The following is a 72089-nucleotide window of genomic DNA, read 5'->3' on the forward strand; positions in this document are numbered from 1 at the left end:
AGTTATTAAGGTGGATCCTAATCTAAAAAGACTGGAGTCAGAAAAAGGAGACATTTGGCACAGAGAGAACAGCCAGTGAAGGGTGGAGTTATGTTGTCATAAATCAATAATAGTTTGGGTTTACCCGAAGCTGAAAGAGGCAAGGAAGGACCTTTCCCTACAGGTTTCAGAGGGAGCATGACTGCTAACAATTTAACTTTAGGCTTCCAGCCTCTGTTGTAAGTCATTTAGTTTGTGGTACTGTGTTATAGCAGCCCTTAAAAAACAACTATAATCTGAGATAAGGGAGAATTTTACTTTCTAATCCTGAGGTCTGAGTTCTTTATATTTTCTCTAAATTCTGTTTTGTTTTTTCTAGGCTTATCTTTTTCTTTTATTTTGTTTTTTTATTACCTAATCAAATGCAGTGTTTTGCTTTTTTTTTTTGTTTTTTTTAAAGAAAAACAAAAGGACATTCATACAATAATGTGATAAATGATATTCAAAAGCCTTAATCCTAACTTACTGGGGCCCTCAAAACTAAATGGAAAATTTTTATAATCCCTTAAAAATTCTCCTTTTTGGTTATTTTAAGTTAACTCTACCACTATAAACTACGGCTAAGTCCAAAGTACTTAAACCTCTTAACACTGCTTGCTAATTTTCAGATGTTATTATACTACTAATTAAGAATATCAGCTCTAGATATTCTTACTAAAGACTTACTGCATATGTGGTTATCTGCTGCTTAATTTTCTGTGTTTCAGTTTCCTCACATATAAAGTAAAGATAATCTTCCTCAGGATTATTGTGAGCCTAAATAAACTTTGACCACATTAGTTTTTTAGTACCTGTGAATTTTTATAATTGATCTGAATCTTAGCCAATGTTAAAATGTGAATAGAAAATGCTAACCATAAAGATACTTAAAAATTGTACCTAAATGAATCTGTCTTTCTCCCCTTTGTTCCCATACAGGAAGTTTCACTCTGGTTTCTTTCTTTTTTTTATTTTAAGTTTTTTTGGTTTTTTTTTACCCCTTGAATTTAAACACACTTCTCCTTAAGCTTTAAGACCCATTTTTCTAATTCCTAGAAAGAATTCTCTCTACTTATCTATTTTCATTTCCTTTTTTTCTCTTTTCTACTCAGCCCACTTCAGTCTGGCTTCTTCCCAACCTCTCCTCCCAAGGATGCATTACACTGCAATATATTATCTCAGGCTAATTTCCAAATCCAACTCACTTCTTTCTTCTCACCTTTATTTTCTTTGTTACAGTTTTGCACTGTTTTACATTTTACTTTTAAAACTCTCTAGGGGCAAAATAACATCACCAGTTAGAGGTTAAGGGCTGAGATATGTCAGTTAAAAGGAACATAATCCACGTTAAATGATAAGACTATACAGAGGTCCTTGTTGACAGATTTCCCAGAAAAACAAACAAAAAACGTGTTCACAGGAAGTCAACATCTTGACTTATTTCACTAAGAAGGCACTTTGATAGAATTATAACAGTATCTCTCTTATCAATATATTCTCAAGTCCAATACTAGTGCACAGTACAAAAGTGGTATCCCAGATACATATTCCCTTCACTGATGGACCTTTTGTCCCTTTAAATATTTAGTATTTATTGAATATAGAAAGAGTAGAGCTTTCAAACTAATATAATTTCTCAATTCTCTTTTTGTATATTAGAGCTCTCAATATTATTCTTGTCTATTATAAGTTCTGTTGCACCTTAACTGTAGGCTTTATGTGTTTGTCAGAATAGAATTTCCCCTTTGCTACTCCATTAACTTCTGTTTTTATTGCCCTCTTTTTCCCTGCAGCTGATCAATACAATGTTAGACTACACACTCTAGCAGCTTATGTTATTGCTTTCCAACTTGTCACTAAAAGGATGTATGAGGGTACTAGATTGGCCAAACAACATTTTTTCTCCTGCTCCTCATCATTGAAAAGCATTTTACTCATTAACATCACGATCTTTTGTTCTGAGGAAGACAAGGTACCATAATAGAGAGTCAAACATTTATGTCTACACAAAGAACTTGTCTCCATTGATTGAACTCAAATCACTCCAGAATTTAAAGAAAAGGTGGTCTTCTTCATATTTGAACATAAAAAATCAATTCTTTTTCTTTGTATTTCATGTCACCAAATACAGTCCTTATTTCTAGGTAGTTTTAGTCCATATAAAACAAGTAGATAAGTAAAAATATTCTATTTTGGAGTCAAAATGAATGATGCTAATTACATCTATTCGATACCAACCTAAAGTTAACTAGTTTATTATTCAGTAAGCGAAATATTATTTTAGTGATCACTATGATATGTCAATGATAAATTCTGTAATTTTCTCTTATAAATGTTACTTTTCATTCTGTACGTTTAAACTTTGAGTATATGGCACTTTATGATAAAAACATACTCCTAATTGGCTGGTGGGCATGGCTTGTGGTGGAGTGATAGTTAATTTGCATATTGCTTTTTTATAGGCTACTTCTCCTAACTATATTAGCTATGGTAGATTAATTGTTTAACAAGTGAGTACTATATCTCACTGACTAAGGGGGAAAAAAAGAAATAAGTTTTCTTTATTTTTCATATAATCGTGCACTGCAAATCAGTTGAGGGTTCTCTATTTCAAAAAGATATTGGTTTTTTCCATTCTGCTGTCCAGCCATTCTTTAGCATCCTGCATATTCACTAGACCTCTGAATCTGTTTGGCAACAAGAGAGCATGTGGAGAATCTCAGAATAAGTTTTTAGGGCCCACTAGCAATGTTGGAATCATGGGAGCAGAAATTAAGTTTCTGTTTAGGAAAACCTCTGTGCTATACTAAGAAATTTGGATTTTGAAGACTTTTGAAGTGTGTTAAGGTTTTTAACATCAGTTGTACAATTAAGAAACAACACTCTGGCTTCTCTGTAAATTATACATCTCAATTGAGCAAGGTCACTACAAAGAAAATATTGTCAAAAACCGGGTAATAAATCATGATGTTTTGGATCATTAACCTGAACATGGATAAGAAGAAAAGGGAGAAGACTGAAAAAATCATATTAAAGAAACAACAGGGGCTGGTAATGATTGGGGATTAGTGATTAGAAGTAAAATAATACAGGCAAGTGTCTAATTTTCATAATGGGGTGAAAATTCATAATTTAATAAGATATGTGGTTTTGTAAGAAAAGTACATTAGAAGAAGGATTTGAGTATTTGAGGGCATAAAAGGAGATGCTCAGGAAGTTTTTGGCTTTGTAGTTTTATAGTTCAAGAGAAACATAAGGGCAGAAACAGAGACTTAGAAGGTATCACTTCATTGATCTAAATTATGATAAAGGAATAAATAAGAATAAATGTATTTCATTATTTTTATAACACTTAAATTATACTTATTAAATGCTTTCTTTTCATAAAATAATATGTGAGATTATAGGAATTGAAAGATCAGATAGAGGCCGAAAACAAGGACTACAGGTTTTATTAGAGAAGTACTTGCCGGGATGTCTCACAAGGGGAGAGCAGCAATACCTGCAGAGGTGAACATGCCTTTTGAGGGAGGAATGAGAAGGAATGGGGGCTTAGTGTACTCGCCACGCGCTGATTGGTGGCTTAATGTATGGTCCATATAAGGTACATAGTCACTCAGGTCTTTAGGGACAGGGCTTAGGGTACTTGGCAGGTGCTGATTGGTGGCTTAATGTCTATATAAGGTACAGTTAGTCACTCAGGTACTGAGGAAAAAGGGCTTAGGATATTTGGCAGGAGCTGATTGGCAGTTAAATGTACAGTCCATATAAGTTGCCTGGTTAGGGACTCAGGTATTCCAGGCCGCAGGTGCAGGTTACGTCATACTCCACCCACCAGCTGGGTGAAGGGAGGATCTATCAGGAATAATGTTTAAGTGGGAGATTTTAAACATGTTGAAATATTGAAGAAAAGCTAGTAAAAAGAAGAAAAATGTTTTTAACTAGTAGATAAACCAGCAGTTATTGGGATGAAAACAGTTAGAATTCAAATAAACTGGTTGTTACTTCAATCAGAATAGATAGAACTCAAGGCAAAAGTAAGAGAATTTGTCTTAGCAATGAAAAGGGAGGCTGCTTCCTTTTTTGATGAGAGGAGAAGTAAGATTTGCATAACAACCAAGAAGATTTTGATAATTAATGAAGTTCTCCTGGTTGGCATTTCTCTGTAAAGCAAAATGGAGAGTAGTGGGAAAGGTGTTTAACAAGTGTGATATTTTTAAAGAGATACTGTTAAATGGAGGAGAAGAATTCATTAGAGAAGATATACAAGGGATTCAGTATTCATTTGTGAAAACCGTAAAATAGAACCAGGCTATGGCATAAAGGGGGGATAGATCTACTCCTATGAGCAAATAAAATAAAATAAAAAACATAATGATATGTAGCATTTGGAGGAAACTTTAGGAAGAATACAGTTTCAATATAGACAATACAAGGATATGGAGCTGTAGAATGCACATCTTATACAGGAATAGACAGGTTAACATCCCCAAATGGCTCATAGATCTAGTTTAGTGGAAGGAGAAAGAAGCTTCTTTGTTATTTGGGTCATAGACCATCTAAATATTAAATGTTTTGATAAAGGCTTTTGAATTTATTCTGTCAGTGCTGATGTTCCAAGAAAACAACAAATTAGTCTTATTAGATTTTGAGGGAAGAAAAAAGGAAGAACATGTTTGAAGATGCATTTCAAATGATTTTGGCGCTTCTCTTGTTTCAAAATAAAGGTATTTCTTCCTTGAATTTACTCATGCATAATCAAAAAATTATTAATAATTCTAATGGGACTGTAGCTACCAGAGAAACAAAGATATATAAAACAAACAAAAAAATTGCCACCAATGTATTTCAGAAACTTGAAATAATTTTCACTAACTAAATTCTAGTTGTACTGGTTAAGTAAAGAAAGTGTTGACATTTCACACATTTCTATCTGTCCTGAGCAGAGCAAATGTATAGTGAGATTTTTCCTTTGCCTTCATATATTGCTATATGAAGAAACCCAGACCTAAACATGTTTTTTATTTAAAGGGTATGGTCTCTTTGAGGAAACTGGATTTCCAACACCCTCTTTTCTTTATCCTAACAGTATTCTCTTTATAAATACTGTAAACAATAAACTCTGATAAAGAACCAAACTGGAAATATGAAGGAGCATGTAGAAAAATTTGTACATTTTATATTTAAAAATATAGAATCTATAACTTAAAGGCTGTAGCAAAATTTAAAAAAAGAAAAATATTGCAACAGTAAATATTAGGAATATGGGATTTTTGTGTTCTTTATTCATGTAATAGGTATAGAATGAGTCCTATAGGTGAATTAGATAAGCCCTCTGGGAATTGGGATGGGAGCTGAGAGTATTAAGCTGTAGGTAACCAAGCCCTGAATGAAAAGTTAACTGAAGGAAGGCCAATATACACAATGTGTCTCCTAGGAAACATCAGGATTAAACAGCTCTTCTCATACAATACTAAATAAAATGGGAGTTGTATAATTGTATGGTTCCCCTGAAAATACATCCTAAAAGCAGAAATAAAGGAATATAATTTCATAATTCAAAACAAAAACATAACTTTGGAAATATTTTTAACAGAAACCTGAATACATTTTTAGAAAACAAATTGTCATCAATGCATTGTTTCTAAGGAAAATCCATTAGAAAAAAATAAGACACATGAAAACATACCAAATCTAAACCAACAGGAAGGAGGGATACATAAGAAACTGGATGATATAAGAATGAATTTCAAGGGGAAAATTCCAATAGTAGATTGAAATCTATTTTGGAGTAAGAAAAACATTACATGAAATGCAGAGGGAATTTTTTTTTAAAGAAAGAAGCAAAAATGATAAAAGAGGAACTCTAAGAGAAAACTTTCTTAGGAAAATTTTATTTTACATATGTAAATCTATGGTTGATACTTACATTTTCTGAAATTGAAAAATACTACTTTTAGAAAATATTCTGATAATGAAATATATAGAGCTCAGGTCCTAATCCAAAAATAGGTAGTTGCTCACATACTTAATTTTCCTGAACTGACCTTACTGGTTTTCAGAAAATGAATTAATATGTTTTTATTTATTGTACTTTATCACCAACAAAAGTTGTACTAATTAAAAAATAACAAATTTAGAGAGACTGACATGGCTCAGTGGTTAAGCATCAACCTATGAATGAGGAGTTCATGGCTCAATTCTCAGTCTCAGTTCATGTCCCAGTTACCCGGCTCAATCCACAGTCCAAGATGTGCAGGAGGCAGCCAATTAATGATTCTTTCTCATTATTGATGTGTCTCTCTCTCTCCCTCTTCCTTCCTCCCTGAAATCAACCTATAAATCTATTATCTGTCTATCTATTATCTATCTATCTATCTATCTATCTATCTATCTATCATCTATCTATCTATCAATCAATCATCTATCTATCTATCTATCTATCTATCTCTATGTCATTTATATCTATATCTAATCTATATCTATATCTGATCTATATCTATATTTAATCTATATCTCTAGCTATCTATAGCTATATGAAAAATAATAATGAATTGAATGATCCCCAATTAAGGGCAACAGAGAAGGGAAGGGGAGCCTGCATAGCATCAGCAGTGGGAATCAGTGGGAATTCAATCCACCTGGGGGGTCCAGACTGCATGAGGGATTTTGTTGTTTCAACACCTGCCTGGAAAGTTTGCTCTGTTCTGCTTCTAGGAGAGGGGACATGTGGCAATTATCAGGACCTGTGGAGGAGTCTGATTGGTACACCCAGCAGTGAATCTGAGGAGTCCTCTATTCTTTAGAAGAATTTGGGCATAGAGCCAGAAAGTGGATGGACAGTTTGGCTTGGGAAAGAGGACAAGTCTTGCACCACTCTAGCACGTGGGCTGTGACCCTCCCACACCTGCAGAAGGACTCGGTCTTCCAAGTCCTGCCATGACTAGAGGCAAAGGGGAATGGCTCTGGGTTGGAAATCTGCATTCATGTCGCTAGGTCTGATGAGGGAGGACTTGGACATTTGGCCTGGTCAGAGGCCTCATTAAGCAGGGGACAGATGCATTGAAAAATTGGAGTGCCAAGTGAGGTTGATCTTATCCTATTTTATACTAGAGGCCCAGAACACAAAATTCATGCACTTAGAAGGGTCTTTCAGCCCAGACTGCACCCTCTCACAGTCCAGGAGCCCTTGGGAGATGTCCAACTAATGACTTAGGTCTGTTTCCCTTAGCTGGTAGTCAGACATCCTTAGCACTGTTGTGGAGACAGGAGAGGTTTCTGCCACTGCCATTGCGCTTGGCTCAAGGCTTCTGGCTGAGTGGCACTCCCCCTGTGGTGATCTCCTGCGTTGAGCGCCTACCCCCTGGTGGTTAGTGTACATCATAGTGACCAGTCATTCTGCCATTTGGTCAATTTGCATATTAGCTTTTTATTATATAAAATATTTTATCCCTTCCAGCTTGTGGGGTAATAAGAGCTGCCAGGGGGCATGTAAAGCTGAGGCATTGTGGCTGTGTGTCCTGGGTGGGCTTGGGACCAGGAGACAGACTGGCATGTTCTGAGCTTTTTTGCTGAGTTATGGGGAGCCAGAGCCAAGCTCCCCAGTGAGTTGAGCCAACAGAGTCCTGGGGTGGAGAGGAAGTACCCACTTCCCCTCCTATAAGATATAGGCACTACCCACAAGAAGACTCTGTTTAAACCACCCCACCAGATCCCAGATACTCCCACAGAACTTAGAGAGAACAGCTGTGAGCAGAAAGATCATGGAAAGTGATTGACATTAGCTTCTACCAGAGAAACTACTGGTAGGCCTGGGACCAGTGCACCAAAAGGCCAGATCTAATCATCATCAAAGCAAAATCCAGCAAGCTCCACAAATAGCAGATCCAAAAAATAATCATAGCAGGCACCAAAATCTGTGGAGGTGAACTCCACTTATTTTAATTAATTTGTATTTTTAATTTTTCTTTATATTTTCTTTTGTATTTAGTTGTTTTTCTTTATTCTCTATTTGCTTCATATCTCTTATTTCTCTTTCCTTTTGTTCTATTTTTTCTTTCTCTTATTTTATTTAATTTTTTATTTCCTTATCTTTTATTAATTGTTATTACTTTAAAATTATTATTATTTCATTTTTTACTTTTTAATTCATATTATTGAATATTTTTTATTTTCTCTTCCTTCTTTTCTTTTGTATTCTCTTTTTCTTGCATCTTTTTTTTGTATGTGTCTATAATTGTTTTGGTCTCTTGCCTTTTAGAATCTTTTAGAATACTTTTTTTTTTCTCAATTCTTCCTATGGTTGTTGTTTTTTTTTTTTTTTTTGTTTGTTTTTTTTTGTTGGGGGTTTGTTATTTTGACATGCTGTTTTTGGTTTGGTATAGTTTTATCTTGTTTTGTTGTGTCAGCACTAGTATAAAGGTTGGCAATATGTTGTTTGGGTTGAGTCTCACAATCATCCAGGCAGAAGGATGAGCCCAACCAAGAAGGGGACAGCAGTAATCAAGACCCAACTACAGCAAGAGGGCCTACATACTCCATACATTCCCAGAGAATCAAGTTCAAGAGATTATAGAGACTACACCACTGGGTCCCACAAGACATCCATTACATAATGCCACACTACCAAGACTGGGAGTCGTAGAAGTTCTATCCACTACACAGAAACAAAAAGAAAGAAACTGCAAAAATAGGAAAACAAGGAAATGCCCCAAATGAAAGAGTAGGAGGAATATTCAGAAAAAAGATCTAAATGAAATGGAGGCAAGAACCTTATCAGAAACAGTAAAAAGTAATGGTTTTAAGAATGCTCAGCATGAGAAAAGATTTATATTAATAAACCATTCACAAATGAGGAATGACAGCTGAAATAAAACACTGGAAAGAATAAACAGTAGTTATAGGACATTGATGATTGAATCAGCAAATCAGAAGACAAGGTAGAAAAATCAGTAAGAACAGCAAAAATAAAAAAATAAAATAAACTGCATGAGGACAGTGTAAGGGAACTTTGAGACACCATGAAATGAAACAAAATCCACAACATAGGTGTACCAGAGGTAGAAGATAGTGAGCAAGGTATAGAGAACCTGTTTGAAAGAAATAATGACAGAAAATTTCCCTAACTTGAAGAAGAAAAAAGTCAAACAAGTTCAGGAAGTACAGAGAGTCTGAATCAAGGTGAACTCAAATAGACCTTCACCAAGACATCATAATTAAAATAGCAAAATGTTAAAAGAAAAGGAGAGAGAGAGAATCTTAAAGGCAGCAAGAAAGACAGTCAATTATGTACAAAACAGCTCCCATAAGTCTGTGAGCTGGTTTCTCAACAGAGGCACTACATGGCAGAAGGGAATGGCATAAAATATTCAAAGTAATGAAAAGAAGGATCTGAAATCAAGACTACTCTATCCAGCAAGGCTATCATTCAAAATCTAAGGTTAAAGAGCAAACTAAAAGAAGGCTGTTGGAGTTTATTATCACCAAATTAGTATTGCAAGAAATGTTAAAGGTACTGCTATAAGAACACGGAGAGAGGAACATAGGCATAAAGACTAAAAATGGTAATAAAACGTACCTATCAATAATAACCTTAAATATAAATGGATTAAATGCTCCAATTAAAGACATAGAGTAGCTGAATGGATAAGAAAACTTGACCCATATATATGCTGTCTACACAAGACCCACCACAAAAGACTCAGACAGGATGAAAGTGAAGGGATGAAAAGTAATTTTCCAAGCAAATGGGAGGAAACAAAACAAAACAAAACAAAAAGCATGGGTTTCAATACTTATATCTGACAAAATGATTTTAAAACAAAGGCTATGGAAAAGACAAAGATGGTCACTTCATAATTCTAAAGGGATAGATACAACAATAGTATATATGTACCCCAAAATAGGAGCACCTAAATATGTAAGAAAAACTCTTGGTGGACTTTAAAGGAGAGATTGTCTTTAATCCACCATAGTAGGGCACTTTGACATCCCACTATATTCACTGGAAAGATTTTTCAGGTAAAAAAAAAATCAACAAGGAAACTTTCACCTTCAACCACACATTAGATCAGGTGGATTTAATTGATATTTACAAAAGATTTTATCCCAAAGTAGCAGAATATAAATTCTCAAGTGCACATGGAACATTCTCAAAGATACATCACATGTTAAGATATAAAATACATTTTAAGAATTTCAAGAAGATTTAAGATATATCAAGAATCTTCTCAGACCACAATGGCATGAAATTCAAAATTAAATACAGTAAAAATACAATACTAAAAAAAAACATTCAAGCTAATGGATGTTAAATATCATGTTATTAAATAATGAGTGAGATACCAAAGAGATCAAGGAACAAATAAAAAATTTCCTTAAAAAACTGAAAATGAACACACAAAACCTCCAAATCTATGGGACACTGTGTAAGCAGTCCTGAGAGAGAAGTTCACAGCATTACAGTCCTATCTCAAGAAACAAGAAAAATCTCAAATAAATAATCTAACCCTACAACTAAGAGAATTAGAAAAAAGAACAACATAAAAAGCCCAGAGTAAGTAGGAGGGTGAAAATAATAAAGATCAGAGCAGAAATAAATGACATAGAAACTCTAAAAACAATACAAAAAGATTAATAAAGCCAAGAGCGTGTTCCTGAAAAGATAAGCGAAATTAATGGGCCTTTAGCAAGACTAATGACAAAACAAAGAGAGAGGACCCAAATAAATATGATTAAAGATAAAAAAAAAGTGAAGTAGCAATTGATATCTCAGAAACAAAGGTTTATAAGAAAAATACTATTAACAACTAAATTCCTACAAGTGTACAACCTTCCAACACTTAATCAGGAAGAATAAGAAGGCCTAAATAGATCAATAACAACTAATTAAATGGAAACAGTAATAAAAAAGAAAAACAAACAACTCCCAACAAATAAAAATCCTTCATCAGTTGGCTTCACAGGTGAGTTTTAACAAACATTTAAAGAACAAACACCTACCCTCCTAAAATTATTCCAAAGTATTCAAGAAGAGGGAACACTATCAAGCTTTTTTATGAGGCCAAAATAATCCAAAATTAATAAAGACCACTTAGAAGAAAAAAATTATAGGACAATATCCCTGATGAAGATAGTTACTAAAATCCTCAACAAAATATTAGCAAATTTTGTCAAATAATACATTTAAAAACCATACACTATGACCAGGTGAGATTTATTCTGGGAATGCAAAGCAGGTACAATATTCACAAATCAATAAATGTGATGCCTCACATAAAATGAAGGATAAAAATCACATGATCATATCAATAGATGCAGAAAAAACATTCCACAAAATCCAGCACTGATTTTATGATAAAGAAAGCTCAGAAAAGTGGGAATATAGTTATCATACCTCAATGTAATAGATGCCATATATGACAAACCTATAGACAACATCATATTCAATGGACAAAAACTGAAAGCATTTTCCTTAATATTAGGAACAAGTCAGGGATGTCCACTTTCACCACTCTTATTCAACATAGTATATGGAAGTCCTAGCCACAGTGATCAGTCAAGAAGAATAAATAAAAGACGTACAAATTGGAAATGAGGAAATAAACTGTCATTATTAGCAGATGACATAACAGTGTATGTAAAAAACAAAACAAACAAACAAACAAAAAACACCTAAAAGCTTTACCAAAAAAACCCCCAAAACTATTAGATATGATAAATGAGTTTGGCAAAGGAGCAGAATATGTAATTAACATCCAGACATAAATGACAGTTATAAACCAATAAAGAACTCTTAGAAAGAGAAACTAAAAAAAAAGTCTAATTTATTATTAAAACAATAAAAAACGAAATACCTAGGTATAAAGGAGGTAAAAATCCAATATTTGGAAAACTATAGACCATTGAAGAAAGAAACAGAGAGGAAGATACAAATAAGTGGAAGCAAATATTGTATTCATGTGTAGGAAGAATTAACACCACTAAAATGCAATTAACATCACTACCAAAAGCAAGTTATGGATTCAACACAATTCCTGTTAAAATATCAATGGCATATTTCATAGATCTAGAACAAATATTCCAGAAATTTATATGAAACCTAAAATATACTCTAATAGTCCAAAGGATCTTAAGAAAGAGGAGCAAAATCAGAGGGATCACATTAACAGATATCAAACTATACTACAAAGCCAATGTAATCAAAACAGCCTGGTATTGGTACAAGAATAAGCATATAAATCAATGGGACAGAACAGAGACCCAGAAATAAACCTATACCATTATGGTCAAGTTCTATTTGACAAAGGAGGCCAGAGCATACAATGGAGTAAAGACAGTCTCTTCAACAAATGATGAATGGAAAATTGGCTATGTACATGCAAAAAATGAAACTAAACCATCAACTTACACAATATACAATAATAAACACAAAATGGATAAAATACTTAAATAAAATCACAAAACCATTAAAATCCTGGAAGAGAACATAGGCAGTAAAATCTCACACATTGCACATAGCTGTTTGTTCACTCATACATTATTCTATCACAAATAAGCGAGCTGGACAAGACATCTTAGTCAGCCAGTTAGTTAGGAGTCATCTTTATTGCATGCAGGTTCAGAGCAGATTGCCTTTGTCAAATTCTGAACAAACACCGGAGGGAATATTTCCTTTTTATATCCTTCTAGTTCCTTGTGTAAGACAGCTTGTAACCTTTAATACATATCATATCTATACAGACGACGTGTAACTTTGAGTACATATTATATCTATATAGACACCTGTAACCTTAGATGAACAAACACTTGGCAGAATATGTGAATTAATATCAGTATCAGTGTATCAGCCCCTTTAGATGGCTAGCTTGCAAGGTCAGACAGTTGTTTATCTTTTCTATTATTTAAGCTAAAAATATGTATTTTTATAGAATAAGAGACTATCTATAAATAACAGAGTAGTTCAAACAGCCGTTTTAAAACAGCAGTTTTCCAAAGGAGGGACCACCATGCTTTGATATCTCTAGGGACAAGAGAAACAAAGGAAAAAAAAATAAACAGATTGGACTACATCAAACTAATAAGCTTTTGCACAGCAAAACAACTATCAACAAAATGAAAAGGACCTACCTGTATAGGAGAACATATTTGTGAATGATATATCTCATAAGAGGTTAGTTTCCAAAATACTTAAAGAACGTACACAGCGGAACACCAGGAAAACAAACAATCAAATTAAAAAATGGACAAATAACCTAGACGTTTTTCCAAAAAGGACACACAGATGGCCAAGAAACATGAAAAAATGATCAGTCACTAATCATCATAGAAATGCAAATTAAAACAACAATGAAGTATCACCTCATACTTGCCAAAATGGCTATCAGCAATAAATCATCAAATGACAAGGGCTGGCAAGGATATGGAGTAAAGGGAAGCATAGTATACATGGTGGAAATGCAGACTGGGGCTTCCACTATGGAAAACAGTATGAAGTTTTCTAAAAAATTAAAAATGGAAGGGCCACTTGAGTCCCACTTCTTGGAATATATTCTAACAAACCTAAAACACCAATTAGAAAGACTATATGCACCTCTATGTTCCTAGAAGTGTTATTCAATAGCTAAGCTCTGGGAAGAGCCCAAGTGTCCATCAGTAGATGATTGGATAAAAAGATGTGTCACATTTATACCACAGAATACTAAGTGGCTGTAAGGAAGAAGGATCTCTTACCCTTTGTAATAGCATGGATGAACCTGGAGAGTATTTTGTTAAATGAAATAAACCAGTCAGAGAAAAACAAGCGTCACATAATCTCACTTATACATGGAATCTAATGGACCTAATAAACTGATGAACCAAATAGTTCCAGAGTCATGGGTGCATAGGAAAGACTGACAGATCTCAGATGGGAGGGGTGTTGGGAGAATGGAAAGAGATTAGCCAAAGAACATATGTGTATATATATATATATATAGCCCATGGACACAGACAGTGAAGATATTGGGTGGTGTCGGGATTGGGTGGAGAGGGCCAAAGGGAGGAGAAAGGGGAACATCTGTAATAGTGTTGATAATGAAGGGGAAAAAAAAAAAAAAAAAAAAGCATGGCCCTAACCGGTTTGGCTCAGTGAATAGAGCATCGGTCTGCAGACTGAAGGGTCCCAGGTTTGATTCTGATCAAGGGCATGTATCTTGGTTGCGGGCACATCCCCAGTAGGAGGTGTGCAGGAGTCAGCTGATTGATGTTTCTCTCTCATCGATGTTTCTAACTCTCTATCTCCCTTCCTCTCTGTAAAAAAAAATCAATAAAATATATTTTAAAAAAAGGCATGATAGGATGAGGAAAATTTGACAGTGATACTTTGAATAAGTGAAGTTATTTTTAGGATTGTTTCAGAGATAATGCACACCTGTTTCCAATGTGAAGGCAGAAAAGAATATATTCCTATATATTTATACATATGCATACACTTATATACATATACATGTACATATACATATTTATATGCATATCTGTGTGTATACAAAACCTGAAGGCAATATAAATTTGTTACCCATAGACATCCTGTACTGGTTTGTTGTGTCTTAGTAAATACTAAATTATACCGTGGTTGTTACGTTCTCTATAGTCCCAGAAGCTTAAAACATTGTAAAATGTTGATGAAAACATTTCTTTATTCCCAAATTTTACATCTATCTTCTTTCCTCCATGAACTGACTTTTGAGTAAATAATACTTATTGTGTAACCACACACAATACTAATTTATTTCTAATTTGTAATATTTCTCAGAATTTTCAGCAAAGTTTCAAGTCTTAAGAAAAAAATATTTTAGAACTAAATCCTGCTAGCATTTGCCATTTCTATTTTACATATAGATTTAAAAAACTTGGGGGAGGCTGGGGAGAGGTCAATGGGGGAAAAAGGAGACATATGTAATACTTTAAACAGTAAAGATTTTAAAATATAAAAGGTTAAAAAAGCCTACTATATTATATTGATTACAATATCTTGACTAAAAATGTGGAAAAAGCTTTTTAAGTAAAATAAATGCATAATGAGTGGATTTGACAATTGGAGGCAACTGGAAGCCATTCTCATTAAAACTTTTAAACATTCTGCAGAAATATCTTGAGTAAGAATACCAAAATTAGGGCAAAGACTATGCAGTTTTGGGCACACTGTGTAAAAGGGGAAAATTACTTCAAAAGCATATTAAAATACAAATTCCTCAGAGTCTATGGGTACCCACTAACTTAAAAATTCCGGGAGGTAGCCGGGACCGGTTTGGCTCAATGGATAGAGCGTCGGCTTGGGGACTGAAGGGTCCCGGGTTCGATTCCGGTCAAGGGCATGTACCTTGGTTGCGGGCATATCCCCAGTAGGGGGTGTGCAAGAGGCAGCTGATCGATGACTCTCTCTCATCGATGTTTCTAACTCTCTATCTCTCTCCCTTCCTCTCTGTACAAAATTAATAAAATATATTAAAAATTCCGGGAGGTAGACCTTAAAATATAATATATATTTAAATGGTAATTTCAGTGATTCTTGTAAATAGCACCTAAAATTAATGCCAGATTTTTATATGATGAGTTGTAGAATAATCACAAGGTTTGATTCTTGGGATTATTGTATATTTTAAATAATATGAAAGATACTTTATAAATATAAGTTAAAATACAGAAAAATTCACTAACAAGATACAAATTTACAACAAGAGAGTTTTATTTCTTATTTATTGGGTTGATTATTTTTAAAATTGTTAATATGCCAAATATTATGTCCTAACTTTCTATTTCAGGAATATTTTAATAATAAAAATAAAAATCATTATAAAGGCCTGTTGAAACTGCATATGCATATATATAGATTTACACACACACACACACACACACACGATTAGAACATCATGTGGCCATTAAAATGATATAATAACTTAATTGAAGTTGCAATGCAAAATCCAAAACATCTATATATATAAAAGGCTAATATGCAAAGTGTCCCCTTGGGAGTTCAACTCGAAGTTTAAACACTCACTATGATATGCACTGACCACCAAGGTGTGGTACGGAACATGGCAGGAGATCAGTGGTAGTTGAGCACTGAGGGAGCCAGGAAAGGAGGAGGTGGGGAGGTGAGGAACTTGATGGGCCCTGATCACTTGCCAGGACCCTACTCTTGCATGAGTGTTACAGAAGAGAATATATTACCTGTGCATGAATTTTGTTCACTGGGTCTCTAGTGTTACAGAAGAGAATATAGTATGTTTACATTTACATTTTAAACACATATAATTCTAAACTTTTTAAATAGTTAAATGTCTGGAAGAAAAAAACCTAGATGTTCATTGGTGTTTTTCTTTTACTGTTGAGTTTTATTTTTAAATATTTATATGGATTTTAAGAGAGAGAGAGAGAAAGAGAGAGAGAGAGAGAGAGAGAGAGAGAGAGAGAGAGAGAGAGAGAGATTGAAACATTGATTTGTTTGATTGCCTTCTATATGCACCCTGACTGGGGATCAAACCTGGGCATGTGCCCTGACCTGGAATCTACCCAGTTACCTTTTGGTACATGGGATAATTCTCAATCAATTGAGTCACATTGGCCAGGACTCAGTTTTATCTTTTTTATTTTGCTTAATTTAAAATAAGCACTTTTCCTATGTTGTATATGTGAGTGTTTGTATTTTATTACCTACATAAATGAGAGAATATTGCTAATAACAAATAATTACATGCACTTAGTCCTTCTTTACAACTGTTTGAAATGACTTACATATATTATTCAATTAGATCTTTATGTAATGCTGTCTTAATGCTATTATTAAACAGGTAGCTCAGAAGATCAACCCAGGTAAGAAAAGTTTCATTCCCAAAATTTCACAGCTAGTGAGTATTACTACAATAAAAAGGATTCTGAATTATATAAAGGCAATAAATTAAAAATATTTTTTTCTATTTTAACTTACTGCTTATATAAACTTTTGTTAGTTACAGAGTTTAGCAAAGTAGGTTTACATTTGCTCATATGGAAAAGGATATGCAGGATATAATTATTATAATAGCCTTATTAACTCAAAACAATGCCACATGTCATAGTAAACCTACTTTTGCCCATTTTTTAAAGCATCTGTTTTTTAAATCATGTGAATGATAAAATGAAAATATAAAAATATATTCTTTATTATCAACTGTTTTCAAAGACATTCAGACTAATGTCTGCTTGATTTAATATTTATATATTTTCTCTTTCTATATCACATTACTATAATATATAAGAGTCTACTAAAGATAGGTAGCCACCTCCAGATGCTATCAAGATAATTCAAAATGCAAATTCGTTTTCAAAATCAAATGTAGAAGATTTAATGCAGATGGAAGAACCTTATTCCCCCTTTTTTGGTTGTTTTTTAAACATTTACTTCTTTTAAGCTTGTGTATGTTTGTGTATTTTTATCTCCATTTTGAAGAAAAAATAAAAAAAGGTTATTAAACAGATTTTAAATGAATTGTGAAAGGCTAAATATGCTTTATTTGGGGATATTTATAACATATTCTTGGCTGACATTCAGAGAGTCTCAGTGTATGGGAAGAATGAAGTGAAACATAATACAATTGCTTAGACTGCCAGGACACTTCAAAAACAGAACTATGGGAGAGTGAAATTTCCAAAAATGTCAAAGAGAAGAAACAGTTGGCTGTTACAAAGAGTACAATTCTAAAGTTAAATAGCTAACACTTATCTTGATTTTTTCAGCTGCCTGCTTAGCGGTATGGTTTTCATAGATATCTTCAACTAAAGGAGAAGACAAAGCTGAGCATTTAACTAGCAGGTTATGTTTTTTGGTTAGATTGTTTTAGTCTACAAAAAAATGTAAAAAAATTTAAGAGAATATTACAAATTCTAAAAGCTTTTCTTTGCTAGTTCATTTATTTACTTTAACCCAGGCACTGGTCTTAGTGCTGGGGACTTAAAAAAAAAAAAAAAAATGATGCTTTCCTTTTAGGGGATCACAGCTTAGCCAGAGAGAGAGAGACAGAGAGAAAACTTTTTGTTTAGTTTTATCCAATCACAAACAACAGTAAAAATAAATATCAATAAAATGATAGGTCAGAAATAGGTGTTTGTAGGTTTATTCTGTGTGAATCGCTCTTTTTCTTGGAGCAGTTATGGATAAAGGTGAATTGAGTACTCCCATGATACAGTGTGTAGACCTGCTTCTTAGGAAGAAGGAGGATCCATCCCTGAGGACTTACTTGTATGCCGTGATCCAGTTTGGAAGGAGGCAATGGTCATATTGTGATAAGCGCAGGTTCTTCCTGCCTGGCTGCCTTCACCAGCACAGCTGCAAGAGGGATTAGAACAAGTGGGGAGCATTTTGTGGATCAACTCATGAAATTGCACAATCATTTTAGTAGGCATTGTAATATTCATCCCTGGTACCTAGATTTACTATCTTCTTTGATTGCATTGAACAAAAATATAATACAGTGGTGCCTCACACAACGAACTTAATTCGTTCCAGGAGCAAGTTTGTTATGCGAAAAGTTCGTTATGTGAAACGTGTTTTCCCATAACAATGCATGTTAAAAAAAATAATTCGTTCTGTAGCATAAAATATGCTAAGATGACATAAAAAAAGATAAATTTTTTGTTATTATTTTTATTTAGATACATCTAAAAACATAATTTTTTAAAAAAAAAAAACACACATTTTTTAAATTTTAAGACAGACTAAGCAGAGTCTACCAAATCTTGCACATCTTCATCCATTTTCTGCTTTTTGGCCGATGGTTTCATGAAAAACCTGTCCAAAGTCGTTTGTTTTTCTCTTTTCTCCAACATCTGCCGGAAATAATGGACAAGAGTATCGGAGTAAAGATCGTTGATCCTGTTTGCTTCAGCTGAATCCGGATAGTGGGCATTGGTAAACTCCTGAACTGCTTTCCATTTGACCAGGATGTTCTTGATGTCAGCAGTTGGGATTGGTTGATTGTTTGATTGTTGCTCCTCGTTATCAGATGACGCTTCCCTTTGAGCATTGTCCTGTTTAATTTCAACAGAAATCACCTTCCTGCTTTTTTTAGAAGCCATGATATAAAAAAAATATTGAGTTTAACTTAAAAGGACGACTGCCGTGATACGTGCGTGATTTAATTCGTAATGAAGAACGATTGCCGCGATACGTGCTTAAGTTAAGCACAGTGACTAACGACTGCCTGCAGTGCCTGCGAGGAAGGATGCAATACATCGGCAGCAATCGTGGAAGCTCTGGCGAAGCAGTCGTGGAAGCTCGGGCAAAGCGGTCGTGGAAGCTCAGGCGACTTCGTTGTGTGAAACGAAGTTCGTTGTATGAATCATGAAATGAAGTTCGTTGTGTGCAGCGTTTGCTGTGTGAGGCGTTCTTTATGCGAGGCACCACTGTATATTGAATGCCTACAATTGTTAAGCATTGTTCTATGCATATATAACACAATGGTGGACAAAATAAATAAAGTTCCTGTTTCACAGAAATAACATTCTAAGGTGAATAGAAAATAAGCAATTCCATAATGTGTTAGGTGGTAGTAAGTACTATTAAAAAATAATAATAAATAAAAATAAAAATAAAAAAAGGCAAACCAGGGTAACATGGTCAAAAGTGAAGATATAAATATAAAATGCAATTTTATTTAAGGTGCTAAAGGAGGTTTCTATAATAAAAATAAAACTTAAAAAGATCTGGATGAATTGGTGAGTGGAAAGATTGTTTGGGAGACTATAGCCCAGACAGAGGCAAGGAACTTCCAAACTTTCCATGGGACAGTATGCTTGACTATTTGAGGAATGCAGAGAGACTCATGGATTGACAGAACAAGGGAGGTCATGAGAAATAGCCTCAAAGAGACAGACCAGAGGTCAGAGGAACATCAAACATTACGATCTTGGGCATTTTTCTAATTTTCTTCAGAAAATGAAAATGACAGCACCTGCTGAAAATGGGGCATTAGGAAAATATAATTATTAAATCCAATGACTCGAATAAATGTAAGTTTTGATAGAAAGTATTGCTTTCAAGTTCTTAAGATAGCAGACATGCTTGGTGAGTATATGATTGGGTGATATATTAATTTTAATTCCATTACCAATATAACATTGCTGTCCTCATGCTAGTAAAGAAGAGAAGGGGTACACATATTTATTGTTTATTTAATGTGTGTATATAATTACTTAGTGCACACACACACACACACACACACACACATATATATATATGCTAGATTTTTATTATATGACACTACTATGAAATTCCTGGCAGATAGTTCTTACTGTGTACATGCAAGAATATCTCATGGATATGTATCTAGGTGTGAACTTGTTAGATCGTAACTCTTTGCTATTATTAGATTATCCTATATAATAAAAGCTTAATAAGCATACTGACTGACCAGCGAAATGACTGGTGGCTATGAAGTGCACTGACCACCGGGGGGCAAATGCTCAACTCAGGAGCTGCCCCCTGATGGTCAGTGTGCTCCCACAGGGGGAGCACTGTTCAGCTAGGAGCCAGGATCATGGCTGGTGATCTCAGCGGCAGTGGCAGGAGCCTTTCCTGCCTCCACATAAGTGCTAAAGACCCTTTGGAGGATGTACATCTGATGGCTTAGGTGCCTCCCCCGCCACCCTAGTGCACAGTTATCATGCACCAAGCCTCTAGTCTTTTCTTAAACAGATATTATTTCTTTTAATATAGTCATATTTGCAAATGCATCTTTTATATTTAGTTTTTTTTCTTCAGACTATCTTAAAAATAGGACAAAATAAAAACAAACATTTTTGCCTACCTTGAGATTATAAGTAATATTTTATATACACAATACTGTTATTTGTATTCTTCTGAAATCTTTTAACATTCTATCTCTTTTAGAACTTTTTAGTATAGTATAGTTTAAAATCAGGGAACATAACACCTTCAACCTTGTTCTTCTTACTCAAGTTTTCTTTGGATATTTGAGGTCTTTTGTGATTTCATACAAATTTTAGGATTATTTTTTCTATTTCATATAAGGATGCCATTGGTATTTTATGTATAACAAATTTGAAACCACTTATTATTTGTGTTAGAGTTCAACATTCTATGGTCCAGTTTTTATTCAACTCATTGAATATGAAAGGTATTGTCAAAATGAGATACAAATCAAATAAACCAAATTCAAAAGAGATATTAATAAAACAGGATCCCTGCTTATTAGTCTCATGATAGATCATTAGATCTGAGCAATGTAGCTTTTCATTGGAGTGGGTCATAAGAAACCAATCTTGTTGGGGTTTGTCTACCCATGGGGAAAAATGACTTTAATATGAATCTAACATTAACCTTTAGCATTAATTGTGACTTTTGCTTTGTGTTTCTTCACTTTAAATCTGAAGTTAGAAATTAGTTTTAATGCACAAATGTAAATATATATTTTCATGTAAAATATAATGTATATGAGAGAGTCAGTAAAATTGGGAACAGGGAAGTTAGATAATAGTTTTGTCAAGTTATATTTTCTAAAAAATTAGTATTTAATTAATAACTATGTTTAAAAATTTTAACTTGGCTCCACAATCAATATTTGAAAACCAAGCTATCATTTTAAAAATATATATATATTTTATTGATTTTTTACAGAGAAGAAGAGAGAGGGATAGAGAGTCAGAAACATCCATGAGAGGGAAACATCGATCAGCTGCCTCTTGCACACCCCCTACTGGAGATGTGCTCATAATCAAGGTACATACCCCTAACCGGAATTGAACCTGGGACCTTTCAGTCCACAGGCCAACGCTCTATTCACTGAGCCAAACCAGTTTCAGCCAAGCTATCATTTTTGAAAGTTGACTCTAAAGTTAAGTAGAGCTTAGGTCATGAAAACTGGCAGCCCTCAAGTTTGTGTTACTAAGACATACACTTAGAAATGAGTTTATCTTGGTTGGAAGTCAACAGTGCTCACAAGGGTCAGAAGATGTTGGGATACATTGCTAAGGATTTGTCTGGCTAAGATAGACTTTTGGTAGCATTCAAATGAATTTTTACTGAAATGTATCATATCTAGTTTATTTTTATAAAAAGATCTCTGGAAATTTGATTCTTCTTTTTCCTATCTATTTAATTGCTAACCATATTGTTTTTGAGGAAAATAGTTTCTTTTTCTTGAATAAACATAAGTTAAGAAAAATATATTTTCTCACCAGAAGTTTAGAAGATTTTTTAAACCACTGCTTTTCTTTCCAAAAGCATCTCAAGAGACAAACATCAAGATGGTTTTCATGTGTTTGAAAGATATACGTAGATTTTAACTAATAAATAAGGTGTATGAGATAGCACTACTTCTAGAATGCAAAGCATTGATTAGTTATTTCCATTTTCAACTTTATACATAACAGCACCATAAGCTCTTACATTAGTATGATTACATTAGGATAGAAGAATAGAAGTTGCGAGGGAGGCAGTGTTGGTGAAAATAATCTCACCAATGAAGAACATCACTAGTTTTCTGTCTTTCTTTGCTTCTCTTAGCTAAGGTTGACATTTTGCTTTTGCAAATCTCATTGTACCAACCATAAGTTTAAAAATTCATGCAAGAAATATATAGGCAATAAGCAGAAATACTCCAAGCAATTAAAGGAGAAAAGTGAATTGAAACCTGTATGAAAATATCTAAATAATCATATTACTAGTCTGTATTAAGGTCATTATCAACAAATGAATGAAAAGGGTAAGCTTCCTGACAGACTTAATTATAACTAGGCTTTTGATTATTAATATTGTATGCCAGTGCCTAGGTTATAGAAAGATTTTCACATATATAGATATAATTTTTCAAAGGATCTCTATAATTCTATAATTAAAAAAACAACAAAAAACAAAAACACAACACTTTTTTGGGGAGAGGGAGCAGGGGAACTAACCTCTTATCAGATGTGTCATTGGCAAATTCTCCCACAAAGTGGGCTGCTTTTCCATTTTGTTGATGATTTCTTTTTCTTTTTAAAATATATTTTATTGATATTTACAGAGAGGAAGGGAGAGGGAGAGTTAGAAAAATCGATGAGAGAAAAACATCGATCAGCTGCCTCATGCACAACTCCCACTGGAGATGTGCTCGCAACCAAGGTACATATCCTTGACCAGAATCGAACCTGAGATCCTTGAGTCTGCAGGTCAATCCTCTATTAACTAGCCAAACTGGCCAAGGATGTTGATGGTTTCTTTTGCTACACAGAAGCTTTTTGGTTTGATGCAGTCCCATTTGTTTATTTTTTCCCCTTTGTTTCTCTCACCCTAGGAGATGTATCCATGAAAATTCTGGTATGTTAGATGTCTGAGATTTTGTTGCCTATGTTTTTTTCTAAGATTTTTATGGTTTCACAACTTACATTTAACTCTTTTATCCATTTTTAGTTATGGTGTACGTTGTGTATGGTGTATGTTGGTGATCCAGTTTCGTTATTTTTGCATGTAACTGTCCAATGTTCCCAAAACCATTTATTGAAGAGCTCGTCTTTAACCTATTGTATGTTCTTACCTCCTTTGTCAAATGTTAATTGATCATAATGATGTGGGTCAATTTCTGAGATCCTCATTCTGTTTCATCGACATAAATGCCTGCTCTTGTGCCAGTATCAGATTGTTAGATTACAGTGGATTTGTTGTACAGTTTGATATCTGGTATTGTGACCCTCTCCAATTTTTGTGGCTTGGGTTTTCCTGGCAATGTAGGAAGTGAAGCTTCCTGTACACTCTGACAGCCCTGGACTCCACTTAAGGCTACAAAGTTTCAATTACAGAAGATAAGTAAATCCCAACAAAAATGGCAGCATCCACAGAGCAAGCAAGAGGCTTGGGTTTCCCGAGCGATGGAGGAAGCCAAGCTTTCTGCCCTTCCTGGCCTGCCTTGGCCTCTGCTCAAGGCTACAAAGTTTTAATTATAAAATAGAAATAAATCCCAGATACCAGAGCCTCCACTTGCATCGCTAGGGAGTGTGGTCGGCCTGCAAACCACCACAGGCCCCTCTCCCAGGCCACCCCATGCCCCAAGGAAACCCCCATCATGGTCTGGGAAACCCTGCAAGGCAAACCAGCTGGCCCCCACCCATGCTCCAGACCTCTATCCTATCTAATGAAAGAGTAATATGCAAATTGACCATCACTCCAACACACAAGATGGCTGCCCTCATGTTGACCCAAGATGGCCAACAGGGGAGGGTAATTGGGAGGGACCAGGTCTGCAAAGGAGGGCAATTGTGGGTGAACAGGCCAGCAGGGGAGGGCAGTTATCTATTTCTTCTAGGTTATTGATTTTGGAAACATATAGTTTTTCATAATATTCTAGTGTGATCCTTTGTATAGGATGGGGTATGCCTGGGGTATGCCTGGATGGGGTAAGCTAGAAGAGGTCAATGGGGTAAAAATGAACATATGTACTACTATCAACAATAAAGAATTAAAAAACAACAACATAGGTATTAAACTTATGGACCTTGGTCATAGAGAACATGTTATGAAGTTGAACCTCTTTCTATAATGTTGGCTGTCACTGTGGATGATTGCTAGATCTGTTATTTTCCATAGTTTTCAAGTTTTGTAGATATATATACATGGTGATATTTTTCTTTCTTACTCTTTATTTATTTGTTCATTTTAAATATTGTTATTGTTGATAGAATTACAGAAATCCCCAGCCTTTTTTTCTCCATTACCCAGATCCCACCCTGCCCCAGGTCTTCACCAACCTATTGTCTGTGTGCATGTGTAATGCATATATGCATATAAATTCTTTGGTTATTCTATTTTTACCCCCTTCCTTCTGACATTCATTAGTTTGTTCCATGTTTCCATGCATCTAGTTCTATTTTATTCATCAGTTTATTTTGTTCATTAGATTCCTTGTTTGTTTATTTTGATTTTTATATTTAATTGTTGATAGATAAGTATTTATTAAAAAGAACTAAATGAAATGGAATCAATCAAACTACATACTAGATGCAGAGTTCAAAGCAATGGTTATAAGATTGTTTAAGGAACTTAATGAGAGTTTCAAGGAACTTAGTGAGAATTTCAAGGAAATTAGTGAGAACATCAGACATGAAAAATGACCAGTCAGATATTAAGGAAACACTAACAGAAATGAAGAATAATTTACAGGGAATAAATAATAGAGAATCAAGTCAGCAATTTGGAATGTGAGAAAGCAAAGAACACCCAATCAGAAGAGCAAAAAGAATACAAAAATATGAAGATAGTTTAAGGAGCCTCTGGGATACCTTCAAGTGTACCAATATTCACATAATGAGGGTAACTAAAGGGGAAGAGAGGGAGCAATAAATTGAAAACCTATTTGAAGAAATAATAATAGAAAATGTCCCCTACTTGGTGAAAGAAATAGACATACAAATCCAGGAAGTTCAGAGAGTCCCAAACAAGGTGAACCCAAAGAAGCATACACAAAGACACATCATAATTAAAATGTCAGAAGTTAAAGACAAAGAGATAATATTAAAAGCAACAGAGAAAGACAGTTAGTTTACCTACAATGGAGTGCCCTTATGACTGTCAGCTGATTTTTTAACAGAAACTTTGCAGGCCAGAAAAGAGTGCCAAGAAATACTCTAAGTGATGAGTATCAAGGACCTACAATCAGGATTACTCTACCCAGCAAAGCTACATTTTACAATTGAATGTCATATAAAGAGCTTCACAGACAAAAAAAAAAAAAAAAGTTGAAGAAGTTCATCACCACCAATCCAGTATTACATGAAATGTCTTTATATGTTTTTAAGTAAAGAACAGCCTACTATTAATTTCAGACTTTTAATGGAATCTGATATCACTTCACCCACCGAAAAGTTTTCGGTGGATGAAGTGCAAAGGTGTTAGCAGTGTATTTTGACATATATTTACACTCATGCAAGTGGTAGCATGATCAATATCTAAACTCCCAGTTGCTAACTCATCACCTAGAAAAGACAACATAAACATTTTTTGTCATTTAAAAAAGTTTTATCTGTTATTAAATTTCACTTAGACTTAAACATTTCTCTTTTAAATCTGATTTAATTTGTTCAGCAAAATGTGTTTTTAAAAAAATATTTTTGTTGATTTCAGAGAGGAAGGGAGAGGGAGAGAGAGACAGAAACATCAATTATTAGAGAGAATCATTGATCAGCTGTCTCCTGGAGGACCCACACCAGGGATTGAGCTGCAACCCAGGCAAGTTTTCCCTGACTGGGAATTGAACCATGAGCCCCTGGTTCATAAGTTGATGCGCAAGCACTGAGCCACACCAGCCATGCCATGCACAATGTTTTGAAGATTCATCTATGTCATTATATGTATAGTTGCTTTTTTTTTTTTTTTTTTTTTTTTTTGCTTAGGTATATCACATAATCTGGATAAAAGGTAAGCTGAGGGATAGAAAATTTTACAAATTTATTTGAATAAAAAATGTTTCACATTGGACAGCACCAAACCTGTCTGGTTAGTAGTGCTCCCCAGAGAGAAGCCTGGAGAAATATTTTTACAGGTTTCTTCACTAACCAAAAGGAGAGGTTATCTTTGAAAGCTTTCATAAGCCTAACTGGAGTAAAGAGAATCTCAGCATTCCATAAGCTTTTACAAAAAAGTTTTTATGAAAGACCTACATTGGTATCTGTTTTTACTAACAAGAAGAAATCTAAAGATTTTTGCTTTTATGAAACACTATTATTGTACTAGTGCTGGTACATGTTTTTACTAACCAAAAGTGTGGTGAGCATTTTGCTTTAAAGAAAAATTTATTACTTTACTAATGCAGACCTTTTATAAAGCAAAGTGGCTTAAGGTAGACTTTCAGAAAGCAGGGTATATTCATGTAGAGAAAATGTGGTAGCAATGAAAGAAAATTATTTTATTGGCTGTAGCTTGGTTGTCCTTAGCATTTTGGTTTTGTAACCTTAAGGCATTTACAAGCTGAGATTTGGGTTTGCTTATGTAGGTTACTACAGCATTAGAACTACCTCAGTCTAATAGTCTCCTGATCTAGATAATTTAATATTTCAATTTACTTATTTATCCTCTGTTGATGAATATGTAGGTTGTTTCATAGTATTGTCTACTATAGAAAATGCGCTATGAACATTCTTATAGAATGATATTTATGAATGAAAATATACTTTCAAATATACTCAAGAGTGGAATGTCTGGATTATTTGGTAAATTATACATTTAACTTTCTAAGAAACAGCCATGAGGTTTTTCAATGTGGAACCATTATCCATTCTCTGAAGACATATATGAGAGTTCAGATTTAGCTATTGACTTTCAACATTGGATCTTATTAATTTAATTTTTAAATATTTAGCTATCTACTGGGTGTGTGGTAGTATTATACTGTGATTTTATTTTAAATTTGTCTGATGATTGATGGTATTATTATCTTTTAATGTGTTTACTAGCCATTCATGTACGTGTCTGTTGATTTTTCCCCATTTTAAGAGTTGCTTTCTTGTTATTTATTTGTGAGTTCTTTATACAGTTGACCCTTGAACAACACAGAACTGAACTGTGGAGGTTCCTTTTACATAGACTTTATACATATCCCTGGTTTTTTCTGTGGATTGAACTAACCACGATCAAAAATAGTATTTTTAACCTACAGTTTGGAACCCACATGTGTAGATAAATCCTGTGATTAGGTTTATGTTGTTATAGGAACAGTTAATTCTGAGAGAGAGAGAGAGAATTTTTAGTGAGAGTGGCCTGATCAGATGAAATCTTAAAGACATTAGAAGTGTGAGAGGAGTTTGACATGAGAAAGAATGACAGAGATCTTTATATTTGGCTGCAGAGATAAAGGAGTAAATGTGGCAAGGAGGGAGACTGGCATATGTGGCCTAAGAATGGCTTTCATTTGATAAACTGTTAGAAAACAAGCTTAGTTCATAACCATAAGGAATTTATTTCTTCCACAGCCATGTGAGCTTAGAAACAAATATTGAGCTCTAGATGACAAAACTGTTATGCTAACATCTTGATTTTGCTCTCATGAGGCCCATACCATGTCTAAATTTCTGTGCTAAAGAATTTTGAACAAAAGCATGGGCATTATTATGAATTTGTGATAATTTGTTTCACAGCAATAAAATATAATATTCCTTTAAAAAAAATAAAAGATCAAATGAGTTATTTAATTTAAAAAGGAAACATTTTTGTAAATGTGAATCCCTCAACATGTAAAAAAAAACACCTAACAATTTATAATTCATATTGCTTATCACATCAACTCACATTACCTTAATATTTTTGTTTAAGATTTATTATTTCAAATGTCAGTCTTCATACATCATTATGCTCTTAAAAATCATGTTACAGAAAAGTGAATAAAGGAGTATGTTTTGTTTAAATGATAATAGATTAAAACATGGCCTATTTAAAAAAAAAAAAAAGTCTTTATTGTTGATAGTATTACATAGATCCCCCCTCTCATTTCTTAAAATGGCTATTCTTGATTTTATAAATATATACTGAGCATTTAGATACGTTTCAATTGACATAATGCTAAGGATAAAACAGTGAATATGTTATGCAATATCTATAATCTCAGACACTTATATGTTAGAGATGAGAACACAGTCAGTAAAAAGGAAAGAAATGGATGACAACTTAGAAAGTTCAACAAAGGCAATAGCCAGAATAATATGAGAGTGGCAAAATGGGGTTATTTAGGTTGCATATTCAGAGAAAGTCTTTCTAAAAACTTGACATTTAATAGAAAATATGAAATGATGCAAATATCAGTCATACAAGAAGCTCGTGGAAAAATTACCTTGTTGTTTTCAGAAAGAATACCTGAATAAGGACGTGAAGGCAGGAATAAGTTTGCTGAGAAAACATAGGCCACTGAGGCCGCAGTGTAGAAAACAACATGGCGAAGCTGAGTTTAGCAGACGTTGAAAATAGACAATATGTAGCTTTGCCTCCAAAAATAAAGAATTAGAGTTTAATTTGAAGTACAGTGGAAAGAATGGTCTTAGGTAAGGAAGAGGCATGAATTACATTTTTTTCAGAAGATCATTTATCATATTGCTAGTGAATCCATGGCATCTTAATATACTGTTTCAAGTTTTATACACACTTTTTAAAATATTTTCTCTGTTTTATTGTCCTTTGATTTTCTTTCTTTTTCTTTGATACTCCATATTACACCTTTGTTAGATTTTCTTTGCCTGTTATACCTCAAATATAAGGCTTGAGAAAGTATAAATAAAAATCCATGATCTATTTACAAAATATTAAATAACATCAAAATAGCATATGGACTTACAGTAAGACTTTATGTTATAAATACAATAAATTATTTTTGCTTTTTATTAGCACTTCAATGTCTGTGTTACACCTCTTGTGAAAAAATATCATTGAAGGAAATTAGAAAATTGGTATTCTGTAAACTTTCTCTAGGATATTGAAAGTACTTAAAAAAAATCTTGATCCCATTAGTAAAAATTATAAAGAGGGAAGAAATATGTTTGCAAAAATTCCAAATATCCTATTTAATATCAGTTATAGTTCAAAATAGGTTAGCTGTATATTATTATCTGACTCAATGAGTTATGTTTATTGACTAAAATTATACAATGTAAAATATAGTTTTTAATTAGAAATTGCAACATTACTGTGACAATGAAAAGTTTGAATGTACTAGAGGGGAGACAATTATTGGATGAGTGACATACAGACACCAGACTTAATTTTCACATAAGGCCTCTCACACCCACTGACAGCATCGAGTGGTCAGGGCCAACGCCGGGCGCCACCAGGGGGAAAACCTTGGTGTGCAGGAACAAAGAATTGTCAGCAACTATTAGAGAGTCTCTCCCTGATGGCAGCAAATGACTCCCGCCTTGGTCTGGCTCCCCCACTCACCTGCTCCACCATCCTGCCGTGGCTGATGCCTGCCATGTTCTGCGCTCTGCTGCCTGCTGCTGATGCCTGCTATGTTCCACATGCGTCCCCCTGGTGGTCAGCGCACATCATAACGGCCAGTTGTTCGGTTGTTCCACTGTTTGGTCTATTTGCATATGAACATTTTATTATATATAATTACTCTGCTGTTACATTAAAGAACCAGTATATATGGTATAATTTAATCTTAAAAGCCTATAGGCTCTAAATAAGAAGACCTGGATTCAGATTTTTGTTTCATTACATACTAGATTTGTTAATTGGAGAAAATTGCATAGCCACTTCATGCCTCAGTTTTCAACTTTATGAAGTAAAGGAGAGTGTCTATCTTCCAGATTTAGATGTAAATTATTTTAGATTAATAGGTATATGAATTGAGAGATGATAGATAGTAGATAGATAGACAGATTTTATTTAATATGGCATCTGCCAAAAGCTAAACATGTAATAAATATTTATCATTATTAATAATACCATGTGACTATATGGTTTGATCTTTACTAATTGCATTTACAGAAGTGTGGCTGTTGATGTTAAAGAAAACAAAGCAAATCCTTTATTTTTGCTCATTAACAAATTAAAAAATAATAAAAATAAACCAGTTTTGATCATTAATAAATAGCAGTGACACTGTTATTCTATGAATCAGAGCAAGGCATTGTAAGTAAACAATAACTTAGATATCCTTTTTTATCCACCTAAACTTGTGAGAATCCAACATTTTAAAAAAATCTTGATTAATGCCTTAGAGAACAAAGTATAAGCCAAGGATAATTCATTGACCTGACAAAAACTACAGCAAAAAGAGAAAAAAAGTCAATGGGATTTGGTGATAGTTTATCACTCACGGTGACTGGGTTTATCTGTGGGCCAAAATCAATAATGTTAAGAGAAAAAAAACAAAAACACATTTAGGTAGAAGAATGGGCTGAATGTCTTACTAGTTAGTATGTCTATCTGATTTTCTTTTACTTATTTTTTTTTTTAAATCCAGCATATTATTCTTAAGGAGGAACTTAAGTATTAATATATGAAGAATATAGTTTATCTTTAAATGATGACAGAAATAAATTAAAGGCAATTTCTCGTCAAGTCACTAAAATATCTAGTCATGCTTGTACTAGTGAATTAAAGTTGACAAGATATTTAACTACATTAAATAATGTTTAATCTCCTAATTATAATTCTGTTATACATTTCCCATAAAAAATCATACATCAATTGGATTTTAATGAAAATTTTCATTATTTTTTTCTGATGATACTTATTCAAAATAATAAGAATAACAATCGTTACTGCCTATGTAATTTTAAAAATTCTGATTGAGAAGATCATCTTGTTTTTGTCACAGTTCTATAAAAGCTTGTAGAAGACACAAGATGTCTGGGCCATGGATGCAAGAAACTTTATTATAATACAGCGATAATGGTAGCCAGAGTATCAGCCCTTTGGGTGCAGTTACTTATGTCCCAATTTGCACAGGGGAACAGCAAGAAATCCAGGTGATATCTGCATGCACGATGCATTACAGCAGAGAAACCCTGAGCTTAGGAAATGTAGTTTTTTTTTGTGTGTGTTTTTTTTAATTTTAATTATGGATACTAAGCAAATCTACCCTCTGCTATGAAGGGGGGAAATTTTCTTTAAAGGCTGTTTGCTATTCAAAACATTCTTGTAAAGATAGTCCAAAAATAAGATCAATCAGTACTTTTCTTCTCAAAATTGTATAAAAATGTGAGGGCCAAGGAAAATTGTTCTTCAATTGTTCCTTAATTAGTTTCAAAATATGGGCCAATTGTTGGGTTCAGAACCCAAGTGAGCTGCTGGCCAAGTCCCTAGTAGAATTCCCTGCAGCACTATGCAAAGCATATACCAAGATGATTCCAAGAGTCCTTTTCCAAAAGACCTATAACTATCCCCCAGCCCCACCCCCCGGCCCAATCAAGACATGTTCCCCGTTTGCCATTGGGAGATTGAAGCCTACCAGCTGGGGGGAGGAACCTATAATTCTGTTATACATTTTCTAGAGGTGGTCAGTGCACCTGACAGCAACTGGTCAAGAGGTTGTTCTGCCATTTGGTCGATTGCATATTACTTTTTATGTATACAGATGTGTTCCAATCCTTCCACTTCCAGGGAAAGGGGCAAAGCAGGGTTGCTGAAAGTGATAAGGGAGGCAGCAGGGTGAACTTTTATTTTCAGGGGGAAAGGAGAGTTTTTTCCTGATGAGGGGCTTCAAAGGATAGCAGCCTACTCCTGTTGCCCTATGTCTCCAGAGACAGTTTCTGGTTGGCATCTGGCAAGACAGAGCAGTTGCAGATGCAGGACTGGGAGTGTCTTTCTGCATGCAGCCCCTGAAGAGTCTCATTTGGCCAATGAAAGTTTGTTCTAACAATTTATCCTGGAAACAGGCTGCTGGTGGTCTGGGGTTAGGAGGGCAGAATGCATGTGGGGCAGGGCAGGTCAGGAAGAAGTATAGGATAGAAGACTAGAGGTGGAGGAGAGAGAGGGTGAAATATATGTAGGCAGGGGGAGGGGTAGGGACTGGTGCAGGAGAGCTGGGATCAGCATAGGAAGGCTTAGAGGTACTGCTGGAGCAAGAGGGACCAGCAGATGCCAGAACAGGGGAAAGGGTCTACGGAATCTGGTGGGGTCCGCTAGAGTGAGTACAAACTAAGTCCCCTCCCCAGACCCTGCCATCCCAGGTGGCTAGTGGGAGGGTTTTGCAGTGAGGTGCTGAGTTCCCTACATTTTGTGTTTGAGGATCCAGAACATGTGGATAACACTCACCCCTGCCACCTTCGTTGAGGTGCTGCCATTTGGAACACATTTGCAGACACATGAATTGTTTCCAATGCTTTTTAATCCACTCTATTTCCTACTTGTCTCATTTTTTATTGAAAAGACAGATTCTGCTGGTGTGTGTTCCTTTATGGGGGCAGCAGAGTGTTCTCCACGGGCAGAGATCCAATGAGAGACAGATAAAAGGCCCAGGGAGACATGGGGAAGGAGTAAACAGGATCAGAGAGCAAGGAATAGGGAGAGACAGAGGCAGAGAACCCAAGAAGGCAAAGGGAGGGACTCAGCCCTAAGGGAAGATCTAGTGTGCTGAGAAATCCTGCTTCAGTTCAGAGGATCCTTCCATCTCCAAGTAGGGCCCCTGAGGCTGAACTTGCTCTCCTCTGCGCTCTGGTTCCCTTCAGCACAGATATGACTGAACTGGCCTCAGGAAAAGGGCTGGGAGGATGTGGAGGGGAATGGACTGAGTATGCAGGAACAGGTTAGCTGAGGGCTAGGGATCTGAGACCAGACAGAGAGAAAGTGGAACTGTAGGCATTCCCTCCACACCTTCTGTTTTTGAACGAAGCCCAAATCCTGAATCCTGTGCTACAGCTCTGGAGAGCGGTGGCCCTGGCCTGCTGTGCTGCCTAAAGTGAGTGCCCTAACCTCTCTGAGCCTTGGCTGTGCCACCTGCAGGACAGGAGGGCTGGTGGCTGAAGTTCAAAATGGCTTGGGGGGTGAGGAGACAGCTTGGTTTAGGGCAGTGGTCGACAAACTCATTAGTCAACAGAACCAAATACCAACAGTACAATGATTGAAATTTCTTTTCAGAGCGAAATTTTTTAAACTTAAACTTCTTCTAACGCCATTTCTTCAAAATAGATCTACCCAGGCCATGGTATTTTGTGGAAGAGCCACATTCAAGGAGTCAAAGAGCCACATGTGGCTTTCTCGAGCAGCAGTTTGCCGACCACGGGTCTAGTGGTTTGGTGGTTACATCAAAAATCCCTTGGCCTTTGCCCTGGGCTTATGTAGGACTTGCACAGATGGGAGAGCCAGGCGCTATCACTTCTTTGCTTTGAAGATGAGAACCAGTTCATCCTCCCCCTCGCTCACCTCGCCACCCTTCCTCTCCTCCTTGGTGCCTAGGTCTCCTGAACCTTCCCAGGGGCCAGTTTAGAGATATGACAGAGGACACACAAAGACCCCCAAGCCAGCACGTGGTGCTGTGTAGACAGCTGGGCAAACCATACACATCACAGGGTGCTGTGGATGGGGATAGAGCTTCCCGGCCTGGTGAGAGGGCTCATTGGCTGATCAGTGGCCAATGGGGACGTACACCGCAGGCATAGCTTCCAGGCCCAGAGTCCTTGAACTGAAAGTCTGGGATAACTAGAGCTAATTAATTACATGTGTGCAAACAGCCACAGTGGAGGCCACGGCCAGTCACCCCTCCCCTGGCCTCTCCCCTGCGATCCTGCCCCAGCAAAGGGGCTTGGCTGGCACAGCTGGGGCTGAGCCCCTGGGGGAAGGGCACACAGACGGAGAGCCCCTGCGGCCCAGAGGCTGGGTGAGCCCTCTGCCTCCAGATCACCTCCCATGATTACACACTCCAGCGCGTGCTGTGGTCCGGGATGCCAGGTTGTGACCCGGTTAGGATTTGGACCGGAACTTGGTCTGAGCTCCCCGTGGCCCTGTGCTGAGCAGCCCTGGCGGCATGGGCCCCAGCATTTGGGTCCTTAGGTTTCTGTTAACTTGGCCTCCTGAGCATTCCTGTCTCTGAGGAGAATCCAGACGGGGCTCTCCTTGTATCCCGCCGTGGGGAGTGCCTGCCTGGAGCTGAGGCTGCAGGTGAGGAAGGCACAGAGTCTGATTCTTGGCTTTTAGTGATCAGTTGGTCTGCCGGGATGCACCACAGGACCCCAAAGGAGTTACTTTTATTTGCACGCCCGTACGGTGCATGCCACCTCTGAGACACGGAGTCCAAGGAGAGAGGTGTGAATTCCTCATGTGTGAATGAGGCTTTACACTTTGACCTGCTAGCCTGAGTCAGTGATCTAATTTTGTGGTTTCAGGAGGCTTTGACAGGTTGGGTTGGAGTGGTGGCAGGGTTTTATATTTCTATAGAGGCCTGGGGCATGGGCGGGGTCCCTATCAGGGTGGGATCTCTACTAAGCGGTGGGCCGGCTGGGGGCTGGTACTGAGGGTGATTTTCCTGCTGTCTTCACCCCTGATCAGGGTTGGGGGGGAACTAGTAGAGGGTGGCACTGACAGGGGCAAGGGGCCACAGTCATTCTGGTCATTCTGGTCATTACCCTGTAATGGTCACTGGGCTTTTATTATATAGGATAACAGGAAGGGTGGACAATGGTAGCCATGAGAATGCAACTCACAGATCTTCAACTATAAGGAGAATAATTTGCCAGGGGCCCAGTTCCCATAGTCTGAAATCCATGATTGTATTTTCACTGGGACCACACCTCTTCTTCGTCATCTCTAAGCTCTGAGTGAATTTGGTTGCATGTCCAAATCTCAAGCGACAGAACATGTCTGTTGAGTGACTTTGGGTCGAGAACTCCCTGATGATCTTGTTAAACTTTTCTTGGATGAAATGACTGTCTAGCTTGCTTCCACCCGATCTTTTTCCCCCTGTACTTCATTGTCAAAGTCCTTTTGGGCTGCTGTAATAAAACTACCACAGACTGAGTGACTTAAAAACAGACATTTACTGCTCACAGTTCTGGAGACTGGCTGAAATCAAGGTGCTGGCAGATTCAGTGTCTGGTGAGAGCCTCTTCCCCCTTCAGAGACAGCTGCTTTTTTCCTGTCCTCGCATGCCAGGAAGGGCCAGGAGCTTTCCAGTGTACTTTTTTTCCTTGGTGCACTCATCCTATTCATGAGGGCTCTAACCTCATAGCCTCATCTCCTAATATTATCACAGTGGTGGTAGGATTGCCTCATATGGATTTTGGGGGAATACAAACATTCAGTAAGCATTCACCCAGGGTTAGATTTGGACAGCTATATGCCTGGCTCTGCCAATCTTATCCTATTCCCTCCACAGTTCTTTCACATGTATGTCCCATAATAAAAGCCATATGTGTTCAATCATTAATTGGGTCATGACATCCACTACTCAGAGATCGGTACTAACACAGTAATTACTATTATTAGCAGCTGTTAAGTACACGCTAAAGTTTTCCTCTTCCTTTAATCACATTGACTCAAGATCAGGAACTAAAATATCTGCAAATATCTTTTAGCTGATTTTAAAAGTTTTCCACTTTCTTACCAAATTATTGATCTCACTGTTTTCTGAAGATTTCTGAAGTTTCTATAAATTCTGACACAGCAGCTGACAGGGCTGTACTTTCTCTAATCATGCTTAGGTATCTCACCTAGAATATTCCCTTTTATACCACAAAACTGCATTATATTTATATGTGTATGTGGGATATTGATACTTAATATTTCTTTCTTGTTTATTTCTGGTTTGTATTTCAGGATTTTAGGCTCATGTACTTAAATGTTTATAGTATACTTTGTAAAGAATTGTTATTTATTTTTTAAGTGTTTGGTAGAAAACATTAGTAAAACTATCTGGGTCTGGAGTTTCCTTTGTGGAAAAGATATTAGTCTCAAACTTAATTTATTTCAGGGAGCATCTTTTACTCTAAAATAACTGTCTGATCTTGATATAATAAATTAAACTTTCTTTTCATCATGGATAGCCAGACACAGAATTTCCCATCCATTTCATTCTAATTTATTAGTGCATTTTAATTTATAGTGGGTTTCTTATAGATAGCATGTTGTAGAGGCTTAGTTTCTTTAAATCTAATTTAAGAGTCCCTGCCTTATAATTGGCTTGTTAGACTACTTATATTTAATATGATTGTTGATGATTAGGTTTACATTGCCCATCTTTCTAGCTGTTTTCTATTTGCTCTATTTGCTCTTTGTTTCCCCGCCACCACCCCACTTTTTTAAAATCATCTTTTGGTTTAATGATAGATTTTATTTCATTTTTCCTTTTGTTGGCTTGTTTATTATCATTAATTCTTTTTTCATTATCTCCTTTTAATGGTTAAAATTCATAGTATACATTTATATATTATCAAAGCCTAACTTCAATTAATATGATCTTAATTCATTCATTTTATAATCTTATAATAGTATATTTTTTTAATTTTTCCAATTTTTTCTTTGTGTCACTCTTATCATATATTTTATTTCTACATAGCTTATAAACCTGCTACATTGTCATCATTTTGTCTATAAATTTCAAATTTAATGAGATATTAAAATAAAAATATAATTATTTTATTTTTGCTCACTCAATTATCATTATCATTGAACTTTTCTTTGTGTAGAATCAGGTTTGCTTCTGTTATTATTTATCTTTTCCTGAATGACTTCCTTTAAAGTTATCTGTACTGTTGGATTGCTGGTGATGAATTATTTTAACTTTTATATATTTGTAAAAAGTTTTATTTTTCCCTTATTTTTAAAAATTACTTTTGCTGGTTAGAGATTTATGAGTTGACATTTTTTCAATTATTTAAAAAATACCTTCAATATGTTGCTCTATGATCTTGTAGTTGTTTTGTTTCTGTCCAGAATCATGTTGTTATTTTCATGTAGTGCTTATTTTAACTCTAGCTGTTATTAAAATTTCCTCTTTATCACTGGTTTTAAGCAATTTGATTATCATGTAGCTATTGATATCTTCATGAGTCTTATCCTAGGGATCCACTTGGCTTCTTCAATGAGTGGTTTATTAATTTCCATCAAATTTGAAGCATTTTTAGTGTTTTTTCTTTATTGAAATAAATTTTTATTGATTTTAGAAACAAAGGGAGAGGGAGAGAGATAGAAACATTGATGTTGAGAAGAATTTATCATCTGCCTCCTGCACTCCCCATCAGGGGACTGAGCTGGCAACCAGGGCATGTGCCTTAACCAGAAATCAAACTGGTGTCTTCTTGGTTCATGGGTGGATTGGATGCTCAATCACTGAGCCACACAGGCTGGACTATATATACTAAGTGTACAAGTTAATAATGCGGGTTTTTTCAATAGATAGGGTTACACATATGTTGATATATATGCAATTTGATATGTATGCTATTTTGTTGTATTGACAACAAGCTTCAAAATTTCATATGTAAAATTTGCTGAAGGTGTTAATATCATAAATATTTTAACACTTTAAAATGTCAAATTTTGTGCCAAAAAAAAAGAGCATTTGCAGGAAGTTTTAATTTATTACTTTATTTTGAAGAAAAATGCTGCCAAATACTTTGGGAAGCTTATGGTGAACATGTTCCATCTCAAGATACTTGTGAATGCTAGTTTAAATCTTTAAAAGTAATGATTTCCATGTGAAAGACAAAAAATATCCAGGTCAACCTGAAAAGTTTGAAGACCAACAATTATAAGCATTATTGGATGAAGATGCATGTCAAACTCAAAAGCAACTTGCAGAAAGGTTAAACGTTGCTCAGCAAACCATTTCTGATCATTTACAAGCAACAGAAAAGATTTTAAAGGAAGGAAAATGGGTGCCACATCAACTGAATGAAAGACAAATTGAAAACCGAAAAGTCATCAGTAAAATGTTGCTTCAACGGCACAAAAGTCTATTTTGCATCTAATTGTGACTGGCGATAAAAAGCGGATTTATTTTGAGAATTCCAAATGCACAAAATCATGGGTAGATCCAGGTCAATCATCAACATCGATTGCAAAGCCAACCATCAACATCAACTGCAAGGCCAAATAGCTTTGGAAAGAAGACAATGTTCTGCATTTGGTGAAATCAGGAAGGTGTGGTGTATTATGAGCTTCTAAAACCAGGTGAAACAGTTAGTACTGATCACTATCAACAACAAATAATCACACTTTGATCATGAAATGACCAGAATGTGCTTGAAGACAGGACAAAGTAATTTTGCTTCATGATGACGCAGTATCACACACTTCACACATTCAAAGATCTTGCCTGGGAAGTATTAACCCATCCCTATATTCAGCAGACCTTGCTCCTTCAGATCGATGGAACACACACTTTCTGAGCAGCACTTCAAAAATGTAAGAAGTAAAAATTGGGTCTCTGAATGGTTTGCCTCAAAATAAGAAAAGTTCTATTGGGACAGTGTCCACAAATTACCTGAAATATAGGAAAATGTGTAACTAATGATGGACATTACTTTGAATAAAGCACTTTTGATGTTTCTCTTGAAATTATTGAATACAAGGGTGAAACAAGTAACATTGCATTAACTAAATAAAAGACTTTAAATAATTAAAACATAACTTAAAAATAACTGTAATTCTAGAAAACATTTTATTTAATCATTCATATATTTGAAGTCTACTTATTAAGTTGTTCTTACAGATCTGGCCCTGGGCTTGCTGTGAAGATATAATAATGGATAAGAGAGATGACAGTGAAAATTTTAGTTGTATCATACATTGCATATGGATTTAGCTAATTATTATTTTATAATAGAAAATGATTATAATTAAATAAATCTTGGGGATGTGATGTACAACATGGTGATTCTAGTTAATAGTACTGTGTTGTATATTTGCACTTGATCTTAGCCAAAAGGCCGAGAAGCGATCTGTGTTGTATATTTGCCATAGATCTTAAAAGTTCTCATCAAGAATATTGTATATAAGAAAATATTAGTAAAAATTGTAACATGTAGGGATTGATATTAGACTTAGTATAGTGATAAGTTTTCAGTGTATACAAATATAGAAACATGTTATACATATGAAATTAATATAATACTATATATCAATAATACCTCAATTATAAATAGTAGTAAATGATTAATTTCCAACCTAACGTACAGGCTATTGCTTGGATTTTTTTCACTTATTTGTCATTATTAACACTAACTGGAGGCCCAGTGCACAAAATTCTTGCATGAGGATGTGTGTCCCTCAGCCCAGCATGCACCCTCTCCAATCTGGGACCCTTAGAGAGATATCCAACTGCCTGGTGAGGCCGTTAGGATCAGATCTAAACAGGCAGTAGGACATCCCTCTCACAATCCAGGACTGCTGGCTCCCAACTGCTTGCCTGCCTGCCTTCCTGATTGCCATTAACTGCTTCTGCCTGCCAGCCTGATCACCCCCTAACCATTCCCATGCCAGCCTGATTGATACCTAACTGCTCCCCTGCTTGTCTGTTTGCCCTTAACTGCCCTCCCCTGCAGGCCTTGTCACCCCTAACTGCCCTTTCCTGCTGGCCTGATCACCTACAACTGTCCTTCCTTGCAGACCTGGTCCCTCCCAACTGTCCTCCACTACTGGCCATTTTGTGGTTGCCATCTTGTGTCCACATGAAGGCAGCCATCTTTAACCTCATGGGGGCAGCCATCTTGTGTGTTGGAGTGGTCAATTTGTATATTACTCTTTTATTAGATAGGATAGAGGCCTGGTGCATGGGTGGGGGCCAGCTAGTTTGCCCTGCAGGGTGTCCCAGATCAGGGTGGGGTTCCCTTGAGGCATGGGATGGCCTGGACGAAGGGCCTATGGTAGTTTGCAGACAGGCACGCCCCCCAGCGACCTAAGCAGAGGCCCTGGTATCTGAGATTTATTTATCTTCCATAATTGAAACTTTGTAGCCTTGAGTGCAGGCTAAGTCTGTGGAAGCTTGGCTTCCTCCATCACTGAGGGAAACTCAAGACTCCTCCTCTCTCCAGCTCTGTGGCTGGTGCCATTTTTGCTGGGATTTATTTATCTTCTATCCTTAATTGGAGGCCTGGGTCATCCAGGGTATACGGAAAGCTTGGCTTCTTCCATTTCTGGGGGAAACCCAAGCTTCCTGCTCACTCTTTGGCTGCAGCCATCTTGGTTGGGATAATTTGCATACTTGCTCCTGATTGGCTAGTGGGTGTGGCTTGTTGATATAGCAAAGTGATGGTTAATTTGCATATTACTCTTTTATTAGATAGGATTCTTTGGGATCAGAGAGTCTTTTTTAAACATTGTATTAGATTAGAAAACATTATTGTCACTTTGGAAGAGCATCTTCTAAATGCCAACTTGAGACTGTATAATTGTTAGCACAGGCTGCATGTTAGCTTCCTGATATTAAGTTATGGGTACATGTTGATATGATTTTGTGACTGTGCATCAGGCACTAAGAACCTACCAATGCCACCTTCTAACTTTCTGGGCATTTAATTATTGAAACAATGCTAACAACTTATTCTTCTTTTATTTTCTTTTAGGGCCTTTTCAAGTAAGCAAGACATGTCTTAGGCTAACATATGCATCAGCTCATGAGAAGCTACCTGTTTTGTTAGATAATTAAGGGAAGATGTCAGGAAAATATTCTAGCATATGGTGTAACTACTGAATCTATCACAGTGCCACTTTCCCTATTGCTTTATGGGCAGTGAAACAAGGCACATTGTGACTACAGGGAAGAATAATTTACCACAGGTTCTGCTTTTGCTTAGCTTGTACACTAAATTATGAAGGCAGATTGTTTCTTGATGTTTACTGAAATTTATGGAAAGTACATATTTTTCTCTAAATGTCCTTTCAACTGAAAGATGTTACACAAAACTCAGAAAGGGTTGTTTCTTGGATGATGGGTGGAGAAAGGTGATTGATGACCGATTTCTATGAAATTCTGACTAATGTTGTTTTAAACAGTTGTAGAAAATGTTTTTACCTGTGTTCAATGAATGCTGAATGAAAATGAATAGATTGGTATATGTAGAGCACAAACAGATTGCATATCATGAATTTAGGGTCTCTGAGATTTTTTTTTATCTGACTAAATCCTTCCCATTCTGAGCACTCATGTCCAGCAGTTTTAATTGAGCACCAATCTTTTTATTCCTCAAAAAGTCATAAGACACAAAATGCAAACTCTCCCAGGAAAGTTAAATTTACACTTAATTTCACAGTACTCTATAAATGCATGATAACATATACCCTCGCTGATTACTGATGAGGCTTTACCTACCTTATGAAATCTAAAACCCATAACTTTTTGCCAGAGTGGTCAATGTTAACAGAAGGTTCACTGATCATACCAGTCTGCACTTAGAATATCAAGTGAAGTGAATTAGGTATTAGATTTTCAGATGAAAGCAGGCAGAAAGGAAAAACGGAGCTTCAATTTTACTCCTGATGATATTCCCATGCTTTCTCCAAAGTGATTTTCTTTCCTCAAATGTACTCTTTAATGATCATTTTAACTCAGAACTGTAATAGAATATGTAACTAAGATAATTCAAATCACTTTGGAGAAATTCCTGGAAAACCTACAAATAATTATTTTTAAAAGCAATAATTAATACTTGATAATTTTTAAATCAATTAAAACCTAAGTGATGCATTGGAAAACCATCTATCCCAGCTATTCTGTTGTTAATCTTGGAATCATAAATGCAGACTATTGGACTGAAATGACATAATCAGAGTCACTTGTTTGAAAAATAAGTAGTTATTGGTGAACCTCACAGTTAGAAAATACAAGCTTAAAAGAACTAAACAAAAACTCTATACATCTAGGAAAGCATAATTTAGGAGGTTCCATACCATTAGTTGTTTTCTAGAATATTGTGAGAGAATGACATTTTTGAGATCATTTTATAGTGTGTAATATTTAAAACTTATAATGCATTTACATTTTGTATTTAAATTCCATGCATTGAAAAAAGTAAAACTGTTACTTGTCAAGATGCAAAACATGGTTTATAATATCTGATGAATTAAAAATTTATTAAAATTATTCATGACTGCTAACATTTTTAAATCTATTAACTTCACTTCACAGTGATGATGTAAAGTCACTAGAGTGGGTTTGTTAAATTTAAAGTTGCGGAGATAGTAGTGAAGCAAACTGAACTCACATGTCATATCGCTAAACATCTTGTTAGAAGTTCTGTTAATATACAAAACCGATTGTTTAAGAAAACCATAAATAGATGCTATTGGTTTTAGATTAAGTATTAATATATTATTAGAGGCTCAGTGCACAAAATTCGTGCATGGGTAGGGTCCCTAGTGGCTGCTGGCTGCCGGCTGCCAGCTGCCGGCTGCCAGCCGGGTTGCCTCCCTTCCCCTGGCTGCCTTCTGCTGCTGCTGGCTGGCGGGGGGGGGGGGGGGGGGGGGAGGTGAGGGCCTCCCTTCCTCTGACCACCTGTTGCTGCTTCTGGCCAGGGGAACTCCCTTGTCCCGGTCGCCTGCCACCTCCGCCACTACTGGCCCTACCCTCTGGTCCAATTCCTGGTCAAATCCCATTGGAGGGGACAATTTGCATATTAGGCTTTTATTATATAGGATATGTCAAACTATATATATATATATATATATATATATATATATATATATATATATATATATATATAACACTTCCTTTTTAACACTGAAAATAGTGATCTAAAGAAATAGCACATGCCAAAAACGGTTTGGCTCAGTGGATAGAGCGTTGGCCTACAGACTGAAAGGTCCCAGGTTTGATTCCAGTCAAGGGCGTGTACCTTGATTGTGGGCACATCCCTAGTTGGGGATATGCAGGAGGCAGCTGATCGATGTTTCTAGCTTTCTATTTCTCTCCCTTTATAAAAAATCAATTAAATATATTTTTAAAAAAAGAAATAGCACAATAAACTATTACCTCCTAGAAAAGTTATTTTATCCTTAGCTGCTTTATTTTGATATACTATGGAGAAATTTGAATATAATTAGGAGATTTTCTAGCTGTATTTAAATTATTCCTTTCCACGAGAAAAAGTAAAATAAGACAACAAAATATCCCATAGAAAGAATTTCCTAGATGACTGGGTTTGCATCTTGTTTTGTTTTATTATTTTTCACTGAATATGATTTAAAAATAAAATAGGATTGATGGCATGATTATTCTATAGGATTTTTAAATACATTTTTATTACTATGCAAAGGTAGCCTAGATTCTTTCCCAAAGATATGGTATATATTAAAGCATTCAGCCTTCTTTACAGATGCTTAATGTTGGTAGAACTATTAGGAGCTTAGTGTAGTTCATGACAAAATTAACTCACATTTAACAAATACATTTAATGTTTATTTAAATAAGAAGCAAGTAAATTCATGAGGTTAGGTATTTGGTCTAGGTCCATTTGTTAACATATTTGCATTTATGTTTAACATTCATTGTCTCACTAAAGTTAACTTTTAACAGATGATAAAAGACAGTCCATTTGCTTTCTATGGGATTTGTATAGTCATTGATCATTATATAACATGATCTGTATTGTGGTACTTTAATTCAGGGTGAAACTGGTATGGTCTAAACTAGGGGTGTCAAACTCAATCAGAGAAGGGGCCAAAATCTAAAATCCAGCCTAAATCACGGGCCGAATGGTTTACTGAACAGTCATAAACTGTCATTGTGATGGAAACGCAGCGGAGTGCAGTGATGACAGCGCTGTGCGGGCCACATTGCAAGGCCTGGCGGGACGGATTTGGCCCGCGGGCCTTGTGTTTGACACATGTGGTCTAAACCAATGATTTATGTTTTATATCATCAGTGTCATTTTTGGAAATAGTAATTGTTAAAGTTTATTACAGAAGAGTTGTCATATATGTTTTTTTCATTGAATATTAATAGACTATGAATGGTTCCATATCTATTAAACACACCATTATTTGTTACTAGAGTCCTGGTGCACAAATTAGTACACAGTGGGGTCCTTCAGCCTGGCATACTATTGAGGCCAATTGGGGCCATCTGGCCCAGACCCAATCGGAGCAGATCGGGGCCAGCAGGGGTCAGGACCAAGAGAGGTTGGCTGTAGGAGTGAACTGACCACCAGTGGGCAGCTCCTTTGTTGAGCATCTGCCCCCCTGTGGTCTGTGCACATCATAGTGACTAGTCAACCAATCGTTTGGTCATTTGGTTGTTTGGTGACTTAGGCTTTTATGCATATAGAATATGACCTGCATTCTACAAGTATGAGACTGTATGATTTTACTGTGAAATGTAAAAACCTTAGAATTATACATATATATGATGGTCATTCCAACAAGGCATATTCAAAATTCCATTACTATGAAATTTATCATATTTTATAACTATAGTTTGCACTTAGTATTAACAAGGAATGCCTGAAATATTGTCCTTCAGTTAACCCTTGCAAAGATTCAATTGTGCTTACCTTTAACACTTATTTTTTATTTAGATTATTAAGGTATCAGCAACAACCCAAATTTTTGCTTTTAATATGCAATTCTATGAGTTTTGACAAATATATACATTTATGAGATCAAGTTATATAGAACACTTTTATTATTGGAATAACATTCCATATAATCATTTTCTATCAACCATTCCCTGTTCCCCCAATCCTTGGCCTTCTATATATCTGTCTGCAAGTATCAGAATGGCATAAAAAAGCAAATCATCCTAAATATAGCTTTTTAAAGTCACCTTCTTTCACTTATCATAATTCATTAGAGAATTATCCATATTATTCCATATCAATAATTTATTCCTCATTATTGTTGAATAATGTAACACAGTTGAAAGACACTTGTGTAATTTTGACAATTATGAATACAACTATTATATACATTTATATGTTTTTGTGTGAACGTAAGTTTTTATTTCTGTTGGGTAAATATCGAAGTGCAAATGATTTGCTCTTATGGTAAATTGATATTTAACTTTAGTAATGAACTGTTGCCCGAAATGAGTGTATTCATTTGTATTTTTACCAGTATGTGATGAAAGCTCTAGTTTCTACCCATTATTACCTGCATTCAGAATTTTATGGTTTTGCTTGTTTGTTTTCTTGTTTAGCCATCTTTTAAGCTATAGTGGCATTTTGTTTTGGTTTCCATTTGTACTTTCCTAATGACTAATTGAGTACAGCATCCTTATTGATGCCTCTTTTATCTTTAGACCTCTGAAAAAAATGTGTCGAATCACTTTGCCCATTTTAATTAGATTGTGTTCTTATTGATTTTGAGTGTTATTCATATATTCTATATACAATTCATTTATCCAATATATATTTGAAAATATTTTTTTTGTCCAATCTATGGCTAGTCTTTTAATATTTTAACATGTGTCTTCTTTCCTTCCTTCCTTCCTTCCTTTCTTCCTTCCTTCCTTCCTTCCTTCCTTCCTTCCTTCCTTCCTTCCTTCCTTCCTTCCTTCCTTTCTTTCTTTCTTTCTTTCTTTCTTTCTTTCTTTCTTTCTTTCTTTCTTTCTTTTTTTCTCTTTCTTTCCTTTCACATACAGATATCTAATTGAACTAGCATAATTTGTTTAAAAAACTTGTTTTTTCTCTAATGAACTTCCTTTTCCAGCTTTGATAAAAATCAGTTATGTTTATGGTGGGGCTAGTGTGCCAAATAAACCCTCTCAGGGGGGACTCAACTTTCCATTTTCCCTGTATGATTACAAGTCAGATGAGATCTCTCCAATATTCTTGCCCCTCCCTCAGTAGTTGAAGCTATTGCTTAATTAGTGTGTGTGTGCATACTGGGAGTGGGGGGTATGTTCTCTGTTGCACTGATCCATCTTCAATCTTAGACTGCTTAGCTCACTTTGCATCTTAAAATCATTTTTTCAGTGATTCTATCCATGGTTAAACTGTGATTTGTATTTTTGGTAGATATTATTAGTGAAATAGTTTCCTAGTCCTCTTTCACTAGCGGAAGCCCTTTTATGATGTGGACCCAAGATAGACTTGTGCCCTTTCTTAAGCCACAGTGCATTTCTATGGCCTTTTACCACTTGCTTTTGGTAGAATTGTCTAGGAAATTTTTAAAAAAACTTTTTTATTATTTTCTTATTTCTCATGTTGTTTACATAGACTTTCTCTAAGTCTTCTTCATCACCAGTGTCTTTCTCTTATTGCCTACAATGTTTCCATTTTTTTCTCATGAACAGTGAGTGAGTTTGGTAAAGAAAAGTAAGTTTGGTAAGGGTACTATGGCTCTTAAGTCTGTGGCTCTTAAGGTTTTCTGTAGTCTCAGATCACACTATCTTAAACTATAGCAATTTCATAAAATTTAGCTGATTTTTTTCTTTTTTTAAAATGTTTCTACTTTTAAAAGAAGTATCTTTATTGTTGAAAGTATTACAGATATCACCTTTGTTTGTTCCCATTGACCTCTCCACACCACAGCCTTCCTTCCCAGACCTTCCCCATTATCTGTGCCCATGGGCTATGCATATATGCATATAAGTTTCCCATTTAATCACTGCCCACCCAGACCCACCCCCACCTTCCCTCTGACATTCATCAGTCTGTTCCAAGATTCTATGTCTCTATTTTGTTTATTAGATGCCACCAATGAGTGATATCATATGATGCTTATCTTTTTCTGATGGCTTATTTCGCTTAGCATAATATTCTCTAGGTCCATCCATGCTGATGCATAATGAAGTTCTTTCTTTCTTTCTTTCTTTCTTTCTTTCTTTCTTTCTTTCTCTCTCTTTTTTTTTTTTTTTTTTTTTTTTTTTTTTTTTTTTTTTACAGAAGCATAATATTCCGTTACGTAAATGTATCACATCTTTTCTAGCCACTCATCAGCTGATGGACACTTGGGCTATTTCCAAATCTTAGCTATTATAAATTTTGCTCCTATGACCAGAGGGGTGCATATAGTCTATCTGATTTTTATTTGTTTCTTAGAATATATTCCAAAAAGTGGAATCATTGAGTCAAATGGCAGTTCCATTTTAAATTTTTTAAAAAATATATTTTATTGATTTTTTACAGAGAGGAAGGGAGAGAGATAGAGAGCTAGAAACATCGGTGAGAGAGAAACATCAACCAGCTGCCTCTTGCGCACCCCCTACTGGAGATGTGCCCCCAACCAATGTACATGCCCTTGACCGGAATCTAATCTGGGACCCTTCAGTCCGCAGACCGAAGCTCTACCATTGAGCCAAACTGGCTTCGGCTCCATTTTTAATTTTTTGAAGAAAAACTCCATACTGTTTTTTACAATGGCTGCACAGACTGAATTGCCTCCAGCAGTGAACTAGGGTTACCTTTTCTCTACTTCCTTGCCAACACTTGTTATTTGTTGATATGTTGATAATAGCCGTGCTGCTTTCACTGTGTCCCATAGATTTTGGGTTGTTGTGTGTTCATTTTTATGTTTCCAGCATGGTAACCCATTTACTATTTAATAACATGCTATTTAGCCCCCATGTGTTCCAATGTTTTTGAATGTTTTTATTGTAGTTTATTTATAATTTCATGCCATTTGATCTGAGATGATGCTTGTTATGATTTCAATTTTCTTGAGCTTGTAGAGACTTAGTTTGTGTGCTAACATGTGGTCTGTCTTTGAAAATGTCCCATGCACACTTGAGAAGAATGTATATTTTGTAGTGGGATTAAATGTTCTGAAAAATGTTCATTAATTCCATCTAATCTAGTATATCATTTAAGATAGCTGTTTATTTGTTGATTTTTTAGTCTAGAAGGTCTATCCATTGATGTCAGTGGGGTATTAAAGTTTCCTACTCTGATTGTATTGCTGTACATCTCTCCCTTAAAATTCTCCAGAAGTATTGTTTTTGTTTATTTGGATACTCCTGTATTGGATGCATATATGTTTACCAGAGTTATATTATCTTGCTGTATTAATCCTTTAAGTATTATGAAGTGTTCTTCATTATCTTTTCTTATGGCCTTCACTTTGAAGTCTATTTTGTCAGATATGAATATTGCTACACCAGCTTTCTTTTCATTTCCAATTTGCCTTAAAAATTTTTTTCTATCCCTTTATTTTAATTTTGTGTGAGTTCCTTATTCTGAGGTGGGTTCCTATCTACATGTATGTATGGGTCATGTTTTCTGATCCACTCAGCTACCATATGTCTTTTTATTGTAGCATTTAAGCTATTTATATTTAAAATTATTATTGACTAGAGGCCTGGTGCACAAAATTCGTGCATGGGAGGGTGTCCCTCAGCCCAGCCTGCACCCTCTCCAATCTGAGACCCCTTGAGGGATGTCCAACTGCCTGTTTAGGCCTGATCCTAGGAATTGAGCCTAAACGGGCAGCTGGACATCCCTCTCACAATCCAGGACTGCTGGCCCCCAAATGCTTGCCTGCCTACCTGTCTGATTGACACTAACCTCTTTTGCTTGCCAGCCTGATCATCCTCTAACTCTAACCACTCCCCTGCCAGCCTGATTGACACCTAATTGCCTTCCCCTGCTGGCCTGGTCACTCCTAACTATCCTTTCCTAATGCTCACCCCCAATAGCCCTCCCATGCTGGCTCAGTTACCCCTAACTGCCTTCCCTTGCCAGCTTGGTCACCCCTAACTGCCCTCCCCTGCCAGCCTGGTTTCCTCCAACTGCCCTCTCCTGTACTCCTGGTTGCCCCTAACTGTCCTCCCCCGCAGGCCTGGTTCCTCCCAACTGCCTCACCTGCAGGCCTGATCACCCACAACTGCCCTCCCCTGCTGACCATCTTGTGGCAGCCATCTTTTGTGTTGTAATGATGTTCAATTTGCCTGTTACCTCTTTATTAGATAGGATAGGTACTTTTTTATTGGCATCCTTATTCTTTTGTTTTATATATATTTTATTGATTTTTTTACAGAAAGGAAGGGAGAGGGATAGAGAGCTAGAAACATCGATGGCAGAGAAACATTGACCAGCTGCCTCCAGCACAGACCTCACTGGGGATGTGCCCGCAACCAACGTACATGCCATTGACAGGAATCGAACCTGGGACCTTTCAGTTCACAGGCCAACACTCTATCCACTGAGCCAAACCAGTTTTGGCAGCATCCTTATTCTTTATGTCTGTGTTCTTCTCTTTCTCTCTATTACTTCTCATTATAACAGTCCCCTTAGCATTTCTTGCAGTGCTGGCTTTGTGATAACAAATACTGTAGTTTTTTTTTGTTGTTGTTTTCGCCCAAAACTATTTCACCTTCAATTTTGAATGATAGTCATTCTGGATAGAGTATTTTTGGTCCTGACCCCTTAGTTTCTATTATATATACTTCATGCCTTTCTCTTCCGGTCTGAAAATTTTTCTATTGAAAAGTCAGCTTACAGTTTAATGGAAGTTCTCTTGTAACTTTCTGTCCTCCTCTTTCAGCCTTTAAGATTCTTTCTTTATCTTTAATGTTTGTCATTTTAATTAATATGTGGCTAGGTATGAGGCTTTTGGGGTTCATCTTGATTAGACTCTCTGTTTTCTGAACTTCAATGATGTTTTCCTTCACCAGGTTAGGGAGATTTTCTGCCATTATTTCTTCAAAAAGATTCTCTATTCCTTTCTCTGATTCTGCTTCTTCTGGAACCCCTATATGTAAATGTTACATTTTATGTTGTCCCAAAGTTCCCTTAGACTCTCTTCCTACTATTTTTTTTTTGCTATTCTCGATGGATGTTTTTCTCTATCTTATCTTCTAATTTGCTGATTTGGTCCTCAATTTCTATTAGTCTACTGTTGAATCCTTCCAGGGTGTTCTTTATTTCAGCGATGTCATTCCCCATTCCCAGTTGATTTTTATTTATTGTTTCAATCTATCTTTTCATGGTGATGTAGTTCTCATGAAGTCCATTGTAATTTTTCTTAAATTTCTAGAAGACCCTTATTATTACTCTGAATTCTCTATCTGACAAATTGCTTGCCTTTATTTCATTTAGTTTTTTTCTGGCAATTCCTCCTTTTCTTTCATTTGGAGTTGTTTTCTTTGTCTCCCCATTTTTGCTGTCACTTCAGTTCTGTTTCTATGTATTAGATTGAACTGCTATGCTTCCCATGCTTTGTGAGGTTTTCTTATGTAGTAGGTGTTTTATGGGACCTAGTGATGCAGCCTCTTAGATCTCTTGTGCTCTAGCGTTTTTCAACCGCTGTTCCGCGGCACACTAGTGTGCCGTGAGATGTTGCCTGGTGTGCCGTAGGTGCAGACAAGACAAGAATTTTATAATTTTTCACTATTTTGTTTACTTAATATTTCATAATAAAGTAATTATAAAATACTTTCTTTGTGTTTATTTGATTCCTATTCAAGAGAATTACTTTATATATAGTCAATATAGGCACAGAGTTAAATTTTTTAACATTTTGTAATGGTGGTGTGCCTTGTGATTTTTTTCATGAAACAAGTGTGTCTTTGCCCAAAAAAGGTTGAAAAACACTGCTCTAGGGCAGCAATTGATAACTTTTTGGATTTCACAAATCGCCATTGGTGCTTGTGGATCACCGGTTGGCAACCACTGCTCTAGAGAAGCCCCTTACTTGAGTTATTTGGGATCTCCTATGGTAGTAGGGTCTTTAATGTTATTGTCCCATTCATGGATGGAGTCTCCTCTCAGGGTAGCTAAGTCATCCCCAACCATGTCATGAAAGCTGATGTTGAGGTGCTGACTGAACACAGCAAAATGCAACATAACAAAACATGAAACAAAAGAAACAAAACAAAAACATAAACAAAACCCTTACAACAGCAACAAAATCATAACCAGAGATGAGAGAATTTGAAAAGAGAAAAGACAGTAAGAATGATAGTTAGAAAGGTAGAAAGAAAAAATAGGAGAAAATAAAACAAATCAAATAAACAAATAAAAACATCAAACAACAACAACAACAAAAGGTGGAGAAGGAATATGTAGATGCAGAGCTGAAATAAATAAAATAAGAATAGCCCAGCTGGTGTGGCTCAGTGTTTGCGATTAAACTATGAAACAGGAGGTCACAGTTCAATTGCCAGTCAAGGTACATGCCCAACTTGTGGGCTAGATTCCCAATAGGGAGAGTTGGGGAGGCAGCCAAACAATGATTCTTTCTCATCTTTGATGTTTCTACCTGTCCCTCTCCTTTCCTCTCTGAAATCAATAAAAAATATATTTAAAAAATAAGAAAATAAGAATAAAAAATTAGGGGAATAGGGTAAAGAAAACAGTTTAAAGGAGGAAGAAAAGAAAAGAGTAGAGAATAAAACATAAGAAAAAAAATTGAAAAGGGAAATAGAGGACCTATCAGATAGACATAAAATAAGAAAAGGGATAAAAAAAAGATGAGATGGCAGAAGAAAAAAAAAGAAAAAAATTGATTAGTGAATAAGAGAAAATTATTGAGTAGAAATAGGAAATAGAAAAAATAGATATATGAACAAAACCACAAATAATAAAATAATAAACAAATAAAGCAGATAAAGAAGATACATTTTAAAGCGAAAAAAGAAAGGAAAGAGAAAAATAAAAAAATAAAAAGGAAGGAAACTAAAGTTATGTGGTGTTCATTTCAGCAGTTTAATGCCCCATGGGGCTCCCTTTGGATCATACTTTTATGTTCTGACTGCAAATTTGGGGCTTCCTGTGAGGTACTTAGGAGTTGATCACTGTCAAGTACTGTCCTCCTTTGTTTTTCAGCATTCTGCTTAAAGCTCCAAACAATCCATCCATCTACCTATCTGCTGTCTCCATAGGCATTGGCTGTAAGCAGGAGTGGCCAATCTGCCCCATAAGAACTAGTAGGTTTGTTAACAGCATGGATCTGGGGCTAGGTCAGCAAAGCTCCGTTCATTCCCTGAGCTCAACCTCTGCCTGCCTCTGCCTGCTAGCCAGTTGTCAATTACAATCACTGAAAAATCTGTTTCTGAAAGGGCTTGGGTGGGAGGTGCAATTTAGCTTTCAGGGAACATGGTAGGTGTGCTTCCTGTCCCAGAGCTACTTCTCTGTGAGGGGCCCAAAATATTACTCTGCATCTGGAATGAGATCCTGTACAGAGAACAGTGGGGTTGGCTGAAAACCTGGAGTTTCTATCTTCTCTCCCATGGAGGGAAAGTACCAGACATGTTTCCAGTATAGTGCGGCAGACAGTCCACTCCCAATCCACTCAGTGATGCTCCCTGAGACTGTTCCAACCCTTATGCTTGGCCTCTGCTTTTGTTTCCTCTGAAAAGCTCAAAATGCAGGTGTGGCATGCAGGGCTACTGAGGGTGGGACAGGCTATGTCATCTAGGGCAGGGTTTTTTCTTTTCCTGACCATTGGCTACTGGGAATGGCTAGCTCCTCTCTGGAAAAGTGGCCCTTGGGTGTGGGGACCTAGGACCAAATAGTCCTGACTGAGGCTTTTCCACGTCTCCCTGCAATCCTAACCCCACCCTCTCCTTAGGCACCTTCAGTCTGAATCTCCCTCCAAAGCCTCAGGTGAGTAGCTGTGCTCTGGGTTAAAAAAGAAAAAAGAGGAAAAAAACAAAACAAAACAAAAACACAAAAACCACGTAACTGAAGTTTTCTCTCCAACCAGCTCTGGTATACAGGCTCCAGACTCCACCACAGCCAGCAGCCCTGCTGCCTTTCACAGCTGGATGTTATTTTGGCTTTGGATCTCAGCTCTGGTGCTATGGGCTGTGGAGTCCAGCCCAGCCTGGGTTTTGGGCCTCTATCTGATTAGGGAACAGACCATCTTGTATCTGGGAATTCCATCCTCTCTCTCAGCCTGCAGGCCTGTTGCCCCTCATCCCTCCTTTTGGTTTCCAGGTGTTTTCTCTCCTCCTCAACTGGACCTTAGTTAACGTAAGGTGATCAGATGTCCCGCTTTTTAACAATTTTTAACAATTTGTCCCGAGTCCTGCTGCGTCTTAAAAAAGTCCCTATTTTTGGAAAGAATTCATGACAAGCTATGGAACGGCGGGAGAACGGGAAGGGAATATATGGTTTTCTGCGGCCATATGGTTATTTAGCCAGGATATGAGTTTTATATTATTTCTGTTAATTTTATAATGTTAAACTTTAATGATAACAAATAATTGTTGAGAACTGATTGTCGAGAACTGCTTATCAAAGTTCGCATTGTTGGTCAGTTGTTAGAATTCGACCACCATTGTTTGGATTTAATGAACAATGGCATTTTTTGGGATTGGCAACGATGAAAACATTTTGTAACTGTCTCTCAGAAGATACACATTGTACTGCCTGCTAGTAAGCTAGTTAAATAAGTGATGTCATTACAAATCAGCTATTCAGATAATTTAGGTAAGTAATTTATTTATTTATTCAATAAATACGTAAATGTTCTTGAATTTAGTAGACAGTACTCGTATTATTTATATTTTATAGCAGTGGCAAAAAGTCCAGTGCTGGCCTTGAAAGTGACACTTATGACTATACATAATTTTTAAATTATATTTGTAAATTGTACTTACGTTGAAATATATATATATACATACATACATATATATATATATATATATATATATATATATATATATATATATAAATTTCAACGTAAGTACAATTTATATATATAAACAATACTATTTTTGCGTTCTATGAAAATTTTTGTTGCTCCATGTAGACAAAATTTTTAATCAAGAATCCCTCCCTTCCACTCAGTCAATGGTGTCCCACTTTACCAATGTTAAAATCTGGTCACCTTATGTTAATGTAAAAACATCATTGAAACCTGTAAAGAATTTTTGTGAGTTTATTTGAGCCAAACTGTCAACATATGCCAGAAAGCAGAACCTCAACGAATTGAGATAATGCTCCAGAGAATAGCAGGTTACATTTGAATTTATACATTGCCATCAAAGGAGGGACATAGGTGGGTTACATTAAATTAATAGATTAAGGAGATGGAATAAAGCAAAGCTGGAAAACCCCTGGGATTGGATAAAAAGTGAAATAATAGGCACATATTTAGGTGGGTGCAGGAACAATTAACATGATGAGGAAGGAATTTGTGGTATCTGTCCTGGCACCCACCACATTTGCTTGTATTCCAGGGGCTCCAGAAAAAAAAGGAAGTTACAATTTACACAGACATTTCAAGGGTATGTTATCATAGATGCAAAAAGACAGATAGACTCAGTTAAGATTAAAGTTGACCTTGTTCATGAAGATACTGGCCTAGGATATAACTGCTTACCATAACTGCGTTTAGTTAAAGTTTAATTTCAGACCATCTTTTGTGGTTACTTTAGGTCTCTGAGTTTGCAAGACTGCCATGCAGGCCTTCCCTGAGCTTGTCAAGTCAGCATGTGGGCCCTTTTGTCCACATTGGTAATTCCAGGTGAATATTCTCCAATTTAGTTGCATTTCCAGTCTGGCCTTTCTACTGGTGAAATAAAAATGTCTTGCTTGATTTCTGGGCATGAGGAGGAGAACTCTTGACAGGATTCAATGAAGAGAGGAGTAAGTAAACCTAGTTTTCTCTTTCTGCTAGGGAAAGTTCCATATACCGATTTCTATCCATAGATGTCCCCCTTGAATGTTTCTGCACTGCTACAGCCTGCACCTACTGAGCTCTGGTCGCTGGCTACCATCTTTTCTTGCAGCCCGTGTGAGCCAAGCTAGCTAATTTTTTTCTTATCTGCTGGTATGTCATTCAGAATCTCTTTTCCCTTATTCTACCACACCTGTACCAATGCTTGTTTCCTGTCTTTCTTCCCAAGGAAATACCTGAAGCTACATTTTTCTTATTGGAGTGGATCAGTGCTATTTCTAGTTTTCTACATCCTGAGTGGCAGTAGAACTCCTGGGCAGACACAGACCTCCTAATTTTTAATAGTATTACATGGGACTTCCTCCCACAGCTGTGGCCATCCATCTTTGTAGGTCTTATTTTTGGCTTAGTTTACAACAAAAGGGAATAAAATAGGAACTGCCAAGACTTGTGCGTAGTATGTGTATTCCTACCAACTCAGAAGGTAAAGAATATGCCTAGAGATGCAGTATTCTGTCAAGATTGCCTAGGGCTTCTGGCTTTCCAGCACCTCCCCAAGCCTAGTCCTAACTCTTTCCTTATCAATACTAGTAAATGTTTTGGGATCAATGCACTGGATGTGTGAACAGTGTCTACCCCTTTTCACCTGGCAACAATGGGGCTATTTTATTATGTTGCTTATAATGCCTGGCAAATAAATAAATAAATAAATAAATAAATAAATAAACTCTCAGAATTTTTAAAATTTTTAGTCATTAAAATATAGATTGCATAGAAAATATAAGCAATCAGTGAAATATCAGTAGTAATGCAAGAGGGTTCCTCTCCCATCTGGGATCCCTCTCACAACCCATGACTGCTGGCTCCAACTGCTTGCCTGCCTGCCTTCCTGATTGCCCCTAACCACTTTTGACCACCACCCTGATTGTGCCTAATTGCACTCCTGCCTGCCTGTTTTCCCCTGACTGTCGTCCCTTGCAGGCCTGGGTCCCTCCCAACTGCCCTCCCTAAAGGCCTGGTCTCTCCCAACTTTCCTCCTCTGCCAGCTATGTCACCCATAACTGCCCTCCCCTGCAGGCTTGATCACTACCAACTGCTGTCCCTTGCAGGCCTCGTCCCTCCCAACTGCCCTTCCCTGCTGGCCTGATCACCCACAACAGCCCTCCTTTGCAGGCTTGGTCCCTCTCAACCCCCCACCCCCACCCCCCACTGCTGGCCATCTTGTGGTGGCCATCTTATATAGGATTCTCCTTCATGGCCCGCGTAGAAAGAGTTCCAATTCAGGGTTCAGGTTCTGGAGAAGGGCCGCACACAAGTGAAAAGAAACTTGAAGAAATTCAATTTGGTGATATGAAGGGCCAGGCGGTAGTCCAACTCTAGTGGGAGAACTCCCTGCTCTGGCCCTGCCATCCCCTTTTATTGAGGCTTTGGGGAAAACATCTTAGGCAACATAAACAGAAATTTACATGTAGCCCTTAGGCAGGAAATAATAGAAACGTTCACAGGACAAACAAGGTAGATTCTGTTTCAGCTAACAATATCTCAACCAAAGGTTAGAGCAATTAAGGTTGTTGACCAGCCTTCCTGGCTTCCTGTCAACATCTCTTTTTTAGTGAAACTGATTTGGTTTCCAGCAATCTTGTGTCCACATGGGAGCAGAATCTTTGACCACATGGGGACAGCCATCTTATGTGTTGGAGTGATGGTCAATTTGCATATTACTCTTTTATTAGATAGAATAGAGGCCTGGTGCAAAGGTGGGGGCTGGCTGGTTTGCCCTGAAGGATATCCCAGAGCAGGGTGCTGGTTCCCTTGTGGTGTGGGGCAGCCTGGGCAAGGGAAGGGGCCTGGGTGGTTTGCAGGCTGGCCATCCCTCCTGGTGACCCAAACAGAGGCACTGGTATCTGGGGTTTATTTCTCTTCTACAACTGAAACTTTGTAGCCTGGAGCAGAGCCTTCTGCTTGCTCCATGGTGACAGCCGAAGGGATTTATGTATCTTCTATAATTGAAACTGTTGGGATTTATGTATCTTCTATAATTGAAACTTTGTAGCCTTAAGTGGAGGCCTGGGCCAGCAGGGATGTGTGGAAAGCTTGGCTGGCAGAAACCCTAGCCTCCTGCTCTTTCCAGCTCCATGGCTGCCGCCATTTATGTTTGGATTTATGTATCTTCTATCATTGAAACTTTGTAGCCTTGAGCAGAGGCCTAGGTTGGCAAGGGCAAGTGGAAAGCTTGGCTTCATCCATTGCTGGGAAAACCCAAGCCTCCTTCCTGCTCTCTGGGGCTGTAGCCAACTTGATTGGGTTTATTTGTATATTTGCTCCTGATTGGCTTGTGGGCATGCCTTGTGGATATAGTGGAATGATGGTTAATTTGCATATTAGTCTTTTATTAGATAGGATATTACCTATATGCACAGTGACTGAAAATAATACACATTTATTATCTGACCCTTTCTATGGTTCAAGAATCTGGGCATGCTCTAGATGGATATTGTTTGCTAAGATCTTGATAGGTTGTACTCAAGGAATTAACTGGGCTGTAGTAATCTCATTGTTCATACAGACTTAACCTGTTTGTAAACTCTTATCATTGTTTATAGATTTCAGTTGCCTAATGTGTGTTAGACTGAGGGCTTCAGTTCTTTGTTGACTATTTGCAGGTGCTAGCCTTCAGTTCCTTGCCATTTCACATCTCCATCATGAAAACTTGCTTCATTAAAATTAAAAAGCTGCCATAGCAATAGATCTGCTAATTTGACAAGGTCACAATCTTTATAACCTCCATACTGTATTCTATTAGTAAGAATCAAACTATTAAGTCCAGCCCTCATTGAAGGAGCAGGAAAAAATCACAAAAGTAAAATACAGGGCCATGAATATAAAAATGCGGGGATCATTGTGGCATCTTAGAGCTTACCACAAAAACTGATGCTAAGCTACATTTTCACTAAAATATATGTACTGCACTGATAATATTATTGTAAAACAAGTAAAAATAATTCATACACACACACACACACACACACACACACACACACACACACACACCGTATTTTCCGACATATAAGACAACCTATGAAACAAAAAAAAGTCAACCGAAAATTGGGGGCAAAAGACCAAAATTGCACAAAAATTACCTGCAGATCTTGACGGCAAAGTAAGTCTTTTCTTTGAAGTGGGGGGTAGTCTTATACAGTGAATATAGGCCTAAACCTATGTTTTAACTGTAAAATTAGGGGATCGTCTTATACGTCTTATACGTCTTATATGTATATGTATATACTATAGAGAAAGTCATTTAATGATTGGCATGATCTAAATTTCATGATTATTTTATAATTACTTAAGATATTGGGATGTAAATACATGAAGTGTGCTTTATTTTTGAACTAGAGGCTCAGGCTATGGATTTGTGCATGGGTGGGGTCTCTTGAGTAGCCTGCGGGGATTGGGCTGAAACCCACAGTCCAATGCTGCCTGCCACGTATGCTCACCCCGGTCCCACTGCGCCTGCCACGGGCTCGCACCCAGTCAGTCCCAAGTGAGAGATTCGAGCTGCTGCAGTGGTGTTTACCACCCATGAGTCCTGCATTTGGTATCCGTCCCACAGATGGTCAGGGGGTGGGGGCTGGGACACAACCAGTCCTCTGAGTGGGTGTGGGACGCCCTTGTTGTCCCGGGCCTCTAGTAGACTCAATAAAAGTCTGTATATTGGCTGCCAAATGTGTGATTCTAAAGACCTCTCAAGTGCACAGGACAGTGTATAATAGTGTGCCTCTCAAACCTGATAACAAATTATTTAATATTCTTTTATTTGCCCTAAAGACTAAAAATATATGTGTTAGACTATGTTACTTTACAGTGCAAATTACATAAAAAAGGTAGCATTATTTTCTAAAAATGAAAGGCAGACAGAAACCTAAATTAAGTTATGGATCTAGCACTCATAAATTATGTGTCTTTTTGCAAGTTACTTCACCTTTCTGAATTACCCTATCCTATTTACAAAGTAAGAATAATAATCACCTACTCTATATCTACATTCTGTGCCTGCATATGTGTAAAGTTTAAATGAGATAATGAATATGAAAACTATTTTAAGCAATAGACTCAAAAGAAAATATTAGCTATTTAATAAGAATTCACCCTGGATGATTTGGCTTTATGGATCAAATTGGAAAACAAACACTAATCTCTTAAATTTTAACTGGTGGATATAACATTGATATTAGCTCTTATGCACAAAGTAAAGAATTTATACTTCAAAGAGTCTTCAACCCTTGTTCACTATTTTATTATTGTTTTGTTGTTGTTGTGGAGTTAATGTAAAGAATTCCACAATGATTTAGAGATTTTCACAAGTCACTGGGAAAGTTATATGGGGAATTTACTTTAGAAATTAGGTGCTTTGATTTCTAAATTCTCTATTTTTCTAACAGTCTAATTGCCACTCCTAGTGTTATATTTTCATAATACATAGTAAATTACATTAAGCAACCATAGCCTATTAAAGGTAATTATTGCAGCCGAAGCTGGTTTGGCTCAGTAGTAGAGCATCGGTCTGCGGACTGAAAGGTCCCGGGTTCGATTCCTGTCAAAGGCATATACATTGGTTGCGGGTACATCCCCAGTAGGGGGTGTGCAGGAGGCAGCTGGTCGATGTTTCTCTCTCATTGACGTTTCAATGATAGCTCTCTATCCCTCTCCCTTCCTCTCTGTAAAAAATCAATAAAATATATATATATTTTTTAAAAAAGGTAATTATTGCATTCCAATTTTGGTGTCAATAATATTAACTCAATCAATATAATATATTTAAGTGAGAAACTCTTCAAAATATTGTCCAGATAAATTATGATACATCAGATTAGAGCATGAGAGAGTTATTCTTTTAGATAATTGCAGTTTTGTTAGTCTTTAAATGCCATAGTCTGCTCTAGAAACATGTAAATAAGTCTTGATGTAACTAAACAAGTAATTATTTAACTAGCAAATGTTAAAAAAACATTGATTATAATTATATAATTCCCCAGTGCATGGTAAGTACCTTCTACAGGGAATTGTAGAAGCATTCAGGGGTCCTGAGCAGGACAGGGAAGCTTAAAAATTATCTTATTTTGTGTTAACTTATTTATATTTTGAATAATAATAAATTGCTAAAATGCATATGGTGCTTTCTAAGCACACAATTTTCTAAGCTCTCATCTCATTTTCTCTCTATATAAATATTAACCCTCACAAAATACTATTATAATTTGTATATTACATACAAGGAGCTTAAAATCACATTAAACTTAAGAAGCTTGCACAAGTTTGTACAGCTAATAAGTAACAAATACGGATTTTTAACTTGAAGATTTGTGTTCTTATCCACTAGGATACATTTTTCTCTAAACTTTATATACACTGAGTGGCCAGATTATTTTGATCTCTGAATGCATAATTATCTGGCCACTCAGTATATATGGGGCTCAGTGCATGAATTTGTGCATGGGTGGGGTCTTCTATCCTGGCCAGACGGAGGGGATGGGTGGTTGGCCAGCCTGCCTGCTGGTTGAACTGGTTGAGGGGATAATTTGCATAGGATATACAGAATGGCCAGATTATTATGTGTTCAGAAATCATAATAATCTGGCCACTCAGTGTATATGGTAGAAAGAAGTCTAGCATAGTCCCAAAGATTTCCACCCTCTAGTGCATATGACTTATAAAATTCTCTTCCCTTTTAAATATGATGAAATATCTCTCTTTTAATTAGACTATTAATCAGTTGACTTTGAGTCATCAAAAGAGAGTTGTTGTTCTTTTGTTTTGTTTTGTTTTTGTTTGTGTGTTGTTGTTTTTTTGGGGGAGTGTTATTAACTTAAAGAGGTGACCATTTAAGAATGAATGAGTTTTGCCTATAAAGTGATATTCTATAGGAGGAACATTATCCACTGATAGCTTTGAAGATGGAAGGGTAAATCTTAAAGCCAGCTCCTGAGAAAAGTCCCTAGTTGCTTCAAGCAATCGTTGGCCATTAACCATCCAGAAAACAAAACCAAAACAGGACTTTAATCCTACAACTTCAAGCAACTGAACTTTGCCAATAATCTCATTGGACTGAAAGAAGACTCAAAGCTCCAGATGAGAATGCAACCTCAGCAGTATCATTATTTCAGCATTGATAAACCCTTAGCTAAGGACACAGGTAACCAGTGCCTGGACTTCTGACCTGCAGAAACTTTGAGATCAGAAATGCATATTGTTTTATACCATTAAATTCATAGCAATTTGTTACATGGCAACAAAAACGAACATGAGATGAAAGGTGTGATTTATGGACCAATCAGGAATAGATGCATTTGGAACTGTGCCACTTATACTCTTCACTGTGGTGTGTTGGACATATATAGTCAATTTGGGAAAATAAGGTCTCATGTGTCAATGCATGCTGGGTCCACTTTATTTAAGTAGCTGTCTAACAATGTCTAAATAACTAATTAGAAAGTTTAAAGAGAATAAGGTACCTACCATGCACTGGGGTAATAACTTAATATCTCCGCATTCTTTCAAATACTTTGTGTTCTATCCAGATTGATATTTGATATTTCTATGGCTATGAACACCTGTATTAGTTTACTACAGCTGCTTTAACAGACATTCTGCTTTAACACAAATAGCTGGTATGTATAACTACCTTCTAGTACTACCCACTCTGTATTGTGTTTGCCTTCAACAAGCATTCCAGCTGAACATAGCTTTCTAATTAGTTATTTAAGCATTGTTAGACAGCTACTTAAATAAAGTGGACCCAGCATTACCTGGTTTAGTAACCCAAACCTTCATTTCTGAAGAGTATGAGCCAATCATAGTCCTGCTTGGATTCAGTTGTAGTTTTCCTGAGCTTGCTCATAAGGCATAATAATACTAAAAGATACCCTAAATTCTTCTGTATTCTAAACATAGTCTTTCTTACCTTTACTAACAGTCTAATTCCCTCTTGGTATCCAGGATCAATCACCTAACCAAATACATCTTCTTTTCTCACTATTATTTCAGAGGCACGAGGAGTCTAGAGTAGCCAAGTGGTAGCCTTAATTTGCAGTTCAATAGAATTATTGCAACAACAACTCCTGATTGAAGAATTCTTCCCTTTGAAACAAATAGTTGTAGACCAGCAGAGTATCAGGTCATGAAAATAGAAAGCAAGCATCGATCAGACTGTCAAACCTCAGAGGGAAGGTAGGGGATGGTGGAGGTAAGGGGAGAGATCAATTAAAGGACTTGTGTGCATGAATATAAGCCTAACCAATGGGCACAGACAACAGGGGGTGAGGTCATGAGTGCGGGAGGGAGGGGTGTTGGGGATGACTGGAGGATGAGGACACATATGTAATACCTTAATCAATAAAGAATTTAAAAAAAAAGAATTTTACTAGTGGATCACTAAGGAATAATAGTGAATGGTACCATTCTCATTCTCACTCCTTGATTCCTTGACCTATGTATGCTGGTTATGGGACAAAGAAACAACACCATATATTGATCACTGATTCAGAGCATATACAGTTTTCTGGAGAACCTTGCACAGCACAGGTATTCCACCTAGTTGGCATTGTAACTGATCTTCAAAAGGCCATTCCACTGTTCTTTCAAGCCAGCTGCTTCTGGATATTGAAAAAATTTCTGTGAAGTGAGTTCCTTGATTAGAAGCAATGCTTTGTGAAAAAAACATGATTGTGGATAAGGCATTCTCAAATCTGTGAATGGTAGTTTTGGTGGAAACATCACATGCAGGAAAGGCAGACCCAAGTCTAGAATCTCTATTCCTATAAGGCTAAGTGCCCCTTCCATGATGGAAGTTGTCCAGTGTAAACAGCCTGGCTGATCACCCCAGGAAATAGTGACGTATCTTGGATTCAGTGTTTATCTCTGTTGCTGGCAGATTATATACTCTGGAGTAACCATAACTATGACTACCTTGATGAGTGTAAGTCCATTTTGTTGAGCTTTTATATAACCTCCATCCCTGCCATCATGACCATCTTGTCATGAGACTATTAGGTGGCAACAGGGTTGAGGCTGGCTGGGATCTACAGGAAAGGTCCAATCTATTTAATTATTTAAAGATTTCTCTTCTGTCCACTGGCATGGATCAGTGGTTGAGTGTTGACCTATGAACCAGGAGCTCATGGTGCGATTCCTGGTCAGAGCACATATCCAGGCTAGATCTTCAGTATGGGGCAGGCAGGAGGCAACCTATCAGTAATTCTCATCATTGATGTTGCTATCTCTTTTTTCCTTTCCTTTCCTTGCTAAAATAAATAAAAACATATTTAATTAAAATAAATAAATAAAAATTATCTGCTGAGTTACCTTTGGGAAGCATGGGACACAAATATCTTTACATTATCCATCTATTGAGAGAGGTCTATCCACGCACTTCTCCAAATTTCCTTGTCAACAATTTTTTAATTATGTAGCTTCTAAACCCTTGACCACCCAGCAAAATAATTTAACATTGTCCTTAATTTAGAATATAATTACACATCTGGCTATTTTTTCTTCCAAGCAAAGTGACAAACTAGGTGCATTGCTTGATGTTCTGCCCACCAGGAGGATGTTCCAGAAATGGGCCTGAGGTGTTCCTGCAGGAACTTTGGGGTAGTGCCTACATATTATGTAGAATGATTTCTAAATCAGGCCTGTTTCTTTTTCTTGTCATTTCTTTCTTCTTTCTTTCTTTCTTTCTTTTTTTTTTTTTCTGTCAACTGATAGCAGAGAACTTATCATGAAACCTAGATGCTGGTTATAAGGAAGAGATCATGTGACAGGAATGAGCGTCATGGACATTTTGGCTACTTCTTCAAGTAACTTATTTGTGTTTTCAAGACCTGCTCAGGCCTGTATATACCACTCAGTAAAATATATGCCACTTCTATTTGATGATGGAGTGCTATTGTATATGTCAAAGTTTTTGGCTTTGAGAATAAGATAACACCTACTTCTTGACTGACAACTCAGATGGCCTAGTAACTTGGTGGCAAGGACATTGGAAAAGAGATATATCGGAAAGACCTTTCTGAATGTGACTTCTCTCAAAACTGAAAGGTGCTAAATAGGGAGAAATTTAGTTTTGGTATTTGTATAGAACGATTTGTACTCATTGCAATTTAGTAAAATATGCTAACATGCTTATGTAGGTGTGGCATTTGTCCCAGCCTAATTGGAAAAAAAAACAAAAACAACAACAACAACAGAAAAATTAAGTGCAAAGTTTAGGGTCTTTTGACAAATAATGTTCTATTAGGTTGTGTCACATTTTATTGTGAGTTGGATTTGAATGTATGCAAAGCTACTGAAAAGTGTGTAGAGTTAGTTTTTATATTCTATCACAATCTAATCACATAGCTGTTAGTACAACTCATGCACTGCAGATTGTGTAAAATGTATAAATTGTAATTAATATATATATTTTAAATTCTGTTCTGTTACTAATCAGTTAAGTGATTTTGGTCAAGTACTTTTCTGAGCTTCAGCTTCATCACATCAAAATGGTATTGAACAATTATTTCTAATAGATATTGTGATAATATAAAAATATATCATATGATTTTATGTGAACAATATACATGTCTAAATTATTCTTCTTTAGATGACCCTCAATGTGTGGTTTTAAGTATTTTAGTAGCACTGTTGATAATTTCATCTTTGCTTAGTGGTTGACATGATAATAACATCATTATGATAACAAATAATCAGGGGATTCAATATCCATCTTTTTCCTTCAGAAAACAAATGAACTTTCTATTGAAAGAGATTCAGCAAATGAAAAGTCTGTCTCATATTGGAGGAGAATGGAGACAAAAACTAAATACAATGAAGTGTCCTGGATTGGATCCTTGAAAGGACACTATGCGAAAATAAGAAAGTTCAAATGAAGTCTGTAGCTTAGTTAATAGTATTGGAACCTGTGAGTTTTCTGATTTGATAAATGTACTATCTATAATAAAAGCATAATATGTTAAATAGACCAGAGAGCCAAATGACCTTCCAGATATCCTTCCAGACAAAGCAGGGTTGTGAGGGCTGAACCCCTTGCACGAGTTTTGTGCATGGGCCCTCTAGTGATTATATAAGATGTTAACATTTATGGGAGCTCGGTAAAGGGTATACAAGGACCTTCTATACTTTTTTTCAACTTTTCTCTAAGTCTAAAGAAAATATTTTTTTCAGGTTTTAGCAAAAAACAGTTTTTAAGGCAAGTTATTTTCCCAATATGTTTTATTGATTTTTAGAGAGAGAGAAAGAGAGATAGATTTAAAAAAATTGATGAATTAGACACTTCATCCATTGACTGCCTCTTGCACTCCCCCTACTGGGGGTTGAACCTACAACCTGGGCATGTACCCTGAATGGGAATCAAACTGGTGACCTTTTTGTTCATTGTTCAGTGCTCAACCACTGAGCTACATTGGCCAGGCAACAATACAAGTTATTTTAAAATTTAAAGTGTATCTCTTTGCTAACACAACATCTCAGGAAACTCCTAAATTTTGATTTTTTTGATTCTAAGATATTTTCCATGTAACAATATTTTAAAGTTAATTATAGGAACAGATTTCTAAGATATGTTGGGGGAAAAATGACTATTGTGTTCCTGGTGGTACATAATTAGCTTTGGGAAAAAAATATACATACAGTTTATGGGGACTATAATGATAATGTTAAGTTATTATTTGAACTAAAGTATAAAATAAAATAATATAAGGTCTGTAAGGTCTTTATGAATTCTGATAATTATTTCACCCTACAAAGCATAACTGAAAAGCTGGGGCTTTTTTATTGAAAGTCGTGCAATTTTTGTATTCACTAAATGTAATTTTATGTCTTGCAAAATGCAATTAGATAGCTAAATTAATGTGATATTTTAGGTTCATCCTAAGTAGAATTGCTGAGCATTTTTCAGATCTTAGTATCTACTTCACTTCAACTTCATCTTTGCATTTGCATTTGTATTTTTTCAAAGTGTATATCTCTGTGTAGATATGCTGTGAACCAGCATAAGAAAACACTGGAACCACTTCTGGGGCTGTGTCTCCCCCTAGAGGCCTGTAGAGCACAGTCTTTTCAAATATCATTTCCTGTGATTTTGTGTAGACTGAGAAGCACAGATAAACATAGTGTTTATAGGCTTTTATAGGGCCTTAATATGATTATTAATTTGATAGGAATGCATCCAAGTTTCTAGAACTAAATATTATATGATGTGATGAGCTTTCTGAAAGAAAAATAATAGAGTAAATCAACCAAAAGTTATTAGAGATTTGGATGTGACCTATGCATTTGAAGGTATCTGAAACATAATCTTTATTAATTTCAGAATATATTTACCCACAATTTATTTTATTTTTGACAGCTTTTAAAAATTATTTTTAAGGCAAAGGTATTCTGTAATGTAAGACGAAACACATGGAACTTGTTTTCTGAATTGTTTGGGGGCAAACTATTGCTGAAAATAAATATTTCTAGAATTATAGTACACTTATACTAAATGTGTTGTCAGCTACTCTTCATACAATTCCAGTTTTCAAATTAAATAGCCAGAAAATTAATTATTTTTGACTAATTTATCTCTAAGAGTTAATATTAATTGGTGGCTACTTTGAGAAAGAAAAGCTTTCCTTAAAAACATTTTGTGTGGCTATATTTTGCTTTTAACAGTTGCATGAGGATTTTCAGCCCAAGAGTTTTCATCATGTGTTGAATGCTGATTCACCTCTTGGTGTAACATAACGTGACTTTTCTCTTTATTAGACCTAACCACTGCTGCCTCCTACTTGACAAATATTTAACTAAGAGATCTGTCCATCAGTTCTGCCACTTCAGAAACGTTTAACAAACTAAAATAGTATGGAGCAAACAGAAAATCAGACAGCACTTTCAGTTTTGCACTGAGTAAATGATTTTTTAGAGGGGCCAGGTAGCTCCTGGGATAGGTAATGGGATGTAGGGCCCCTAACCTTCAGATTAGCCTTTGCACTTACCCTGGGTTAATGGTGACAGAAAGCCATTAGCCTTTGGTTACTGTTTGTTGACTTATGTGAAATGAGCTGAGGCTACCATTCAGTTTTGTGTGGGCAAGTGCATGGGTCACATTTGGCAACCTTGTTGGTAGTTCCAGAAAAATACAGATGGATTGAGTAGGCTGTGAGGTTAAAGTACTGAACCACCAGGTTAGGGTTGGTTTTCCTTGGAAAGGAACTTTGCTCTTTCCTGGCCCACACTCCATACCTATAGAATAGATAGACTAAAGTTACTAAGGAATTTAAACCTCCACTTTAAATATGTTCTGGTTTTTCTTACTACCATGAAGTAAAAACTCGATCTGATTTTTTACAGTGATTTTTTTCTTGCTCAATGAATGCTCTGAAATTAACATGAAATTTTATAGCTGTTAGTCACTTATTAATCAATAAACGTAAGTAATGAAATAAGACAAACAGCACATTTTTTAAAATTCTTATTAAGTCCATAATTATCCTCCTGTCCAGCTACTGTAATCTGAATTGTCCCTGAGAGAGAGGATTCACAATATCACTTTGTTAACTTGGTTTATGTTTTTGTCCTCCTGTGCAATGTACTTTCTCTGTACCTCCAAGTCCATCCCCTTACATTAGTCTCTAATTCAAGTTTAGTTTTCATAATAAAGGCATTCCAGAATATTCTAATCTACCAAAGTTTAACTGTCCTTTGACCACTGTCTGAAGCATACAATTGAACAATTCATAATAGTTTCTCTGATCTTGTTTTCTCATTCATTATTTTCCATATTATTCTTAAACTTTCTAATAATTATTCAAAGCAAGGATAATGTTTTTTATTAATTTGGCATTCCCTAGATTACCCAGCTGATAAATTCCACAGGCTTATTGGTAAACTTTTATACCATTTTCCTAGAGCATTTATTTCTCATAAATTTATGGAAGTATAAAAATATTGTGACTTTTATTGGTATCATCTTTCCTTCCATTTGATAGATACAGTCATAAGCATTATTTTAAGAATGTAAAAGTTTTCAGAGATGATGTAGAGTCAGACAACCTACCCCTTTGTTTTTGTCACATAGAAACAATAAACTGAGGCAAATTAATAATCTTTCTAAACAGCTGTTGCTTTATTTATGAAACAGAGATAAAATATAAGTAGTGATTATTGCGCCAGATGATTATGAGAAAAACAATTGAGACAAGGTATGGAAAAGCCCTTGCATATGGTTATGTTACATGAATTTAAAACAATTTTTACTAAGTAATGTCTAAGTAAGTCTTGGATAGCTATTTATTTATTTGACAACACAGCTATGATGGGTTGAGTTGTATCTCTGAAATATTTATATGTTGAAGTCCTAACTCCAGGTATTTTAGAATGTATTCTTACTTGGAATTAGAATTGTTACATTTGCAATTAGTAAAATGAAACTTAAGGACTGAAAGACTGATTTCTGATAAATGCCTTTTTGATAGAAAACCAAAACTTACCACTCAACTAAAAAATCTACCAAGAATTTCTCCCCATTCTGCAACCAATGATCTTACCACTTGGATTCTAGCTGAACTCCCTACCCCCCTTTGTATTTCCTCCCCATAAATAATGCCTGCCCCAAACCTCAATGGACTAACCTTTAGCTTGCTACAATCTGCCTACCCATAATAGCAGTTTCTCTGCTGTTCCTAAATAAACACAATTTTTGGTAATTTGAGCTTGTCTTAGTTTTCCTCTTTATTGAAGTTGACACTGGGTATAATAAGTAACTATTGAATTATACATTTAAAAACATAATAATAATAAATTTACTTTAAAAATATATATATACACATTAGTTTTTCTATTTTCCCAAGAAAGGTGTACTTGTAAGGTTAAACCTTATCTACCGTGTTTCCCTAAAATAAGACATCCTCCGAAAATAAGACCTACTTACAGGTTTCCTTCTGACTGAAATATAAGGCATCCCCCCGAAAATAAGGCCTATCTCCAGACTCTTGATATTGCAATAAACAAGCCATTCAAAGACAATTTGCGCATAAAAATTAATGACTACATTGAAAATAGAATGGAGAGAAATCAGCGTGGAAACTTTGTGGAACCTATACTGCAAGAAGTTGTGGCTTGGGTGAAGAATTCATGGGAGAAAATCACTGATAGTTGCATTGCAAATGCACTGCAAGCAGGCTATCTTGACAAGAAGTACTCATTTAAAGACAGTGCTATTGCTAAACATGAGAGATTTGGTCTACTGATTCTGAAAGAAATGGAGTCACAAGAAATTCACCAGGAAATTCAGGAATTGGGTTGTTATGATGATGTTCCAGAAATGATGACATGATTGTTATTGAATAAATGAGTAAATTCTTGATACTGTAGTATTCAGTTTGTCTGGTTTCTGTTGACAACTACCGTAGTACCGTATCATATACAGGTAATACATTTCCTTTATTTTCATTTAACAATAAATGTGTACGGTATTCTTCTTCATGGAAAAATAAGACATCCCCTGAAAATAAGACCTAGTACATCTTTTGGAGCAAAAATTAATATAAGACACTGTCTTATTTTTGGGGAAACAGGGTATTTATCTGCCTTTTTTTCTCTGACTTTCTTCAAATCTTCTCAATTAACATTGCCTTATTCTATCCATTTAACTTAGGTTACTCTTGCTCACTAATTCTCTTTATTCTTTACTGTCTTGGTTAATATAATATTTGAACCTCACATTTATAAAGTGGGTGATGGATGATAGATTGGCATTTTTGTCTTTGTGCATTTTCCCTTAAATAGAGATTGTATCCTATTGTAACCCTTAGAGGGCTTTCATATACTGCGAGGTGACTTTTGCTCAATAATTTAGCAGAATGGGACCTACTGAAACAAGGAAAATGAAATTATCTCATAGACAGAATTAAAGTTTGAATTTGCAGGTTTACTTCCCACATCCCTTCCAATGTGAAATCTCCCCTTAGATATACACACATATACATATAGACACACTTATACACACATATATACATGCTGCTGATTTGAGGACATGAATAATATACAGAAGTTCAACAGTAGAGTGGAGTATCCCAAAAATCAAATCAAATATTTGAAGTACAAAGAAGCAAAAACACCCAACCAGAAAAACAAAAAGAAAAAAAAATCCAAAAATATGAAGATAGTGTAAGGAGCCTCTGGGACAACTTCAGGTGTGTCAACATCAGAATTATGGGAGTGCAGGAAGAAGAGAGAGAGCAAGATATTGAAAACCTATTGAAGAAATAATGACAAAAACTTCCCCTACCTAGTGAAAAAAATATACTTACAAATCCAGGAAGGCAGAGAATCCCAAACAAGAGGAATCCAAAGAGGAGCATACCAAGACACATCACAATTAAAATGCGAAGAGCAAAAGACAAAGAGAGAATGTTAAAAGCAGCAAGAGAAAAACAGTTAATTACCTATAAGGAAGTAGCTATATGACTGTTAGCTGATTTCTCAACAGAAACTATGTAGGCCAGATGGGAGTGGCAAGAAATATTCAAAGTGATGAACAGCAAGAACCTACAACCAAGATTACTCTACCCAGCAAAGCTATCATTTAGAATTGAAGGCCAAATAAAGAGTTTCACAGATAAGAAAAAGCTAAAGAGCTCATCACCACCAAACCAGGATTATATGAAATGCTGAAGGATATTCTTTTAGAAGAGGAAAAAGAATAAATAGGTAAAGATAAAAATTACGAACAACAAAGTGACAACAAATACATATCTATCAACAAGTGAATCTAAAAATTGAGTAAAAAAATCTGATGAACAGAATAAATTGGCGAATATGATAGAATCAGGTGCATAGAAAGGGAATGGACTGACAATTCTTGGGGGAAAGGGGATGTGAGGGGTTTGGGAAGAGATTGGACAAAAATCTTACACCTATGGATGAGGGCAGTGGTGAGGGGGTGGGTAAGGGATGGGGTGAGGAATGGGAAAACCACATGGAGTGGAGCTATGGGGGGTGGAGGGCAGTGGAGAGGAATATCTGTAAAAATCTGAACAATAAAGATTTATTTTAAAACATGTTATTTTTCCACTATTACAAAATTATTTTTAAGTTGAGTACAGAAAACTTAATCTTTTAGATCACCCACATAAAAAAAAACAACAACATACAAAGCAGGCCAAAAAACAAAACAAAACAAAAAAAAAGTTATAAGATAAATTAAAGCCTGTGAGGTAGGACTGTAATCAACATTTTTTTAAAAATGCAGAAATGAGAATTTTGTGATTTTAGTTCAGACATACCAAAGTTAATTACCACAAAATAAATAAATAAAGCAACAAGAAATAGACTAATTTATACAGGACAATATAGTATAAAAAAATGATGGCATTATAAATTCATGCAGAAATTAATTAATAAAGTTAATGGCAGAGTTGAAAGATAATGTAAAATCAACAAAAATTGGTTTAGGTTAAAAATACACATAAAAGATTGCAAATGGAACAATGATCTGAATTCAAGAATAAAAACTATAAAAACATTAAAGGAAAATATATATATAAAAAAATCACCTATTAGATATTCAAGTGTTGACACTGAAAGGTGATAGGAAGAATCTGAGTATTGTTTAAATATATATGCAAGTCTAAGCATGTATTTCCTGAATTATTTGAAAGGTAAAATATATAAAAGTTGGATAATACCAGAAATATAAGAAGAATCTCAGTAGTGTATAAAAAATGTTTACAAATTCAAAATGCAAAGTTAAAAAAATATTTAGAGGAAAATGTAACCCTTTGATAATGTGACTACACATTAAAGAAAATAATGATTGAAAATAAGAGAAAATTATGTAATGTTAATCAAGTGGAAATTCCACACACAAATAATGGACACACTATAATTGAAATGTAAGATTACCATGTAAGAAAAGAAAATTTTAATTTTGAGCATTATATTCTCTTACTTAGGCAAATATTCATAATATTTTATATTTTTTACATTTAAAATAGGCTTTTATTTTTTTATTTTTTAAATAAATTAATGCCACCTTTTAATTAGAGAAGACATTAAGTTGGGATATAATGGCATTGTAGAACCTGGTACATTTGAAATCCTG

At 35.9% G+C, this 72089-nt stretch overlaps 1 long non-coding RNA gene across 1 annotated transcript; it reads right to left on the minus strand.

The window, feature by feature from the left end:
• Positions 1-10813: 10813 nt before the first annotated feature.
• On the minus strand, positions 10814-37963 carry LOC123652779. The gene is made up of 3 exons (XR_006742273.1): positions 37798-37963; positions 26069-26080; positions 10814-10826 (listed from the first exon to the last, which is right to left on the minus strand). It is a non-coding gene; the product is annotated as an uncharacterized LOC123652779 (long non-coding RNA).
• Positions 37964-72089: the final 34126 nt, after the last annotated feature.

This window comes from Pipistrellus kuhlii, unplaced genomic scaffold (assembly GCF_014108245.1).
Source record: "Pipistrellus kuhlii isolate mPipKuh1 unplaced genomic scaffold, mPipKuh1.p scaffold_m20_p_2, whole genome shotgun sequence".
NCBI classification, from domain to species: Eukaryota; Metazoa; Chordata; class Mammalia; order Chiroptera; family Vespertilionidae; genus Pipistrellus; species Pipistrellus kuhlii.